Raw genomic sequence first — 67,930 nt, 5'->3', positions numbered from 1 at the left:
GGTCTTCTAGTTCAGTTACCAATTATGATGCGGCGTCATTGGTAGCAGCTGACACTTAGCGTACTTGACATATCTTGGACATAGCTGTATGACTGCAAAACTAAAGAGATCGATGGCAACAGAGTACCTTAAGCTTTGCTTGCATCCACTTGCTTGTTTATATCGTCCGTAACGTCTTTAGAGCTCATCCTTTTGCTGATTAAGAATGCCAATGTAGAAATTTGTTCACCCAAGGGAAGCAATAGTCTTCCGTGCAGTGCAGTCAACAATCTACCTTTAGCAGCTAGCAGCCTAGCATGACTGTCATATTTTGAACTTCGCTGAATGCAAAGTTGATTCAGAATTCAGAAACGTATTCTGGCTTTCTCTTTTATGTTCATCCTACTGCCGATTGTTTAACGTTTATATACGTCACTTTCGTTTCCCTTTTATATACGTCACTTTCGTTTCCCTTTTCAGATATGCACATTCCAACTGCATGTATTCAAAAAAAAAAGTGATGCTGCAGATCCAAAACAAATACTGCAAGCCTGCAAGGAGCGTGCTGAAAGGAGAAAGTGTGTTTGGTGTTGACGGACACGAGGTTCTCCCTGCCGGCTGACCTTGTTTTCTCGTTAAAGGATTACAAAAACGAAATTAACATACAGAGAATTATTATTAGCAGCAGATGGCCACGCACAAATTAGACATCTCTTCATTTTAAAAAGATCACATGGGTGAGAAAAGCACTACCAACACATGGTCAAATACAAAAATCTGATAAGACCCTTTGAATTTATCTGCTTCTGTGCTGCAGGATGACACCGTTGCTGTGTGGTTGTTGAGAGGCTCGGTCGTTCATCAGATGCCAGGAAGAGGCTTCAGTGAAACTGACAGGAAGATTCACCTCGATAGATCGATTTGACACATGACTTGTTGACCAGAGGGGGAGTTATTATCTGAAGTATATTCACCCCTCCCTATCAGCGCAGCCGTCATGGTCTCGTGTACCATCTTACGGCTTCTGTTCTGGGCTTTGAAGCACGCTTGAGAAGCTAAATAATGTGTGTACTGTACTCAGTTTTTTTAGATAAAGGTGTGTACTGTAGTCATGGCATATCTCCGTACAAATTGACCGATCTAAATGTAGTACAATTTACGGAAGGTGATGAATGATTAGTCCTAATTTTTATTGAACACATGGTTTGCTGCTCAACTAGTGCTGAATCCAAGTCTTGGCCTATGACGGCCCCATGCATTCAGATCGAGATTCAAACTGAAACCTCAACCTGACCAAAATAGTCCTATCCATACTGACATTGACCCGAGATCTCCTATATCCCTTCAAGCGTGGTTGGTGGTTAAGCTAAGAGTCACTCCCATTTTTATTTTTATTTTTTGAAGGAAAAAGAGTCACTCCCATTCAAAGGTGCAACTCCATCAGTGGAGAAGCAGAGAGACAAGGGCATCTATGGTCGAACTTGTTTTACAGTAGGGCGGCGTTCATTTTGGGGAACTTGAGGGGTGATGGCTGTCATCGAGTCGCTTGTGCTCGACGCAAGGACTGAAGACCAACGAGTTCAACAACCTCGGCTCAGATCAGCTCACGAAACTCGTAAAGTGCAGGCGCATCACCCTCAGTCCCTCACCAACCGCAAGACTGAATTTCTCCTGCCTTGCTACCGACCGTTTCATCATGCATGTAACTCTAGAACACGAGGTAGCTGAAAAGGTGAGAGGGGTATATACAAGAAGTTGACAGAAAAGTATTACCGGAGTATATATCTGTTACAGAAGAAACGCCGGAAAAGGCACGCTAACAACAGAAGTAGTAGCTGAACAACGGAGTCGGTCTGTCAGAGAAGTACGAATTGGCATCAGCAGAGAGCGGACTGACTACAAGACCGGACACGTCCAGCACAATCGACATCAAGAATCAAATTAGGTAAGCCCAATACTTGCTTTACATCTGTGGGCTGGAGTCCAGCTACATTTGATACGATTTGGAGCCTGAAAAGACAAGCAGAGTATATATCCTTTTTTTTTTACGAAAGCAGAGTAATTTGAAATTAAATTTAATCCAAAAATTGCATGTTCCATGCATCACTTCTCTACCTATTTCTAAAATGCGGACCATTTCTTTGGTACGTTGACTTTTGGTCCGTCAATAAACACTGACGGTGGGTCCCTCAGCATATCTCTGTCTAATCCCCATCGCCTCCTCCACCCGCGTTGTGAGCCCGTTTAGTTACCAAAAATTTTTACCTCCCCTTTGAACACATGCATGTAGTATTAAATATAGTTAAAAAATAAAACTAATTGCATAGTTTGAATGTACACGACGAGATGAATCTTTTGAACCTAATTAGTGCATAATTAGCTATAAGTGCTACAGTAACCCACATGTGCTAATGATGTGGTCAAAGGCCTCCAAAAATTCGTCTCACGGTTTCCAGGTGAGTTTTGAAATTAGTTTTTTAATTAGTGTCCGAAAAACCCTCCCGATATCTGGTCAAATAGTCAATTTGACATCCAAAAAATTTCATTTTGGGAACTAAACAGCCCATGTCTTCCACTTGGAGTCCGTCGCGCAGCGCTCCTCCGTTTGCATCATCTTCGATTGGAACTCATCTAACTCCTGCAGCAGCGCCGCACCGCTCCCCCAGCCGACGCCGGCTCGACGGACGGCGGGAGCTGGGAGGCGGACAGTCGGACTCGGCCGGCGTCACGGCGAGGCGGCGAGCTGGGCAGCTGGCTACAGGCGGATGCCGGCAGGCAGGCTCGGCACTCGGGGTCGGGAAAACAGGGCTGGGCAGGCGTCGGCTGGCGGCAGGCACGGGCTCGAGCTCTGAATGGGAAAGGGAATCGGTAAGGTTTGGTGGGGTACTGAGGGTCTAAGGCATTTGGGCGGTTTGGGCCATCTTGGCCATCCTAATTCCTTTGGGCCGTGGCTATTCCTCTGGCCCAAGTCACAAAATCATCATATTCAACCTCCAGATAGCCTCCAGCCCCCTGGACCTTCTTCCCATGGCGAAAAAATGGAGGGGGGCTACGTGGGGGCTCCACTGCTGCGCAGGGGGTAGGTGGGCTCGAGCCCCCGCCCCCACGTTGGATCTGCCACTGCAGGAGCGCAAGACGACGCGCACTCCCTCCCAGACCGGTGGCCGGTTCGGCAGCGACGCATACTTGACGAACGCCTGGATCAGCAAGGGACCGTGTACATGGCCAGTACTCGCACGAATGCGAGTATGGCGTTGAACAGGAGATCCTGCTAGAAGCACTTGAGCAGTGTTTGCGGAATAGGGTTGCCATCCTTGTTTGTCGAGGCCGGACATTTGGAGCTGAACAGCTCTGCCATGAGCTCCGGGCAGTGTTCTGCAGCCAAGGCCGGCACCTCGGAGGTCTGGAGGGCCGCGCGGTGGCCCCGTTGGATGAGTGAACTCATCCACACCCACATGGCGCGAGACAGCCATGACGCCATCGCGTACAGTGGCAGATCCAACGTGGGGTAGCCCCTACCCCATGCGCAGTAGTGGAGCCCCCACGGAGCCCTCCCTCCATTTTTTCGCCATGGGAAGAAGGTCAATGGGGGGCTGGAGGCTATCCGGAGATTGAAGAAGATGATTTTGCGACTTGGGCCAGAGGAATAGCTGTAAGGATCACCGGAGTGTCCGACCCTATAGGGGAAGGGGATGAATAGGGTCGCTAATCGCTTTCTATCCTAGGGCTCAATCTATTTGCATGAGATAAACCTAACACGTCCTACACATGCTAGTTATGACTAAGGTTTATCTATGCTACTCTCTACTTACCCTAAAAGACTTGCAACCTATAGACAATCCTAATCAAACTAACTAGGAAAAAGTAAAGGCACGCAAGATAGAGTAAATGCAGAAACGTAATACGGTAAGTAAAGAGGTAAGGGAAAGAATATGCAAACTCCTGTGAAGACACCAAGACACACGATTTAACGTGGTTCGGTTAGGACACCAAGTCCCTCCCTACGTCCACGGCCATTTGTTCAACACGAACAAGTGTGATGCCAAGTCTCTTCGCTTGATCACCGTCTTGCGTTCGCCACCAAGGCTTCCGGCAAGCAAAGGCTAAGTGGCGCCAAGTCACCAAGACAAGGCCACCGCCATCGTCTCTCTCAAAGCGTCACCAACGGCACCGTCTTCACTATTGGAGCTTCTCACCAAGAGGGGTCTCCTTCCCCGCACAAAGTGTCGTAGCCTCTCCACACCAAGTCGTAGGGTCACACGACGAGTACACAAGATGCTTGCCGCAGCAAGGCTTTCACTTAAGCTTACTCTCTCAAGAGCTAAGCCTAACCAAGCACTAAGCACTCTCACAAGTGTGATTAAGCCTATATGATGTACAATGAAGCTCTAAGGTGGTTGGAGAGGATCTCTAACTCTTTTATGCTTCCATAGTCTCCAGCAACCTCAAATGACCCAGCTTTGGGGGTATATATAGGCAGGACAAGCAAATATAGCCGATGGAGAAAAGCTGCCAGAAAAATACTTAACGCCAGTTAATCCGACGCACCTCCAATAGCCATCATCGGTTAACGAGAAAAAGAAAAAGAAGGTGAAGGATGCATATGAAAAAGGTTCTAAACATTGTCAAATGTTGTCTCCTCACATACAAAAGGACCTTACCAAAGCTTGTGCAGAGGAGGTCACTGCAGTGATTATAGATGAGATCCGGGGTAGGCATTTCTCAGTGCTAATTGATGAGTCTAGAGATATATCAATAAAGGAGCAAATGGCTATGATTTTGAGATCAAGTTTTACCATTTCCAACACCACACACACGTTATCATCATCCCTCCCCACACATCTCAACACCACTCACACTCTCTAGGTGGCCGTGGACGACTCCCTCTCGTCCAGGCCTCAATGGCAATGCCGGAACCAACGTCAGCCCAGGGGGGAAGAAGAGAAGGGACTCCACTCACTAAGCAAGGCAAGCGTTGATCATAGGAGTGTCCATATCCGAGGACGCGACTATATGTATAGATCAATCAACTCTGCAGAACTTGTACACATGTACCCACAAGATCGCTATCATCGACGGTGGCCACCGTCTAGGCCGATACTAGACTGCCTTCTACCAGAAAGGATGCCACCCTACCACTCAGCCCTAGGGCATCCCGGAGTCCACCGGCACGCTGAGACTGTGAGACATGGACCGGGACGCCAAGGTACTATGCTGTCTAAGGAGGGTGTGAGCTGTCATACGCCTGTACCTCCCGACACTATCCGCTAACAACCTAGTCAAGTTTATATTTGCATTTTCATGGACTACACAAGAAATAAGAGAATACTATCTAATTCTCTTGGGCGTGTAATTCTTTGCGAGGTAAACAAAAAGGACAAAGTTCAACGCGGTGATGCCGACGAGGAGTAGGAAGTAGTAATCCAGGTGCCCATTGTCCATGTCCGGCGGGAGCCACCCCTTCCCCCCGCCCGCCGCGGTCACCGACGCCACCAGCGTCACCAGCTGCGAGCTGAGGAGGTTCCCGATCGAGCAGGACAGGAAGTAGAACGCCGTCGACGAGCCCCGCATCGTCTCCGGCGCCTGGTCGTAGAAGAACTCCAGCTGCCCGATGCTGAGCGACGCGTCGGAGACGGCCATCACCACGTACTGCGGCAGCAGCCACGCGATGCCCATGGGCGCCGCGCCGGCCCTCACGCCCGCCAGCCGGCGCGCCTCGGCGCACGCGGCGAGGGCCACCGCGGCGGTCACCGCGCCGTGCCCGAGCCCCATGAGCTGCAGCGGCGTGAGCGCCTCCGCGCGGCCCAGGAAGCGGCGCGCCGCGGGCGCGACGGCCCGGTTGTAGAGCGCGATGGAGGCGACCACGAACACCGTCTGGACGCTCGTCAGCGACGCGGCCGGGACGGAGAAGGCGCCGCCGGCGATCCTGGAGTCCGTCATCGTGCCCTGCTGCACGAAGGTGGTCTGCGACTGGGAGTTGGCGACGAAGTAGACGGCCGACGTGAGCCAGATCGGGATCAGCCGGAGCAGAGTCTTGACCTCCTCCACTTGGGTCACCGTGCACAGCCTCCACGGGCTGGCGTCTTCAAGGTCCGCGCCTGTGACGACGGCGGCCTTGTCCACGAACCTGAACTGGTTGGTGTGCTCCAGCTGCTCGCGCGCTGGTTCAAGCAACGGTGCCTTGACGCGCACCTCCTCGTACAGCTCGGCAGCATCTTCAGGTACCCTCACGTTCACCTTGTGAGCTAGCGCGACGAGCACCTGGCACGCGCCCTTCAACGGGCTACCCACCGGGGGCACGATCCGGTACGCGGGCGCCGTCGCGGCGAGGCCGGCGACGGCCGCCGCCACCAACGCCGCGCAGACGGCGTACCCGATCCCCCAGCTAACCTTTTCCTCGGCCCAGACCAGCAGGGTCCCCGAGGTGACCACGGCCAGGTTGCCCACGCCGTAGTACCAGCTGAAGTAGGACGCCTTCCTCTCCCGCTCCGCTGCGCTCTCGCCGATGCCGTCGTCGTCGAACTGCTCCGCCCCGAACGAGACTATGACCGCCTTCGCGCTGCCGGTCCCGACGGCGCACAGGTATATGCCAGCGAAGAACACCAGCCGCTGGGTCAGAGTCGCCGGGGCGCAGTACGCGGCGTGCTCGCACGGCGGAGGCCTCAGCGACGGCACAGTAGCCGATGCCGTGACCACGACCATCCCCTGTTTCCAATTCTTTTCGTCAGAGAAAGCAAGCCCACAACCATCCGCCAGGTCTGTCTAGAATGCAGATACCAAGTTGTGCAGAGCAGAGCGTACATACGGCGAGAGATATGGAGAGGCCGACGAGCACCGTCTTGTACTTGCCCCAGTAAGTATCGGCGATGGCGGCGCCGATCACGGGCATCAGGTAGCTCGCACCGGCCCAGAGACTGACGGCCGCCGCGTTGGAAGCGCTGTCCCCATGGAGGACGTCCTGGAGGTACACGACTAGGTTCAGGTAGACCCCGTAGAAGGCCGCGACTTCCAAGAACACCAGGCCTAGCACAGCAAGTTGAGTTCACTGGCATATGGTTAATTCGACTCTTAGATAAAAGGGGGTCGATCCTATAAAACGCTTAGATTGTTTGTCACGTTGCAAGGATCATTGTTGTCTAATCAAATACAAGTGTAGAGAGGGAAAATGTGAGATACTACTCACACAGGACTATATTGGACGCCCTGTGCTCGAGATTGCTACTGTCCTTGCCCGTTTCCTGTTCCTGAGCTCCCAGTCCCAGCAGAGGCGTTAAGCTCTGACCCGAACTAGAAGCCTTGCACGGTAACAAAAGAAAAGGTCCAAAAGGAGTTAGTAGTGCACCCGCAAGGTATTCAGATTTATACATGAGCTATTCATTTTGGACCGTGCTACTACTATATTATACATTTATACATGAGCTACTCATTTTTTTTGGTGTACACTGACGAGTGCTGGTAGCTGCCTAGCAGCTGATTTAAAAAAAACTGACTAGCAGCTGCCACGGGGGGTCATGATGCCGAGTTGCTAGAGAAAACACGGGGCACTGATCGCCGACGGTTTAGACCAAAAACAGCAGCCCCGCGGCAGAAAAGCACCGGGCGCCGGGGGAACTCTGTGAGCCCGCGCCGCGCGGGGCCCTCATGCGGCGGCACGTCGTCCCACCGGCGCGGCGCGCGCGCAACGGAAGGCGTCCTCGAGCGGATACAACGACATGCTGTATACTGTGCTAGCTATAAACGGGAGTTCGCGGACGCGCCACGTACCTCGGCCTCCCACGGCAGCGGCGGCGGGCTCCTCCGCTCGAGGTCGGCGTCCATGGAGGAGGGTCGTCGCAGCACGGCAAAATCGGCCGGGAGAGGGAGGAGAAGAGAGGGGAGAGCGACGACGACGGACGAAATCCGGGGCACGATAGGACGCAGGACAAACGAGACAGAACAAACAGGGACCAGAAGCCATTGCTTTCACGGCCCCGTCACCACTCACCACGACTCCCGGGGGCCTTTTCGACGTGACCGCTCGTTCGATTCTTCAGGCCCCCAGCCCCCTCCTGGCCCTGATGTGCGTTTCTTACTGGCGGGTAGGGTAGATCCATCATCCAGGTATCCAACGGTTGAGATGGTCCAGGGCTTCCTCTGCACCTGACATGACAGTCCAGTTATGCCGTGCGACGCCAGGAGGATTTACCTGGTAATGGCCACGTCAGCCAAACAGCGTAACAGCGAGCTGCGCGTAAGTGGAGCACAGGAGATTAGGTGAGATCCGAGCGCCACGCAGGGGTTGCAAGTAAGCGTGAGCAGATGAGCTCGCTGCTGCGCTGGGCACGATTTGGGGAACAGTTTGAGCTGGGCAAGATTTGAGGTCCAGTTTGAACCGGGCGAGATTTCAGGTACAGTCTGAACTGGGTAAGTTTTGATGAACAGTCTGAACTGAAGCAAGATTTGAGGAACAGTTTGAACTGGGCAAGATTTGAGGAACAGTTGGAGCTTTGAACTGGGGGCATGGCCGCACTGCACGACCCCAAATAGCACGTCCCAGACGCCGATGATGCAGGTGTAAGTAAAACAACAGGAACAGGATTACAGGACCATACTAGAAAGCAAAGCAAGGTCCCTCCTACAATTTCGAACTGGCCGGGGTGGGCTTTCGGCGGGTCCCAACAAATGAAGGCTGGGCCCCTCTTATGGGCCGGCAAGCAAAAGAATCCGTCCGTTATCTGCTCGCTTTTATTGGGCCAGCACGGCAATCAAAAGGATCTCGGCAGGTAAAGGTAAAGGTAATTGTGCTCGGTTTCTTTCGTTTTCTTCTCCCCCCTCTCTCTGGACAAGATAATTGTGCTCGCTGTCTCACTGACCCTGTAAGAAAAGAGTTCAAGAGGAGGGCACCAAAAGGGATGTCCCGAGGAGTGCCTCTGCCACATGCCACCCCCTGCGGTGGGCTCCCACGGCACAGCACCTGCGTTAAACGCGCCACAGAGCTGAGCTCCTAACCAGTGAAAGACACGCTGCAACAACCCTGCATTGCACCAGCTCTGAACATCCAAATGTGCAGGTACAGGCTCGTTCCTTGGACTCGCATTCAATTCCCGGCCGGCGCCGATGAGGAGGGGACGCGTCGCCTGCCCTGGCGCGGCGCCGCCCCCAGCCCAATAGTGAGTGGCACGCACGCGCGCGCGCGCGACCCGCTGCCTCTCGCTCGATGACTCGATCCATGGCGCTCTTGTCTGCAGTGCGTGCGCCCACCCATCGGACGGGCGGACGGACAGGTCTGCCCCAGCGCTTGAATGCCTAATTATTGGGCGCATCACGACCCAATCTCTTCAGTCGTCGTGACCGCTGTGTCTGCGCTACGGATCGCACAGGAGCTCCGCCTCCGCCGCGTATACGGCCGCGCCATCGGGTTGCGTTGCGTGCGGCCCCTCCCCATCTCTCCCACGCAGCCGCAGGTCGACCGGCCGGCAGCCGCGGCCGCGCCAGCGTGCGACGCACGAACTCGCGCCACCGATCGACGACGACGACGACCTCGACCGTCGTCTGCAGGTGGCTGGCGGCCTGGTGCGCGCGGTGCGGGCAGGGAGAGCGGTTGCACGCGAGGCGGCCGGCGGCTTTGCAGCTTGCACCAGTGCGGCGCGCGGTTGCTTGTTAGGAGGACAATGCCCAACTGATCGAAAGCCGGCCGGACAGGGCGGATTATCCTCACCCGTCAATCAGCAGCCACACAACGTCCGGATCGGATCAACTGGGATTCTCTCGTCGCCACACCTGTCTTTGGCGCCAGAATTTTTTTTTTGATTCACAGAAAATTTAATTTATTGATCGTTGATCACGCAACACTTTTTTTTTGGTTGCCCTTTTTGATGGAAGAAAAAGAACAGATTGTCCGGACCGGACGGAAGGTGCGTTGTGCTTTTGGGACGGCCGCCGGGGGTTCGTTGATGGATGCACGTATGTGTATACGCGCGTAATAATGGTTTGTGCATTGCATTAGACGACTGGATTCTGAACGAAGACTGCACACGTACAGCTCATCGCTGGCAAGTTGTAACATGGCACGATCCATATCTGCAGGCCGCCGTAAGACACGTGCACGTGGCCGTCCCCTTCAGCCGCACCGCAACAGAGGCACCCCGCGCATGCATGCGTTACTCCTTGACCGCATTATTGTTGCGGTACGCAGCATACATCAGCTGCCGCGAGCAGGGAATTAACGTATGCAGAGCGACTGTCCCTACATACTCGCGCAGGTACTATAGGCCGATGGGAAATGGTGAAGTCCCGTCCGGTGGCCCCAGACCGAAAAGCTGGCCGGCTGGACGCTGCTCTCCGTCCCAGAATATAAAGAAAGTGAATAATCATATTTGCCTATATTTATTATATATATTTTTATTTTTATTAGATATACTTTGAATTCTAGAATTACTTGTTTTTGGATGGAGGGAGTATATATATGTACAACGTGTGGTACTCCTTAAAGCAAGGCTGATAATTTAGCCAGCCGATATATTGTTGTCATGTCATTATCTTAAGTCAAATCTACTAGTCAGAGCATATAATAGTTGTTGATTGTATATGTGGGCTGCACTATTAATACTTGATTCATCTTTCTCTCATTCTCTCACCAAGTTTATCAGAGTTCGTGTTGTAGCCGTTTGAGAGCGTGATGTAAACTTGCTCCCGTTTCTCTTCTCTCTCCCCTTCTCTCCCTTCAACTCAACACAAATATGATATGACTATTTAGAGTCATCCTTATAATGCTTAGCTTGCTCTTATGTCTCAAAACATAACGTACCTATGTTTCCTTGTTCAGTTTATTTAAGTTGAAAGATACACATGCATAATAATATAGATCAATACATCTTTCTATTCTATTATTTGTAATAGAATTTAAAATAATTTGACTTAGAACAAGACTAAACTATACTTTGCCAACCTTGGGACGGCTAGCGGTATATATACCTGGTACACATGCACCTCTTGTAAGACAATACACAAATATAACGGTATATATACCAGCTAGGGCAGCACATACATACGCCAAATAGATCAGTGCGCTTATCGCATGTACTGATGCACAGAGGAGCTGAGCAATACTCCTGCCCCGGAGCAGTGCTGTCGCTGGTCACTGTTATTAGAGAGGAAGAGCCGAAGAGGTAAGAGTTCGTTCATGCATCCATTTTACTTAGAGCACAGACAAAAACATGTACCATCCAGGAGGCGAGCCAGGCCCCAGCAGCCGCATGCAAAAGCTAGCAAAGAGAGGCCAGCTATCGTAAACAACATCTTCCGTTGCTACGGGCGCCCCTGCCCCCTGCTTTCTGTCACATCATCTTCAAGGATGTGGGTCTATCTTCTTCTATTCCTCCATCCATCACATTCACACGCCCTGGCCCCCACCCCCCACCTCCCCAACCTCTCCATTTTTTTATGCCCTCTCCTTCTTCGAGCACATAGAATGTCAGATAACCATAAACACCCGCAGCAGAGCAGATCAATGGAGCGTGCGCGCACGCCAGAGAGTATCCCTCATCAGCTAGCGCAACCGGCCAAGTAGATCATCTCATCTCATGCATAGGTACAACATCAAGCTGGCACAAACCTTAGAAAACAAGGTTCATATCTAAACCTTGAACAAAAATCCCAAACTCTCTCTCTCACACAATGATAATAAGGGAGCGAAGAACCCAAAGAGGAAAAGTGAAAAAAAAAGAGCTCTCATCTTTCTTTGCTGACCTTGTGTGGTAGTCTTAATTTCAGGTTATTAGCTGCTGCAGATCCAATGTATGTGTGCACATAAGCCAATGGTATAGTACAGTTAACCTCTCTTTCCTTGTTGCTCAAATGAGCTCCCCGCCGAAGAAGTAGTAGTGGACCAATCCAGCATGTCAAATGGATCCAAGTCCTTGGAAATTGCTTTCTCCTGGGCACGGTCACCACCGGTCGGCGACTTTGCTTCCATGTACTCCTTGGAGAAGATTAAGCTCATGGGATCCGACTCCAACTCCGCGAGGTCGTAGAAGAAGTCGTCGGACTGCCCGGGCTCCGGTATCATCGGCTTGTAGCTCTCACTGAACACTTGGTCCATGAGTTCCATACTGTGGTCTCCTACTGCTGCATCCATGGCTCTCCCCAGCTCTTCTGACGATCCTGCCAGCGTCTCCTCTTTCACAGCCGCTGCTGCCGGAGAAGTACTAGTCGTGGTGGTGATCGTGCTAGTGGTCGTCGTGGCCGGGTCCCTGGGCTCCTCCTTGACGTTCGGCTGCTGTTGCCTCTCGTTCTGTGAGCTCTTGGAACCTGAGCTGCCGCTGCTGTTCTTGCCGTGGTGGTTCCGCGTTGACCCGGCCAGCGCGTTGCGCTGAGTAGGCCATGGATGGTTGTGCTCGGAGGTGTAGGTGATGACCAGCATGTTGGGGTCGGTCCGACTGCGCTCCACTTGCTTCCGTGCTGAGCATCCTTTTGAGCTGCTGCATCTGTAGTACCCCCTGAACATCATGCATTTCAATGGACACGCAGAAAATTTTTAATCAGCAAGCATACTTTTTCATCACTTGGTTGTGTGATATTGCAACCAGCGTACGTAACATAAAGTTGCACACTTCAATTTACTTATGGGCCAATACAATACAGCTATGTTTTTTTTAGAGGTTCATTCGAATGATTTCACCTAAAACATTATTCCAATTACATTTTCCACATTAATCGTCTTGACAAGATAGACTAACATATCACATGTATATAAAAACTGTACAAAATAGTTTAAAAGGTAAATCTGAAAAAATATGAGCAAAATATATTGACAATTTGTATGCCTTGGAACATAGATCGGTATACATTATGCCCGGACATATTTCAAGTATAATAATCATCTCTCGCAAATAGAGTATCTGAATCTGTTACGATGTGTACCCCCAAAAATGCCATTGTATCATAGAAAGATAAACTAATAACTATATTGGATATGAGAATTAGAAGCATGCCCATACGTCTTGCCAAGTAACCATTAAATTATGTCTCAGCTAATTAATTCAAACCACCACATCGATCGTGCTGACACAAAGAATTAATCGTGGATCTGAGAATTGTATAATTAATTATGGATCATACAGCAGAAGATAGCTTTGTTTACTCTTATCAATTCATATAATTAAGCTTCAATTTCAATTTTTTGCCAGCACATTATATTGTTCATTCGGTTTAAGTTAATTATTGATCCACATTAACCAGTTTTCTCTTGATAAATAAACCCAAACCAATTAGTGGATGTGTCAAACATACACATACCTTGGATAGGGAGAACCCTTGATAGGCTTCTGGCCGTACTTCCTCCAAGCCCAGAGATCAGAAGGAACAACCTCCCCGGTGGGTCTTCCCCCTGCCGCTGTCGGCGCCGGAATGCACACCACCTTCCTTGATTGGTTCTTCCTGCGCCACATGAGTCTTTTGCAGGTTAGTACTTGATAAAACAGCAGTAATCGCATGATTAATTTACAGCACCACAAGCGCAAATACTACTGTGTAGTACAATCTTTCGAGACAAGTCGTCTTCTTGAAAATTCCGCAACTAATTGATGATGCTTACTAGGGTTTCACAAATCGGCTTTCAAAGAACTCAACAAAGCCGGCCGGCCTTTCCGGGGAGAAGACCAGCTAGGCCTAGATGCACACAACCCTATGTGTAGGCATCGTTTGCCGATTCAGAAATATTCCCACCGATCACACCATGTGTTCATGATGGCTATCGCGCCTAAAATTTCGAGCTGTAGGCAACACTTACGATCTTGCCAATCCCTGGCACAGCCCGAGGAATCCTTGGAATCCTCCCTCTAGAGGTGCAGCGCAGGAGAACACGAAAAGGAGGAGAAGCAAAAGGAACTCAAGAAAAGAGATCGCAGAACTTTCCCTAAGGATCACGAGCTAGATAGCAAACGCGCCGGCCGTACATGTACTATGTAACATGCAAGATGCAACAAAGCTGATGTTACTTGGATCCGCGCGGATCTGCCCAACCTGCGCTTGATCCCGCCCGCGGTGCGAGGCGACGACATCTGCATGCCGACGACGGCGGCGTCGATGGCGCACCCGGCGACCTGCCCGGCCGTGATTCCGAGCTTGACCATGTCGCCGGCTAACGCCGGGTACGGGCGTATCGCCCTCGGCGACAGCGGCGATGGCAGCACCCTCGGCGCCAGCACGCCAGCCGCCGGCATCTGCACCCCCCGCGGCAAGAGATGAGGCTTCCGGCTCATGTCCAGCAGTTGGCCTCCGCCTCCGCAGCCGCCGCCGCCGCCGCCGCCGACAGCCGTGTCGAAGCCGACCTTGGCCATCGCGTCGGGCATGGCGTCCAGGAAGTCGGCGCCTGACGCGTAGTCGCTGCTGAACGGGTCCCCGAGCCCGGCGAAAGGGTCGCCGAAGACGACGTCGGCGCCGGCACCCCCGTCCGACGACGGCGGCGGCGGCGGGAAGAGCATCGGGTCCCCCTGGAGCTGCCAGTCGGCGGCCGTGGACGGCGCCTCGGGCATGGCTCCGCCGCCGGCGCGGACGATGTCGGTGAGGTCCCCGCCGGCCTGGTTGCCCTCCATCCTCTGAAGGAAGTAGTCGCACATGGCTCTAGCGGCAGCTAGGGCGCCCTTTGCCTATCCCTGGCGGCCTCTATAGTGGATGCAAGCTGCTGCTACCAACCGCTGGCTCAATAATTCGATCTCTCTCCCTCTCCCTTCCAATCAACCTGCACCAGGGGCTAGCTTAGCTAGCTGCGAGCTAGCAAAGAGCCGCGTGATGCTGAGGCGGTAGCTTCAGCTTTGCATGCGTTGGGACGGAGAAGAAGGGGGGCTAGGGCAGGACAGTGATCTGCTGGAGGTGCAGGTTGGCTCGATCCGCTGCTTGGAGGTAAGGTAAGCGAACAAGCAGGCGAGCAAACTAGTTTTTGCTTTTGTAGGGGCAGAAAAGGAGGTAGGGTGGAGGGGAAGCAGGATGTGAGAGATGGGCTGTGGAAAGCGAGCTACTATCTTTTCTTTACACCAAGCAAGCAACAGGAGAGAGATGGGTAACTTGAGTTGGCTTCCAAGAGAGGACAATAAAGAAGTATGTGAGGGCAGATGAGAGAGAGAGAGAGGGTGATGGGTTTTTGTATTGTTTCCTTGTGGCGATGTGTTGTGTGCATGCATATGCATACGCCTACGCTGGCCATGGCCTCCCTGCTGCTGACGGGCGATTGACCGACGGACGGACGGGATGGACGGATGGGCCGGCTGACCTTTTCCAGGGCCGCGGCCCGCGGGGAGGCCGGTGTGCCACCTCCATACGCAAGGCGGCATGGCCGCGGCGGGCGCCTGTCGCCTGTCCCGGTAAATAAAGAGTAAACACCTCCCGCTCCCAGCCAGGCCATGCACGGTGAAAAATCAGGAGCCCGACCCCCCGGCCCTGCACCTCGCCGGACGCCTGCCTGCCTGTGCCTGCCGTCTCCCCCCTCCTCTTGAGTCTTGACCCACTGGCGGATCGGACGGAATGACCGAGGCCGGACACGCAACCTGCTGCTCGCACTTCTCAGGCCTTCATGGCGACCTGATCGATCGGTCTGCTGCACACAAGAATTATATTCACACCATATTCCTTTCAAAACAAAAAAAAGTTATTATTTCTGCTGTGTGCCCTGCATGCACTATATAATTCAGAAAACAATATAAGCAGTAGTGAGCAGCCTAGCTAAATAGAATCGACAAGCAAGCTAGGGGCCGGGCGCGGGGCGGCGTATGCGAGCTGCCACATGCGGCGCCTACAGTGCGGCGCATAGTCTTGTGTACTTCCGGTCGTTTCACCACAGGACACATACAAGCGCATGCATGTGTTCCAAGTACTATGATCTGAAATGGCATGAATTTGTCTTCTATGCAACAGGGTACCTAGGTTGTGCTGTTGCACTATATGCCGCGCTATGCCAATTGCTAGAGTGTGCATTCTTTTCTAGCTTGGCGATCATTTTGGTCGTTGATGCTACTGTGAGTACTGACTATGAATAATTTCAATGCCCCAAATCGTTCAGCAACAACAGGTGGATCTTATTAGGGTTTCTCCATCTAAACAAGCAGCCCTACGTGTGTCTGGTAAACAGCCAGCCGTTCGTTAATAATGCTTCCTTGCTAGCTTATGAGGATGTTCAGTATGTGTCTCCGTATGTGTGTCCAAGTTTCAGAAACCTGTATGAAAAAAGAACTATTCCAGCTCGGAGACGAGGCATCTTCGAAGTGAGATGATTTTTTTTCTTAAAAATATATATGTACTGAATGGCGCTCATATTTAACTTTATCATCTCTATCTTCTCTTATCGTTTGAGATCAGGTACACGCGTGTATGAACGTGCTCGTTGCGAAACATATAGCATAGCAACAACACCATGATTGCATTGCTAGCCAAGGGAGAGAAAAAAAACCCTGGCCGGCCTGCAGGCATCAGCAGCTGGACTACTGCATCTCTCTAGCATCCATATTAATCTCATGTGTATATCTTGGTGCCATATGATAAAATATTATTTGGAATTGACAAATTAAGAAATCTAATCAATGAGGTGGAAATGACTGTAATAGCTCACCAGAGACTAAACAAGAAGATGTATGCGCCACATCAACTTTATACATTAAACTACACGAAGGAAGTGTGTGCGTGTGCGTGTGTCTATATATATACTGACACACATATCTCACTGTGATCAAGCACGTAGATTTCGTGACATAAAATGGTCATCTGTACGTATATAATCGATCCCTCCAGGATTAATATGCGTTTAGCTAGGGCAAGTGGTTCTCGAAGCTGACGCCGGGATGGGATTAAACAAAGGGGAGTTGCTTTCCGGTGGAAGTTTCTTTGGATCCAACGACATCCACGAGGGCGGATCTCACGCGGCCAGAAACCCTGTGACCCTCTCCTGTGTGACAGGGATCGCCGCGCAGAAGATCCCCCCCCCCCCCCCCCCCCCCCCCCCCCCCCCGGTATTTGAAGGCGTTTTCGGCGCACAGGCACAGGACAGCTTCGGGTGTTCGGCCGCCGGGTTCGATATTATCTCTTTCTCCTGTGCAACTGATAATATTAATTCAGCACCGTTTGCTGATGCCGATCCGGCTTTAAAAACCAGCAAGCGATCGTTCGTCATCACAGTCGTGTAAGCTTGAATAATATATATATGGACACCTACTTAATGAGAAATATATATGTAATCCTTTGTGATAATTGTCCAGCTATAGTTGAAATAGTAGTTTGTTCAGCTGATCTAATCAAGCCTGCATATAACATGGTCCAGGTTTAGAGATACGGGACCCGTGTAGTCTTTCAAATATAGCCCTGTGCTCTACTAATTAATCTTGTTAATTATTTTTTGAAAATATAATCTTGTTACCCTTCAATATTCTGGTGGCATGTTTATGCCAAATTTATCTGTCATGCACGTATTTTTGAACTAATTCTGAACATAGAATTGTACATGTATGTCAGTATTTTTGATGTGCATCCTGGCTTCTTGTTTACGGGCCGGGGCGTAGTGTTTGCCATTTATATGACTAGTCTATCAACTCGTGCTCCCGCACGAGCTTATTAAATATATCTAATAATTATCTATCTCACGGTTACTTTAACTAATTAAATATTCTAATCCAGTATTATAAAAATATATATTTATCATTATGTAATTGTAATAAATGTGATAGATTTAGTTACTAATAATTTTTTCTCACTTTGCATCACACATCCATATATGTTTGATATGTATTTAATTAAACACTTTGTTTGAGCTATTTGAACAATATGAAAATTGATATTCTTATCTCTTCTCATATAGATGAATATACGATGACACACACATTATGGTTAGTATTTTTATATAAGTAATAACATAAATAATATATTAGTAATGTTAGAAATAGTAATTTAGAATTTTATTTTGATGCGCTTTAAGATTTTATTATAATAATATAATTTTGATTCAAATTTTCCATTTATTTTAAATTGTTATTATGTAATCATTGGATAACATATATAAAAATTTAGGGGTTATTTGATATTATTTTATAATGGCATAAGTGGGTAATTTACATGAAGATTAGGGGTTACTTTAGATTATTTTTTATAATGGCAGATGTGGGTAATTTAGATAAATGTTTAGGGGTTACTTTAGTCTATTTTTATAATGGCAAAGGTGGGTAATTTATTAGAAACATAACAGATCCAATGGCTATTATGATTGGAGTTGCCGAATTGATGGCTGGATGTTTCTGATTTTTGTGAGAATTTGTAGGATCTCTCTATTTTTTTAGACTGTCCACCTAGGATCTAGATGGCTTCATCTGGAGGCTTCAAAAGAAACCTCTAATTAGTAATAGTAAGATGATATAAATGACTTCATTTCCGCCAGAATAGGAGGTGAAGGACTTATGCTATAACCCCCAAGTACTCATCAACATAATGTGTAATCTTGCGGACTAGTGTAATTTGTAATCAACTCCATCATCTTTATTTGATGGAACTTAGAAGTGCTACTCATCCACATTATTACGGAAACAATAAACATGTAGCATGCTGGAGTACATATGATGACTTATTTAAAAAGAAGAATGAAAAACTTGCAGTGGTTCGATGCTTAGAAGCTACAGTAGCTCAGTGGTATACTACTGGTCAAACCATATTCAACCTGCGTCCCTCTTCTAATCTTTTACGTCGTTCCTGTGTGGAATCTATTTCATACTTAATTAGGCGTTACATGTATAGCTTCGTAGACTAATTAAGAAACTACGTGACCTTATTATCTTATCAGATTGACTAAGCACCTTGGAGTTGAGTCAAGACAAAGAGTCTTGTCACTTAACCACACTCCAAGCATCGAGTATTTTTTGATGCGCGCGCGCTATGTTTCTTTTCTACTGACAACTGTACATTGCGCCAGTTAGCGAGGGCTATCTTTTCTCTCTTTCTCCCTCCCTTCTCAACTGCAGTCAGCACTGCCCACTGGTCTCTCTCTCTCTCTCTCTCCCCCTTGTTACCGCACTTTATAATTGGATTGACTTCTTGACTTGAGGTACTGTCCAAAAAGTGATCAATGCATGATCTCTACTTCACGGAGCACCAAAAGGAATTGTTTGGAGTTGGTTACGGAGAACTGTCTCTGAATTGGAATTTGAGGGCAGCCTGTCATGGTATTAAAAATACTAACAAGCTCACAATATTTTAAAGGTACGAATATTTTAAACAAATGGGATTAGGTGTTCTAGATGCCTGCATTTGTCCTTTGTGTGTCATGCTGCGATTAAGGCGATGTGCTTTAACAAAAGCTAGAGAATCTTCGTTTCAAGGGAGTGGGCATTATTTTAGCCAAGACGTGATCGATCAGTTGGAGATTTGAAAACACCCCACAGGCTAGATAGTTTAAGCAACACGGAATAACTTAGCTTAGGAGTGCCAGCAATGCAAGATTTTGAGATCAGTGGCTGAACCTTTTATTTGAAAACAATTGGGAATTTTCGCAGTCGTACATATATATGCTTCTATTTTGAGTAGCAGTAATCTTAATTAGTACCGCAAACGAGAGAGACAGTTGACCAAATTTAGTTACTGTTTATATAGGCTGGTAGGCAGCATACAATACAACATATTTGATTGACTATATTTACATTAATTATTTATTGAAAAATATAAGATCGAGTAGAATAAAAGAACCACGGTGGGTTTTGATGACAAGGATTTGGCAGTAATATTTAGGTAATTTTAGCCTTCCATACATATTACTAAGAACCAAAGGATGACCAAAAACACGTGAAAAAGGCTATCTATATGCGGATCCAGTACCGTTAATAAAGGGTGGATTAAGAACAGAAATGCATGCTCTTCTCTTTGTTTCTTCCAGAGGGGATGCTGCAAGTGGATGCCACACGTACTGTTTTCGTTATTTAGATTCCCAATATCAAGCATTGCCGTTAATTGCTCAAAAAACAAAACATCCCCGTTAACTTTATCAGCAAAACTTTGAAAGAATCCTTCGGTTAGATCGTCCTGTCATTTGAAATAAATTAATTAATCATCATCCAATGGTCCCTAGAAACCGTCGCAAAGGTGTAGCTTGTCATGACGTGAGCTTAGATAATGCATTGGTACTTGCATTATTATTGCGTGTTTATGAGACGATATTTCCATCTCTGGGATTTTGTTTATAATGCGGGACAGTGCGGTTTTGCACAGCTATTTTAATTGGTTGGTTTATTATCAAATACTGTTATTAACTTGTGAATTGGTCGCAGAAGAGAGTCGGCGATCATTGTGATGTCACCGTAAGTATGTAGGTTTGGTAAAGGAGTAAGGTAAAGTGACCTGTATACATTCAGAAGCTCATACTCCTATTTTTTAAAAAACACGCAGCCGGCCGGGGCCTATCAAATATTGATGCAGCTAGCATTCACTCGCCAATATATCCCATATTCTAGTATTCCCGGTAACCGATGGCGCCATAATTTCAATGTTGGCTCTCAATTCGTTACTACAGAAAGTGGAGTGATCCCCACCAACCTTCACATCATCATATGATTTTGGATTTTGTCCAGCTCAGGCTATCAATTCGTTGCCCCCAACTCCCACGTTCGCGCGTGAGCCGAGATTAAAAAACTGGCCACCACAATCAAATCGATCCATCCATCGTCCCAGCATCTCTCTTGTTCTTGGGGCACAAAACGAGGGCGCCCTACCAGCCTGCTGGCTGCTGCTATGCTGCTAGCTTGCCCCACAGCAATCTCTCTCTCTCTCTCTCTCTCTCTCTCTCTCTCTCTCTCTCTCTCTCTCTCTCTCTCTGCACACAAACATCACCATCTCCCTCAATCTCTGATGCATGCACACGGCATGCATATGTGCTGCATGCCGGGATTCTCTGCTGCACGCTAGCAGCCATGCTCGCGCATGCATGCATATAGGATATGGGCCAGTGCAAGAGGGAATGGGAAGCATCCGGCCATGTGACGCCCGGGCATATTCTAAGTGCAACATGCCAACATGTATCAAAAGAGAAGCTCTCTCTCGGTATCACACTCTCACACAGTAGCTGACCATCAGATGCCATCAAGCCATGAACTAGACATGATAGAGAAGTACAAGTCGTGTGTACAAAAAACTGTGATGGCAACCAGGCTAGGGCTAACCAAGTGCTTCATCCATCAAATCTCAAATCTTTGACGTTTATGATACAAGTAAAGTTCGTCCATTTTTGAATTATAAGTAGCTCGTTGTACATGTACTAGTACTCTTACACAATGCAAGAACGATGATTTGGATGGAAAATAAATTAAAGTACTCTTTTGTGTGTTTCAAGCTCAAGTGCTTAACATATGCCACTGACCAGGATAGGGTGACAATATATATGTATACTCTAGGGGTGCTAGCTCGCTCGTGCACTCTGCTGCTAGCCTGCTAGCCATTCGCAGGGTTATTTACAGGCTATAGCTGAGAAAAGGAGCAGGCATCTCGATCTGTACTTGGATCGAAGATGATCCGATCGAGAAGAGAGTGGCACTTAGCTTGCACTTGCACATTTACTATAACACATGTTTAACTAGCTAATCGATCTGACATATGGGGACCCGCGCGTGTGCTGTGTGTCGACTAGTAGTACTAGTAGCTAGCATGATGCATGAACTAACGTATGCGTGTTTCGTTAATTGCAGAGCTTTCCGTGCCCGCGCGCGGGCCTAGATGAACGCGTCGAGAGTTACGGGCGCCGACGAGTGTGTGCTTGCGTCGCGATTAACTCGCTGATCGCTGAGTTTGAGAAAGTTGGTGGCGTTCTGTCCGCATCCTGCATATATACATCCCCCGCGGCAGCCCGGCAAACTATCCTTTAATTTCACCTTATATCGACCATCACATTCCTTTTTTTTAATTCACATCACACACATTTTTGAAGTAAAACTCATCGGCCGGCCGTTAGTATAATTAAAGGCCATCTCTGATGACTAGCATGGCCTCTGCATGACTACATCTGATCAGTGAAACTTTATCTAGGCTATAAGGTTTTGAAGCGTGTTCCATATCTACACGGATCCACATATATACAAGCTAAGTAGTTATACGTGTGACCTGTCAACGTGCTCGGATTACTGTATTTTGATTGATGATTTAAGTACACCACATCTCAGCACAGCGGGATCCGGTCTAAGCTGTTAGCGGTTGTATTTGTCACTGCCAAAAGACGTTAGCAGCAGCCACTTTGCCAATTCGATCTTCAGCCGTGATACTTTGAAACTAGCATGATTTGGACTGGATCTCAACGAGGCAGGAAAGCATCGTGTTTCTCAGTAGGCATCATCGCCTCATTGACCGGCCGTATACATCACCACCACCGCAGAGACATCGAGGTCCTACAAAAACACAAATCTCCCTCACTCGATCGCACCTCAACTCCACACATGGACCATATATACCATAAACGCCCGCGATTAAGCTAGTCAAGCGAAAAAAGAAAACCGCTAGTTGTCGCGCGTGGAACCCTAAGTCAGCCGCGATCTTTTCTCTATCCTCCAACCCTCTTTCCAAGTTGCACGATGAGCGCCTGCCATTAGCTAGCGTAAACAACACTAAGCGCACAAGTGCCTTGTTGCTAATAATATGCAGATTTAATTTGAGCTCCCGGCCGCGATCCAGCGCGTATATAGATAAGCTTGGGGAGGCGCGAGAGGCATGTGGAGCTCGCACATGGCGGAAATTAAATGAGACCGAGATGGCCCGGGGTTTGGCCGGAGGAAGAAGATAGGGACGAGCCTTTGCTTCGGCTGAGAGGCATTTCGGTTCCATGGATCCGCCCCGCCCGGCCTCTCGCCCCAATTTCTGCTCCTCGGAGTGAGCTCACTCCCGCGTCCCCTTCCCAAATCTTTTGACTCGCAGCAAGGGGCGAATTGTAAATTCTCTCCTGGGCCTATGGCAAGGCCCAAGTCTTCATGGAAGACCAAAAATTCACGGGCCCGAAAGTTGGGCTACCAAAACAGTTGGCCGGTGCTGGAGCTGGTTTTCGTTACCGGGCTTTATACATAGGTCCGTGGGCCGTGGTCCGTGGTCCGTGGGCCCTGGCCTGTGGTATGTTCCGCGACCCAGCGGTGGCGGCCTGGCGGGCGCCGCCTCGCCACGACCCACGACGCGTGTCGTGTTGGCACGGACACGGACACGGACACGGACACGGACCGAACCCTCACCACCCGCGCTCCCCAGTCGCGTCGCCATCCGCAGGTCACGTGAACAGCAGCGCCGCAACAACGAGAGCAGCGCGGAGCAGAAAAGGGCGGAGAAACTGCTTGAACTGGACGCGACCCGAGTCCAAACCACCGCACCCAGCCCCAGCGCCGCGCCGCACCGCTTCCTCCGCCGCCGCCTCTCCCGCCCGCACGCCGGCGCCCGACCGCGCGGAGGCGAGCATGCATCACGACCCCAACCCCTTCGACGAGGGCAGCGCCGACGACGGCCCCTTCTCCGTGAGCCCCCAAAACCCTTCCCCTCTCCCTGGGGAATTTTTGCTGCCCACCTCGGCGGTTTGGTAGATCTGGGGGGTTTCGGGTGTCTGACGAGCCGTCGCTGTTTCCGTGGTAGAATGGCGGAGGCGGCAAGCAGCAGTATGGGTTCCGGCCGACCGAGCCCGTCGGCTTCGGGAGCGCCGGCAGGGGCGACGCCGTCGCCGACGTCCCTCTCGATAACATGGGGGTAAGGCGCTTCGTTCGTGCGCTGTTCCCATTTTTCCCTCGGTGGTTATTCGCGTGCTAATCCGAGTGTTTTTCGGGGACGGCGTGGGCGCGCAATGCAGGACTCCAAGGGCAAGGCGAGGGAGCTCTCGTCGTGGGAATCAGATCTGAAGCGGCGAGAGGCGGTGGGGTTTTTGCCCTCCATTTCCACTTTGAACTTTTAGTTGATGTTTGACTCGGTGGTGTCTCATGGCATGTGTTTTGTGCCTGCAGGATATCAAGAGAAGGGAGGAGGCGCTAAAGAATGGTGCGTAGGAGTTTGGTTGCTGCTTTGCGCTTTCTGTGATTTCGAGTTATCAGTTGGTTTTAACTGATCATCTGCAGCGTTTTTCTGTCTTTTGCTTAATGCAGCTGGAGTGCCGATGGAGGAGAAGAACTGGCCTCCATTCTTCCCGATCATCCACCATGATATTGCCAATGAGATACCAGCCAATGTGCAGAGGCTGCAGTATCTTGCATTTGCAAGCTGGCTTGGTATGTTTGCATTTTATTGCATTCAGTGATATACTAGTAGTAAGTTGTGGTCTTAGCTAGGTAGAGCAGAATCATGCTATTATGGTAGTAGATAGATATGCTGTATTTCAAAGACACTAGTATCGGCTGCTCATGATAGATTTAGTTTTTGGTTAATGCAAATTGCAGGAATTGTGCTTTGCCTGTCGTGGAATTTCATTGCTGTTATAGTCTGCTGGATCAAGGAGGGAGGTGTGTTTTTTGGTTCTCTGGTAATGCTTGTGTTCTCTTTGTACAGGCCTTGCACTGAATAGTTGGTATTTCTCGTCCTTGCAGATTCAAAATTGTTTTTCCTTGCGACTATCTATGCTTTGCTTGGAATTCCTCTGTCATATTTGATATGGTACAGGCCCCTCTATCGTGCAATGAGGTATGCTAGAACCATTCTCACCACTCCTTACTATGGATGGATTTTTCAAAGGCATTTAACATGCATTTACTTCTGTTTTAGTACCTTCCATCTGCATTTTTCTAAGCAATTGCTTTGCATGTATACTCTATTCAGACCTGCATAGCATAGTCACTGCTTTCATTTTGTATATCTATATCCATGAGGTCGTGAGGGATGGGCAGTATATTTGTCCCAATTATAGTTAGACACCGCTCTTAGATGTGTCTCAAATTCCTGAGCTGCTTAAAACGTCACTTGGATGTAGATATGATATATATTTTTGGAACCATGGCCCTTTTGCTTTTGACTCATTGTCTTTTTAAATTGTTAAACAGGACAAACAGTGCTTTCAGTTTTGGATGGTTTTTCCTCTGTTACCTGGTAAGATCTAGCTACATACTTTATTTTGTGATCATAGACATTTGAATTGAACTACTTCAAGAGCTATCACTTGTCACACGTATCATATCAATTTTTTTCAATGATACTTGGTGCAGATACACATTGGTTTTTGCATAATTGCTGCCATTGCTCCACCCATTGTATTTCATGGGAAATCATTAACGTAAGTTCCCACTTCTGTATCTACACTGACCAGTCACTGTTATATTTAATTTTCATTGCATCGGTATACATTGGTAGAGTTCTTGTTGGTGGCTTCATAATCTTGGAATTTCCTGCGTAAAATATACAACCCTTAAAATTGTAAATTGGATGTCTTTATCTTCATCTGCGAGATATGAAATGGGATGGCTGTTTTCATTCTCTTCAAACAAGATATGTTTGATAATGTACCAGTTGAATGTTAATATCCCCAGTGAACCTATATGCCATTTTCCATTTTATTTAACCTGCAAATCTTCTCTTATTGATAGTGGATATCTTCTGCTCTTATTTACCTGTCTGGTTTGGAAATGTTCTGTTTCATCTAATGCAAAACCTTTTCCTTTCCATTTCAGCGGTATACTGGCTGCGATCGACACCTTCTCTGAGCATATCATAATTGGGGTAAGCTGAACATTAGCTTTCATTCACAGCTCTAGCCCTGTGAATGCCGGGCAAAGTTTGCCTGCTAAACCGTTCAAGCATTTATGTTTTAGGTTTTCTGAAGTAACTTTCATACGTTTTGGGGCATTGAGAATGAATGTTTTCCTCTTGCAGATCTTCTACTTTGTGGGGTTTGGGCTGTTCTGTTTGGAGACGCTGCTGAGCATTGCAGTTCTTCAGGTCTAAAATAAAATCTTATTCTCAGCGACAACATTCTCATTCATTGCTGCTTTTCCCCTTGGTGTGTATGCATGCATTCTAGGAAATGGTCCATTGTTCCCAGCCTGCTAAACCGTTCAAGCATTTATGTTTTAGGTCTGAAACTGCCCTGCCTTGATTCACTTTTTTTAATAAATAAAGTATTTTGGACAATAACTTTTTTTTACTCGGTGGACAATAACTTCATGAGTGTTGTAACAAGTCTAAGAATTATGTTTTATATATCTGTATATGCACAGTCAAGTAATTTTATTGTAAATTAGCAAAGGATGTTTGGTTTCCCCTCTATAGTTTCACAGTATCACTTCATAGAAAAGCACATGACATTGTTACCGATTTGTTAGTGTCTGAATGCTAAACAATATCTTCTGATGTGCCATCATGTTCTTGTCTTGGTGGTTAATATTATGGATGAGCAATTACCTATAAGCTTTAAGTTCTTCGCATAGAAGATATATTTTAATGATCCTAAGAATCTGTTGCATCAGAAGTAACTCCAATATGAATGTCATGATGTTTAATTGCTTTTGCTTTTCATTATTATTATTACATGTTTTGGCTTCCTCTTCTGAAGCATGTAATGTAATGCATCGTGCTAATGCTAAACATTTGCTATTGTTTGTGTTATGGATGCAGAGAGTGTACATGTACTTCAGAGGGAACAAGTGATGCCAGCCATGATTGAAAACTACATTTGTCCAAAAAAAATGTGGTGGAGAATTGCTTATGCATGCTAGTAGCACCTGTTCGTGTGACGGTTTTGTGCATACCTGTCAAGTACACCTTGAGTCTATCGTTTTGTATGTCAGTGGTGGTGCTTTTTTAAGCTGGTATGGAGTAGGATGGTAGCCCTGTCATTATAGGTTGGCTTGCGGAACGGGGGGTGTTTTATTTCTTCATTAGCTATGCCCATATTTCAACTTGTTAGTGTAGTATTTGCCATGTTGGCGACCGTTATGGGCTTATGGCACGCAGTACTATATTATTCTTGAAATGCAGAAGAGGAACTGCCCTATGGGCTGATTTCTTACATGCTATCGTGCTTGACAACTTATATTGATTCTTTTCCTAGTCCAAGCAAAGTTTTCTGTTATATGTTGCATAGCAAAGTGTTCTGGCTGTACTGTTGCGATGTTATTTGGTTTATCCGAACCGCTACAGTTCCTTGAACCTGAAGTTTCTCTTGCTGAATGTTGTTACCGTGGTTTGCTGAACGCTAACATGGTTGTCGGTCGCAAGCGAAACCCGCGTCTGTTTACCAACTTCCCATCATCCCATGGACTCGACACTCGAGGCTTCATGGTTGTTCGTTGACTTGTGCCCGTGTTCAACTGAAGAAAACATCTTCAATGCTGACGGAAACTTCGCCTCGCCGGTTGGCCGGTCTGATACCTTGGGCTCTCTCGTTGCACTGGCAGTTGTGCCGCCGCCGGTCCAAGACGCCAATTTCTGCAGTCCATTTCAAGCAGCTATTGTTGAAAATCAAATTTGTCGACTTGATTATTTATCTTGGCCATCTTTGACTACAGTATATGCATATCCTGTGACCCCAAAAGTTAATTTTTTTAAATTTTTTTTGAAAGGTGACCCCAAGAATTGTTACCTGTGAGTGGCTGTGACATTTTTGTCATGCTATGGCTATTGCTGTGGGGGTAACTAAAGTACTTACCCTTTTTAAACCGGAGTGAGCCTTGAAGCAAAATGTTAAAAACTCAAAGATTACGGGGATTACGCCCATGGTCAACAAAGCAGCTTGACATATTCGGCCCATCCGTACTGGTTCTCAGTTCTCTCATCCGCAGACCGCAGCAGGCGTTCTTCCTGGCGCTGGCACCACGTATAGCCCCGCGCCCGCGGGGCCCACCATATCTTGTTCTACAAAACCACCGCCAAGCTTTCTGGCCAGAAGCAGGCAGCAGCACCGTAAGGGACAAAAACCAGAGCAGAGGCCAGAGGGAGGATTCACTGTCCTGATGAAGAATTAAGAGAGCACAGAGAAATCACGCAGCCACTCGTCGAACTGGAGCCAAGATCTTGCTGCTGGTCGTGGTGGCGGCGAGAGATCGAAGGTCGGCCCGGTGGTCTCTTGGCATCGTCTGGTCTGATCCATGGTGGCCTTCGCGGCGCACACGAGCGCCGCCACCTCGCACTGCTCGCCGGCGGGCACGGCCATCCTGCTCCGAAGCGGGAGGCGGGACTTCCCCACCCGCGTGTCGTGCTCGGCGGCGGCGCACAATAAGACGGTGGTGATCGGGGTGGCGGCCGACTCCGGGTGCGGGAAGAGCACGTTCGTGCGGCGGCTGACGAGCGTGCTCGGCGGCGTTGCGGAGCCGCCGAGGGGCGGGAACCCGAACCCGGACTCCAACACGCTCGTCGGCGACACCGCCACGGTGCTCTGCCTGGACGACTACCACTCGCTGGACCGCGCGGCGCGGAAGGCGCGGGGCTTGACGGCGCTGGACCCGCGGGCCAACGACTTCGACCTCATGTACGAGCAGGTGAGGGCCCTCAAGGACGGCCGCGCCGTCGACAAGCCAGTCTACAACCACGTCACCGGCCTCCTCGACCCGCCCGAGCGTGTCGCGCCGCCCAGGATCCTCCTCATCCAGGGGCTGCACCCGATGTGACCGCTGCTCTTACCTCGTCAATTCTGACGGCAAAATATAATGCGTTGCTCAATGATCTATTGCTGCTTGCTTCAGGTGCGATGAGCGCGTCAGAGATCTGCTGGACTTCAGCATCTACCTGGACATCAGCGACGAAGTCAAGTTTGCATGGAAAATTCAGGTCAGCTGTGTGGCAAGATTGCTCGCTAGTAGCTCTGATCTCGATCTGCCTCGATCCCACTAACGTTTTAAGCATCTGTTCTGCAGAGAGACATAGCAGAGCGTGGGCACAGCCTAGAGAGCATCAAGGCCAGCATCGAGGCCAGGAAGCCCGACTTCGACGCCTACATTGGTAAACCCAGCCTCCTTGCATACTGAATTCCAACACCAATCGTACTTTTTTTTTCCTGAACAGAATCACACAGCAACACCGAGCACTAAATCGATCTAGTGTTCCCTGCAGACCCGCAGAAGCAGTACGCGGACGCCGTGATCGAGGTCCTGCCGACGCAGCTGATCCCGGGCGACGACGACGGCAAGGTGCCGCGTGTGAGGCTGATCATGAAGGAAGGCGTGAAGCACTTCGCCCCGGTGTACCTCTTCGACGAAGGGTCCACCGTCAGCTGGATCCCCTGCGGCCGGAAGCTCTCATGCTCCTACCCCGGCATCAAGTTCGCCTACGGCTTCGGCACCTACTTCGGCCACGAGGTGATGATCAGCTGATCACTCGCTCATCGTCATCATCTCAGCATTTCTCAATTCTCAGCACGCTAGCGGCTAGCAACTTGCCCAAACCCTTTGCGTTTATTTACATGACGATGACATGAATCTCGTGGTTGGTTTTGGCAGGTGTCGGTGCTGGAGATGGACGGGCGGTTCGACAAGCTGGACGAGCTCATCTACGTGGAGAGCCACCTCAGCAACCTGTCCACCAAGTACTACGGGGAGGTGGCGCAGCAGATGCTCACGCACGCCGACTTGCCGGGCAGCAACAACGGCACGGGGCTCTTCCAGACCATCGTTGGGCTCAAGATCAGGGAACTCTGCGAGCAGATCGTCGCCGAGAGGGCCGCCATGACGGCCGACGCAGTCAAGGTCTGATGTCTGATGAAGCCGGTGTTGATCGGAGGAGGGCGACCACACATTCTGGTTGCTGTTCTTGTAACCGTAGTGCCGGATAGATTATCATGCTGCATTGCAGTTCGATTATTATGTTTGTAATTGTATAGGGATCTTGCAGGGACAGTTCAGCGAGCAGTAAGTTGCATGTCCACGAGATGTTGGCGCCCTTCATTGTAGGAAGAATTCTGAATTTTATTGGTGTACATTGTACTCCTACTCTTAAGGTCGTCTGGACGCACGATCGCTGTTGGCATAGTTAACCGGATAATTTGCCAAGAGCAGAACTAGAAGCCTGATGCAAAATGATCCTTTCAGAAGCCTGGAGCTGGCAAATTGATTGTATCAATGGCAATCTGCAATTTCCTTATATTATGCTCAAAAGCATCATGATTCATAGACAATACTATTTAAAAACAATGACTTGGAGTCTTTGTGAATCAGGCAAGTTGCTGGCCTGATGCCTAGATCTGTGCAAGCATAAGCTCGGTTGCATTTGAAAACCTGAGCTGACACATTTCAAAACATAAACTGAGCTGACCGACTCTATGCTATTGCTATCAGTTCACATACAAATTGGCCGCATCAGACTTGACAGTACTCTCAACATGGAGCAATCATTTGCAGTCAGGGAATTTGGCCCCTTTAGAATTCTGTCTTTCAGGAATCATATAAGCTCTATCAGAATCAACAAAACCATCAAGCCGCAGATTGCAAGAACATGCCGCGATCTAGCGAGCAACCTTGCCACAAGGAAAGAACCTCTGAAAGAGATGCTGAAACCACACCATTCTGAGTTGAAGTTTAGCACGAATCTCTTTCGAAGCAGAAGAAAACTAGAGAACAGCTTGAATCTCTTTCGTTCCAACAGCTCCTTGGCGGTTGGCTGGTTGGCGGACCGAAACCGACCCGACCTGAATAGTGTCAGCGCGGCATCCTGATTCGCAGCTACCGTCGTCGGTAACGGCATTCGACTGACGAGGCGTGCGCTGCAGGCTCGGACGGGATCCCTCGTCGGCGGCGGCGGCGATGAGTGAGCGGCGGCGGAGGGAGCTCGGCCACGGGCTCGCTGCTGTGCTGTGCTGAATGATCCTACGCTATGGGCCTCCGCAAATAAAAAAACGGAGCCCGGTAATTGGGCCTTCGGTTGGCCCAGAAGCCTCTCGCACGCAAGGTCTTCATATTAAATCGCCGCCGTTCCTTCTAGGTTTGACGGTCCAGATGAACTAAGCCATCGACGGTAATTGAAATACCGTCCACCCTGGACTGGATGCCGCTGCCCGCGCCCGCTCGACACCTCGCCACCACGCTCGCCCAGTTCGACGCCGCCGTCGTGCTGCTGCTCGCCTCGCCGGCGGCAACACAGTCACGTAGAGGCGCAGCTTACCCACCGTTGTTCTTCCCTGGACCTTGAGTCACCGTCTCTGCGGCGCGGCGCCACCGCGCCACCATCTCCGCATCGGACCGGACCCTCCCCATCCCGCTCCCGTGTCGCGCGCGCACAGCAGGCGGCCGGCCGTCGCCACCCTCGTGTCGCGGGCTCCCGCCAGCTTCCCTGCCGGCCCCAATGGAGAAGAGTTGACTGAAACGTTAACCAGCTGCCCCCTGCCCTCGCATTCTCATCGCCACCGCGCGCTTCATGTTCACCGCCACGGCCTGCTGGGCGCCTGCCTGGGCCTCCGGGAACGGCCTTGACTATGGTGACGGCGTCCGCGTCTTTGTGAATCAGGCAAGGTGCTGATCTGATGCATTCATGCCTAAGTCTGGGCAAGCATAAAGTCGGTTGCATTGTAAAACCTGAGCTGAGACATACTCTATGCTATTGCTGTCAGTTCACATACAAATTTGGCCGCGTCAGACTTGACAGACAATACTCTCAACATGAAGCAATCATCTGCAGTCAAAGAATTTGCCTCTTCAGAGCTCACGGTGTGTTTAGTTGGTGAAAAAGTTTAGGTTTTGGTATTGTAGCACATTTTGTTGTTACTTGACAAATAATGTCCAATCATGGACAAATTAGACTTAAAAAATTCATCTTGTGCTAATCAGTTAAACTACATAATTAATTTTTTTAACTCCATTTAATACTCCATGCATGTATCAAAAAATTCGATATGACGAGTACTGTAGGAAATTTTTTGGGAACTAAACAGGGCCTTAGTCTTTCAGGAATCATATGAGCTCTGTCAGAATCCACAAATCTGTCAAGCTGCAAGAACATGCCGCGATCTAGGACGAGAACAGCTTCAGACGTTGCTGGAGCTTGAAGCCGTGCAGGTCTCTTCACGGCCAGCAAGGCCTTTGTCTCTGTCTGAAACTCTGAAAGTCTGAATAGAGTGAATAGAGTGCTGTTCGTGTATAACTGTATATTAATGAAGGACGGTAGAACGCTAAGAGTGGCATGCGTGCCCTGTATTTCGATATTCATTCTTGAACAAATGAAGTAAAGCTCTTTCTCCCCCCTTTTCGTTTTTGCCGAGAACATCTTCGTCTCCAACAGTTACATGTTGGTTGACTGGTTGGTGCACCGAACACCGACCCTACCTGAATGGTGTTAGCATCCAGATTCGCAGCTACAGTTGTCACCTCGTCGGTGAGAGCAGTCGGCCGACGAGGCGTGCGCTGCGGGCCCGGACGGAATCCTCGTCGGCGGCGACGGCAATGAGCGAGCAGCGGAGCTTGGCCACGGGCTCGCTGCTGTGCTGAATGATCCTGGGCCATGGGCCTCCGGAAACGGAAAAACTGGAGTCCGGTAATTGGGCCTCCGGTTGGCCCAGAAGCCCTCTCATACGCAAATTAAATCGCAGCCCTTCCTTCTGGGTTTGACGGTTCAGATGACCTGAGGCATGGACGGTAATCGAAATACCGTCCACCCCTGGACTGGATGCCGCTGCCAGCTGACACCTCGAGGCCGCGCTCGCCCAGTTCGACGCCGCCGTCGCGCTGCCTCTCGCCTCGCCGGCGGCAACACCGTCATGCAGAGGCGCAGCTTACGCGTCGTTGTTCTCCCTGCATCTTGAATCACCGTCTCGGCGGCGCGGCGCCAGCGCCACCATCTCCGCGTCGGACCGGGCCCTCGCTCCCCTTCCCGCGTCGCGCGCGCACAGAAGGCAGCCGGCCGTCGCCACCCTCGCGTCGCGGTCTCGCGGCCACCTTCTCTGCAGGCGCACCAATGGCGAGGAGTTGATTGAAACTTTACCCAACCAGCTACCCTCATCAGTCATCACCGCCGCGCGCTTCATGTTCACCGCCGCAGCCGACAGAAGGCAGAAGGCAAACATCCGGAGCAATTGCGTTGGGAAGCACGGAGCTCAGTTTCCATGGTAATGTGTTGGCCCGTCAATTCCGGATCGAGTTGCAATGGAGCACAAGCCACGGCGGCTGCCGGGAGAGCGAAGGCGACGTCGCCTCAAGAGCTCGCCGGAGAAAATGATGCGCGTGCACGGCGAGGTCGTCCATGCCCTTGAACCTCGGTTCCATTTCCTTAGCCACATTGCAGACTTTGCAAATCAAAGTTCCAATCACATGGTTGAAGGCCAGGTCGGTGTAACTGCAAAAATAGATTCCATGAAAACATTGTGCCGATATACGAAGCTGATCTGAAGAGAGCTTTGGAGCCGTTCCACCAGGGCAACAAGCAATGTGACACTGCCATGACATTGTTCTGAACTTCCTTTCAAAAAAAGACATTTTTCTGAACCAGGCACTGTGCACTCGATCGGGGAAAGGGCATATTGCCGAGCCAATCTTCAGAGTTCAGATGGGCGGGAATGGAATGCTACCCAACACAGTGAGTCAGCGACCCAGGCTGTTTCTTGCTTTTGCACATCATGTACTGTTCCATGGGCTGCAAATAAATGGAGTGCTTAAAGATGGGCGGTTAGTGCTTATTACCAAGCCTTTCCGGTTCTGATCAGAACATAAACGATCAGCAACCGTTCTTCCTATCGCTCTCGACCTCGATGCAGTCATGCAGCTGCAGCCGTCTGCGCCAGGAACGCCCGCATGGCCCAGCAGCAGCTTGGCGGCGCCTAGGTGGCCGCGGCCTGCCACGAGGTGATGATCAGTTGATCACTCGCTCATCGTCATCTCAGCATTTCGTCTCCGAGAGGGCCGCCATGACGGCCGACGCCGTCAAGGTCTGATGTCTGATGAAGCCGGTGGTGATTGTTATGTTGCATTGCAGTTGCAGACTTTTGCAGTAGTGTGTTTGTATAAGAGATGTTGCAGGGACAGTGCAGACGTGCATGAGTTGCATGTCCACGGGATGTCTACGCCCTTCGTTGTAAAGAGAATTCTGAATTTTATTGGTGCACATTATACTCCGATGTTGAAGGTCGTTGTTAGAAGCGATGGCGAATCAATAAGGAAGAACAACAAGATCAAACCACAGGAGACACGAGGATTTAACGTGGAAAACCCTTTCAATGCGAAAGGGACAAATCATGGGCGCCAGCCAGGAAATCTTCACTATATCGGGTGTATTTACAACGCCTAGCGACACCATAAAATTAGGATAGATAAATATTTATTGGGGTGTGTTTACAACGGCTAGCGACGGCTTACAAGAGGAATTATCAATTGAGGAGCAAACCCTAAAGGGTATATGAACCGTACCGGCCCAAGCCTCCCGGCGACGGGCCTCCGCTTTGCTCCGTCGGAAGTCGGCCTTTACTTTTATGCAATGAATTTGGATCACAATATATCAGTCGGCGGGGCGCACGATCGCTGTTGGCATAGTTAACTGGGTAATTGGCCATGAGCAGAACTAAGACCTCTTCTGCAACTTGAACCTAAACGCAATCCTTACTAAGGAACACTCTTTGTAAAAAGATCCTATCAGAAGCCTGGCGCTGGCAAATTTTGTTTTCCATTTGTTTACCAGCCATTCCTTGTAATCAGATATGGCTGAGGCTGTCAGAATTGAGATGCTGAGTTCTAAGTTCTTACACTTCTTTTTTTGGTAGAAACACAAGTAGAAATCCAGAGTGAGAGACGAGAATTTTTAACCGTAAAATGGATCTCGCCACCTACGATGCAAGCTCAAACTGAGAAGAAACCAAAGCATTCTGCTAAGTGCGAAACAACAGTTGCTACGAATGTCTACTAAATTTCACTGAGTGAAGAACAAGGTTACAACAATCGTTACTGCAGAAACTGCAGTCTAAGGACAGATAAATAAGGTCTTCACATCAGGAAATGCCACATCAACCCTTTGTGCGGAAAGAGAGGAACATCATGAAGATATCAAGTCTGGTGTCTCTGCTTCAACCGAAAGCAAGGTCGTGTGCACCTTCCCAACCCAGGTATCCAACCGGTCACGCAAGGATTTTACTTGGTCTATGCCTAACACCCTCGGTTGAACCCATGAAACATGAACGGTTCCATCAACTTGATCAATTATGCCTTCTATAAGACGAGCCTGAAGAAAACAGCAGTGCCATAAGACTACGATGAGATAAGGCCAAGCACGGTTTCTGGAGGGGACGACTTACAGAGAGGCTCTTCATCAGTAGATACTCCACATCTTCAACTGAGAGCCTGGTCCGTTCTGCTATGGCGTTCAGTGGGATCGTGTGGTTTTCAGATGATCGACTGCAGATAGACAAAGCTGTTAGTGACAAAGCTTCGCTCATGACGAGCCAGATGCCGAACATCAATCATTACTCCCCACAAGAAATACCTGAAAATGATTTCCATCAAGCAAATTATGTTGATCTTTTCAAGCAGTTTCCTCTCATTTTGGACCAATGCAGGCTGTGCACTCAAGGCAGTGTTGTGAGCTTTGCAGAGTTCTTGGTACAGTGCTACATTACCAGAGTTGAATGCTTGTAACATATGAAAAATCCACTCAGCCTGAGTCCCCAAAAGGCTACGGATCTACATTATGTCAACAACAGAAGTTACTCGACAAATTCAACAAAGCAACACCAGAGTTGAATGCTTGTAACATATGAAAAATCCACTCAGCCTGAGTCCCCAAAAAGGCTACAGATCTACATTATGTCAATGACAGAAGTTACTCAACAAACTCAACAAAGCAACACCAGAATTTCCACCACTAGTTTGAGCTTAGGGAGGAGAAATTAAACTATGCAACCTGCAAAGCATGGTCAAGAGTTTGCTTTAAGAATACAGCAAAGTTCATTTATCAGGCTGTGTTTTCCTGTTAAGTGAAGTGATTGATTCATACCTCCATATATAAGAAAACCCATTGATAAACATAGTAATTTGCATTTGATTATATCAATGGCAATCTACAATATCCTTATATTATGTACAAAAAAAACATATGTGCTTACGATTGGATGAGCAAGTAACTCCCCGAAGTTGTAAATGTTTTCACCCAATAAAGCAGCGAGTGAGAGGTCAAACGCCAGGCTCTGAAACTCATAGAAACCCAATCAGAAACTGTAAAAATAAACCCAATCTTGTGGTATCAAAATATAAGCAGGCACCTGTTTGAATGGCTCTGAAAGTGACTCCACTGTTGTGTATGCAAGATAAAGAAGAGCGCTCTTGTAGAATTCAGAGTAGTCTTGATGGGCCTTGTGATACTGAGAACACAACCAGTAATAGGTACCATGTACTGAAGGATCAACATCAACCATGCCATCCAAAGTTGTTTTGCCCTCTTCTAACAGTTCCTTACATCCCTTTTGATTCCCTTTCTCAAGAAGAAATGTTGCAATCTGCATCTTCACATACAGAATGGGCTCTTCGACCCGTGCTTCCCGGGTATCACGCAGCTTTGAAATTACACCTTCAAGATAGTTTATACCTGCATCTTTGTCCAAATACTGACGTGAAACTACCACTGTGAAGTGAGCGAATTTGAGAAGATTAATCTTGGTCTCAAAATCTGATATGAAATGGTTATACAGCTGAATCAGAGCATCGCCCGCCTGAATGGAAAGGAGTAAAATGGATAATCAGCACAATGGTTACGACAAAGAGCATACATAGTAAAAGGGCAACCGGACTGTTGATGAAAAAGTTTGGAAGTATCTGAGGGTTGGAATGAATCTACATGTAAAAAGGTTGCTGTATAATTTCACAGCATAGGTATGGTAGCCATGGCCCATGGACCATGGTGAATGTGATAATTGACAACTAAATACTAAACCAAATGCGCAGGTGATCCATAAAGAAAATTATTAATGTAGTGTTTTGAAGTAAAAAATTGCCTATAGTACAATCTTGATTAATCAGGCTACATGTAATTCGCACTCACTAGGGAGTCATATTCAATATTGCAATATGTTTCAATTATTCAACCCAACGAACTACAATGCTGTACCAACACAGGCCAGCTAGTTTATATGAGAAACACCAAAGTGTACGAGTTGTGGCCGTTGGTCGATTACTAGAGTTAGCAACCATAATTTTGAACACCAGTGTCTACATTTAGAGTGCCTATAATTTCTTAAACTGAAAGAGATCAAGATATATCGCAGGACAACTATGCCGGTTACACCTATGAGATGCAGTAGCTGTAGTGCTGTACACAATCACAATCTCAGCAATTTTAAATGCAGTAAACTAAAATAAATTGTCAACAACCCAGACTAGATGTATGCGGGGTAGTACAATATAAAGCTAGATTGCTCAGCAAAAACGTTTGTCTTTCAACAATTTTACATCACCGAGGGAGATTAACTCATCTCACCCATGCGAGATGGCCATCTACTCCGCGAGCTGCAGCCAGCGCACAGCATCGTATCGTACTAAAATTAAAAATTAACTGCCAAAAAAGGCCGCCTAACCCTAATCAGGTCAAACCGCACGCCGAGAGACAACCAAGAGGGGAACGAAAAGTAAGATCTTCATCGGCGGAATCAATGAAACGGACGGACCTGGACGACGGCGAGGGCGAGGAACTGGTCGAGCTTGAGGGTGAGCTGGTGCCACAGCTTCCGCTGGTACAGGTCAGCGAGCGCTGCGTACCACTCCGCGAGCTCCGGCCGCGTCGCGCCCTGCGCCTCCAGGAACTCCAGCGCCGCCGCCATCGCCAGCCAATCCCACGCCCCTCCCCTACCCTTTCTTCCCTTCTTTCTTCCCGGCCAAGAAGAGGAGAGGAGCTGGAATAACGATCGATCTGCTCGGTCGCGGTCGGGCTCAGTCTCACACGACACCTCGCCGTAGTACTAGTACTACTACGCAGTCCGCCAGGGATTTTTTTATTTTCTGATTTTGCAGAAATAAAATCTGCAAATTTATATACTAATGTTGTGTTTAATTCAGTTAGTTTAAAATTTTTAAAATATACAAACACATTTAAAATATTAAACATTAACTAATAATAAAACAAATTATAGATCCAGCCTGTAAACTGGGAGGCAAATTTATTAAACCTAATTAATCTGTCATTAGCAAATGTTTACCGTAGCATCACATTATCAAGTTATGGCGCAATTAGACTTAGAAGATTCTTCTCGTAATTTATATGCAAACTGTGCAATTAATTTTTTTATCCATATTTAATGTTCCATGTATTATCCAAATATATGATGTGATGTTTTTGGCAAAAAAAAAAAATTGAGATCTAAACAAGGCCTAAGATATATAGCCGAAAGAATTGGTGATAAGTGAAATGTTATCAATATATACTTACGCTATTTAAAATCGTTTCAAATGACTATATCTAAATTAAACAACGGTAAGGCGTGCGGAGTGCTAGAGTTAGGCTCTGTCGTTTTCGGACTGTTGTAGCCAAGTCAGATTTTAAACTGCTGTAGTCTAATGAAATGGTTATAGGGTGGTTGTACTCGTAGGAACTAAATACCGTTAGATAAAATGATGATTTATAATATAATTGTTATAAGTTGTAGTAATATAGTTTATTGTGTAAGGAAAAAGAAGTCGGTTATGACGTGTAAAATTTATTTTGTACAAAACTTTTTGGTTACTTAGCCCAAATCTCATAACCTTATTGCCACATATCAAGATATGAAGCCTATTCCTATTTGATATCTTCAACGAGACATATAATGTAGAAAATAGGAATTGCGACATAGATTTTTGGACGCTACACATTAGATTTTTATAACATGTATTGTTATGTCACTCCCATAACACTCCTCTCGATATATGGTTTCCTTCTCAAACTCATATCCTTTCAAGGCTGGCGGTCGTATGCTAGGCTCGGATAGGTCGACCCTGCGGCTGCAGGATCCAAGCGCCAGCAGGCCACAAGGCAACGATCGGCGGGCACAACGCCATCAGCGCAGCAGGCTACTCTGGCGCACGCAAGAACATCTTGTCTCCTGGAACCGAGCTCGTGAAGTAAGCGGTGAACTGCCAAGATTAGATTGAGGAATTTGTTCCTATTATGTGAAAATATGTCATTGCAATTTAAGATTATTTGTGAATTTGTGAAAAATTGACAGCGACACAGCTCTAGAATATTTTTAATATACATGTTGAACAATTTTAAGTTATAAACAATTTTATATATCTTTAATTGATTATATGCTACAAGAGTATAGATGTCCAACAGACCGGCCCCGCACGGCCCGACATGACATCGGGCCGGCACGGCCCATTACTGCACGGGTCGTCGTGCCTCACGGGCCGAGCCATTGCGTGCTTCGTGCCTGGCCGTCGGCCCAGACACAGCACTATGGAACGTTTTTCGGACTGTGTCGGCCCGTGAATCACCCTTAAAAAATTCCCAAATCTTCACCTCTCCACCGGCGGCGAGAGGACGTTGTGGGACAAGGCGGCGGTGGGAGGAGGCTCGGGACGCGTTGGCGGGAGGAAGTGCAGCGCCGACGGGAGGAGGTGCGGGGCGCGGCGGCGGGAGGAAGTGCGGCGGCAGTGGCAACGGAGGATGGCGGCGGCGGGAAAAGGCACGGGGTGCGGCGGCGATGGCGCACACCGGCGACGGCAGGAGGCGCGGCGGTGGCAGCAGCGCATGGCGGCGGCGTGCCACGAGGGTTGGGGGTGAGAGAATAAGGGATTTTAGGGTGGTGGCCAGGCTGGTTGGGCCGGGGAAAGTTTTGGGGAGGGGGGATTCGTGGGCTGCCATACTGGTTGGGCCGGAGGAGTAGTTGGGGTAACCGGGCCGCCAACAGGCCTGTTGAGATCGGGCCGTGCTCATGCCGGGCCTCGTGCCTGAGGTGAGGCCCAAGCACGGCCTGCTCCCTCGGGCCGTGCCAGCCCGGGCCCATATGTCACCGGGTCGGGTCGTGTTTGAGCCGGGCCAAAAAAAAACTCGGGTTGGGCTAACGGGCTCTGGATGCATGGCCATTTATATACAAGAGTACAAAATCAACTCCTCATCCAACACAACCCCCTCCGGCCATAAAAAACACAACCCCCTCCGAGGCTCCCGCTCTCCGCGAGCTCCGACCTCCTGCATGTACGAGCTTCTCGGGACTCTCATCCGAGTCGAGGAGCAGCGGCCGCCCTTCCCGTGCCGGCACGGACGCCTCTCCCGCCAGGTACCACCTCCTTCCCGTCGTCTCCTTCCGATATTTTTGTCTGCGAACTAGATCTAGGTGAGAGAGGGGCGAGAGAGGAGGGTCGGCAGTGGCGGCGTCCGGCCGAATCGAGGGGCCCGAGCCGCACCGCGCCCATGTTCTGCGCGCCCCGACCCCCAGCCGTGCAGGAGCAGGGGACCGGCGGTCGCGCGGCCGGCCAGCCGGCGGGGCTCGCGGCCGTTGGGGACGCAGGAAGAGGGGGAGGGAGTTCAGGGAGGGGAGGGGGAGGGAGGTCGGGGCTCGCGGTCGTTGGGGATCATTTGATTCTGACTACCTTCAAAGGGACTATTATGCATTAGCAGTTAGCAAACAGACCATTATTTTGCACGATTAGTTTGCCACACATGGATGAGTTCAAAGTGCAGTCTGGAAAATAAAACTCACCGATCTTTTTTTCACTATAACTTTGTTGTATTTCCTATTTACTAAACTTAATTGTTATTGAAGAGTTTTCTGAGATGTAACTAGTTTGCACAATTTAAAGAACATATAATACTCTTAACATATTTTCACACCTTTTGACTTGCAGGAATATCTTTCTTATCTAAAGTTAGTGCATTGTGCTAAGTAAAAATGGTTATGGGGTTGATAAATGCTAACCCTGTAATCCATGAGAAAAAAGAGAGGCGTGTACGACAGGCACCGGAGACCACAGATGAAAATGCAGTAGAGCCTATAGATCAGCTAGAAATATTTGATATCCTTCTTTATGATTTGCCTAATATGAATTTAGTGAAGCTTGTTTTTTCTGTTATACCATATATCTGAAGTTTTTCATCTTAGCCGTTTGGTTGTGCTCCTTAACGTTCTTACATCACATTAGAGATATAAAGGATCCAGAGCACCCATACTCATTGGAACAGCTGAATGTGGTATCTGAAGACTCAGTTGAACTGAATGATGAAAGAAATTATGTCAGGTAAGTTCTCATATTTTGGTTTGTTGAGTCGGATGCTACAATTCAGGATTGCTAATGAAACTCACTCTTGAGGATTTGTATATGCTTTGCATCAGGGTTACCTTCACCCCCACAGTGGAGCACTGCAGTATGGCAACTGTTATTGGCCTCTGCATACGCGTCAAACTCATTCGGAGTCTCCCTCCTCGTTACAAGGTATGCTATCAGTGAATGGCTTGAGGCAAACAAAAAAAACCCCTTATGTTATGATAATGCTGCAAAGGCAATTAAGTTTTGATATGCTGACATTATGCCCAGTTTAGCAGGTTCTAGTAATCTGTCATGTACATAGTATCTTGTCAGAAAGGATTAGTATTGTTGCTTCATGCGCTTTCAGATATTGTACATGTTCTTGAAATGTGTACCATTCTGCATACACCTATACTTTTGTTGAACATAAAACTTAGTTAATGGTCAAATGGTTATAAGATTAGTAGCTCATGCACATACCTGCTGCTCTGTAGGCAATTAGACCATTTACCAGCTCATTTGTATATCTTCTGTAGGGATCAGGAAGCTTAGCTTTTTTGTTTTTTTTTTCCCTCACCGTGGTAGGGAAATTGCTCCCTTTTTTGTGTGTGTGTATGGTTGTGTGCTATCTATCAGTTGTAATTTGATGACAAAGTTCATCTGGTCTTCTGAATCTAATTTTTACAGGTGGACATAAGGGTAGCCCCTGGATCACACTCCACAGAAGCTGCTGGTATATGTTCTGTTCAACAGCTTCTGCATTACAGTCATCACTTTGTTTTTCCTGGCTCAATATCTCAGTGTATAAATGTTTTCTTTGTTTGCAGTGAATAAGCAACTGAACGACAAGGAACGTGTTGCGGCTGCACTGGAAAACCCAAACCTACTGGACATGGTCGAAGAGTGCTTGTCGCCAACATTTGACTGAGGCCTCAACATATCTCAGCACCACGCCATTGATGTTCCGAACTCACGCAAGCTTGTTGGCCCCCTATGGAGTTCACTCCTGTCTTTTGAGAATTGGGATGCCTTGGCTGTTGCAGGAGGTGTACATGAATTTTGGTTATCCACTCCTTTAATTTATTGTGTTATTACCTTTTTTTCCCTGGACGGCTTTGGTGCTTGTGATCTTCCTGAGCGAAGGGAAACGATGTAATCAGGTCTTGTGCTGTAGCTTTCAGAGTGTTGTCGATGCCACCGCGTTTTGTGGCTGTATAGTGTATACCCACACAATCAACTCAACCTAGTAGGAGAATACGGGAATCCTCAAATATCAAGTTGTTTCTCTTTCTTTATACGGGCATGCTTATTTTCTGAGTTCCCCAGCACGGTCTTTCGTTATAGATGACCTTATTTTGCTTAAAGAAATCATGATTTCTTCTTGAGTATCGTTTCTTGGCCCAACTGATTCATGCTAATTCCGTGGCCTAAATGCCTGTTGTGCCTTCCCACTGGCGATAGACAGACAGTCGCCCATGAGCACGACACGATTGCAGTTGCAGGCCAGCAGAACGAGCACGATCCACACAGGTCACACCAGTAGCAGGCCACCCGGAAGACCGAAGACGCAGGCGTGTCTGGCTACAGACGAAAAACACATTTGCTCCAGCCCAACCTCGTGTCCTCGTTGCAGCTTTTCTGCAGTGCGCCGCTGCCCCGCACGCTCACGGCACAACGGTTTGGCAGGCTCACGACTCACGAGCCCCTTGGACGGAGCGCACCAGCAGAGGCAGGGGGACTGTGTGTGTACAAGGAGGAGCAGAGGCGGAGCACGCTCCCTACTAGAAAAGATCAGGGTCTCGCCAGTTCAGTAGACTCCGCAAACCCAAACAGCCGACGGAATCTCCTCACCTGCTCCGAAGCTCCCCAACCCAAAGCCTCCGCTGCTGCCCTGAGACCTTGCCCTCCCGTCGTCTCCCCGGTCCGACTCGCGATGCCGGCGTGGGCCGAAGCGGCGCTCGTCCTCGCCTCGCCGTCCCCCGCCGCGGCCTCCTCGTCTTCCTCGTCATGCGGCGTCAGGCCGCGCGCCGCCTTGGAGTCCGGCAGGCTCTTCTGCAAGGTGCTCCTCTCTTCCTCACCTCCCCTATACGAGGAGCTAGTAGGCAGTAGCGGCTCAGGTGGGTGGTGGAGACGGGCGTACTGACGCTTGCTGAGTTGCTGTTAGAGTGTTAGGGACTACAAGCGTTTTGGCTCGAACTGGTGTCGGTACCATTCATCGTCAGATGTGCTGCTGCTGACTTGCTGGTTGCTGCGCTTAGACTAGCGTTGGCATCAAGCTGAGTCAAGCAGCCGCCCGTATTGATGTATGTGTGATTCCTTGCAACAGCATATTTCTGTTGGTGCTGAAATTTTAGTCGGGGCTGCTGGTGGTTGCTCGAATTGGACGTTGTAGAGACCGGGTTGCAAGATAAAGCTTGGAGCATAATTTGTGGAAACTTGGTTCTATGTAAATTCAGTGCTCTTTGCTTTGCTGCCGTGTAGTGCCGATCTGATCCGTCTTGCATGAGGTTTCGTGTGCTATTGGCCTTCAAGTGCTAACATGATTTTCTCCCAGTGCCGGGCTATACAGTACAGTGTTTAGAGTGTCCAGTGTACTTTGTTCACTTGGACAAGAGATATTTGTGCTTTATTCGAACTTTACATGCAGTTAGGAGTAATCTATCTGATTTATTGCCTCTCAGCATTGAAACTTGATCAGAAAAATTTGTCACTGAAAGTAGCTCAAATGAAAATGATAGGTAAAATGGTGTGGGCTGCCATAGTGTTTAATTCGTGCTGTGAGGATTTCGCCTGTTCATTATGCTTCTCATATCATGCCAACCCTTTTTCATATCATAGAAACTTCTGTTTCTGTCTGGTACTTCCATCGTCGATATTTTGGCATGCTTATGCACTGAATTCTGATGCTTTGCTGCTACAATTGGTTGTGCTCATTGTGTAGTTGATTTTCTCAGTGATGTGAGGCTTTTCCTTGACATCTGATGGTGACCGTTGCATCTTATCCTTTCTTGTGCCTGAACTGTTCTGCTCAACCTGATGGTCATTGAGGCCCTACTTCACTGTGCCAGTTCACTGTTTATACCATGGTGCTGTATTACATAGATCAGTATATATCTCACTTCATGTTCCAAGCTAAGTTATCATGGATCAAGTGGATGATGGCTTGTTGTTCTGCAGGGTTTTCCTTGTAGCATGCGTTCCAAAGTTGGATTCCAAATTAATAGTTACCGTACAAGGACCTTCAAGATTAAAGCAAAAGCGGAATTTGGTGATGGCTACACACGGCTTGCTCCACTTAGATTTGAATCTCCGAGTGGCCAACTTTTGGTCCAAATACTACAATCACACCCTCACCTGCTACCTGCTACAGTTGATCAGCAACTTGAAAATTTGCAATCAGAGAAAGATGCCCGAAAGGAAGAAGCTTCAAAAGTTCCTCAGGACCTCCTCTACAAGTACGTCTCCTGAATTTATCTGAAGTGTCAAGCACTCAATTATCACACCCGTTATTATGCGCATCATGTTTTACGCTAAGATGTAAAGTAGATTAGGTAGCTACTCATCATACACTTTTATTCTAACAACACTAACCATGTTTTCCAATTTATTGCAAGAAGCTTCAATTCAGCTATATAATTGAAAAAAGGAAAAATAGAACATAAACATGACTGATATAAAATGAAAAGCATGCCAAAATGATTGTTGTCATAATCCCATACATCAACAACCAAAAGTGCACTAACTTGATGATAAGCTAATTGAACTGCAGGAGAATCGCAGAAGTCAAAGAGAAGGAAAGGCAGAATACTTTAGAAGAGATCATCTACTGTTGGATTATCTACAAGTTTATGGACAATGACATATCCATGACACCTGCATTATCACCAGGGGCTGGCCCTGTACGCGACATATCTTCACTGCCTAACCAAGAGGATAAACTGCAAAGCATACACTCCCCAGATGCTTTTGAGATGATACAAAACCATCTTAACCTTATCATGGGAGAAAAAATAGCAGCACCACCGGACACTGTTGTGGAGATCAGCAACTTAAATCTTGGAAAGCTTTATGCAGCATCCATCATGTACGGTTACTTCCTTAAGAGGGTAGATGAGCGATTCCAGCTTGAAAAGACTATGAAGACACTCCCACCAAACCCCAAGCAGCAGATAGTGTTTGAAAATCTGAAACCGAATCCATTCTGGGATATGAAGTCCTTAGTACAGATTACACCTGATGGGGAGGAGATATCCTTGGACGATGAAGAATCAAATCTGAACAAGTTGAGGTCTTATGTTTCACAACTGGATGCTGACACATTGCAAAGATACGCAACTATCAGATCAAAGGAAGCTGTCTCACTGATTGAGAAGCAAACTCAGTCTATGTTTGGACGACCAGACATCAAAGTATGGGACGATGGTTCTGTTAATGCAAAGGATGGTAAGATGGTAACGATCACATTTACAGAGCTGAATCACCTTGTCTTGGAGGCAGTTGCTTTCGGATCCTTCCTCTGGGAAGCTGAGAGCTATGTAGAATCAAAATACCATTTTATTAACAGTTGAATGCGCCTTCTTTTTATATACAATTTTGGGAATTGTTTATGTACATGTGATAGGGTAGGATCCATCTCTGACCTGTTCCTCAGTGTAGTCATGGTTCTTGCTCAGCCAAATCATCACCTTCCATGCCTCTTAACAGGTTTATGATTTTTCATCGGATAAAAGTGAACATGATCCAGATTCCAGAGTGTAATCGAACAAGTGAGAAGTGATACTCAAATACTTCATGTTCACCCAATTCACTGGAACATGTTCTGAATTTTGCCGGTCAACTTGTTCACTTCAACAATGTTCATCCGCTGTCTTTGCTCTCCTGTTGTTTACCTGTGGCACAGTGCACGCAATGTGTTTCATATTTCTTGAGTTTCATCGTCACTATCTCAGGCTGTGTTTAGATCCATTTTTCAAAATTCCAAAAATTTGATAAATCGCTTGCATGGTGTATTAAATGTAGTCGGGAAAAAAATCGCATTACACAAATGGACTGTAAATCGCGAGACGAATCTAATGAATCTAATTAGGTTGCGATTAGACACTAAATTGCTACAGCAAAGCTACAGTAAATATGTTTTAATGATGGATTAATTAGACTCATTAGATTGGTCTCATTGTTTACAGACGAGTTCTGTAATTAGTTTTGTGATTAGTTTATATTTAATACTTCAAATATGAAAAGATGTCCTTTTAAAATTCAAACTAAATGGATCTAAATATGGCCTCAATATGGATGCTCTGCTCGTACTATGCATATTGTTCATCTTGATTTTCAGTTCGTCATGGACATGCTCGTAAATGCTGCTCAGCGCACTGGGGAGCCTGCACGTCGTGAGCTAACAGTCCGTTTCCAAACAGAATCGTCGACTGTTAGCTCCTTCCTTTTAAATATGAATCTCCAGTTCCTCGCTAAAAAGATTCATGCTGATCATCTGACACTTCCTTATGAATTGATTGGCCCTGTAAAATCCACCGTCACCTGAAGTGCTGGAGTCATTTGGCTTTACTCCAGCAAAGATCGATCACTCATCTGCGTTCTGCGATGCCCTCCCCCGGCGTCCTTCTGCCCGGCAGAGCCGGAGCCATGGCCACGATTTGTCAGCGACTGCGACCCGATCGCCACCGGAAGCTCTGCAAGAATCGTTGGAAGATGATGGGCGAGCATGCACATGATCAAGAGCTTAAAAAAGGGGGCGGTCGTTAACTCTTTATCTGAATTACAGACCAGACCACCCCATGTTCTTCTATACTTAACTGGACTTCAAATAGACGATCCAAATGATTACAAAAAATTCCAAAAAAAATGGACAGAGATAGAGAACGTATGGACGCATGTCTCCACCAAATTTCGTGTCCAAATAAATTCTGTAGACGAAGAAATGAAAAAGAGAAATTTCCATGGGGTGGACGGTATTTCAAATACCGTCCACCCCCGTTCTATACTAAACTTCAAATTATCGATCCAATTGTTCACCAAATTTTCTAGAAAAAATTACACAGACGTATAATGCAAGTCCGCATACCTCCACAAAATTTCATGGGCAAATAAATTCTGTAGAGGAAGAACTAAAATAGAGAAATGTCCCTGGGGTGGACGGTATTTGAAACACCGTCCACCCCCTGGGACCAGCGTTCTTGCGCAGGCGGAGGAATGGAGCAGGAGGAGGAAGCTGGGCAGCTGGAGGAGGAGGAGGAAGAGAGCGTATACGGCCGGGACTCTGTGCCCACGCGATGGTGGCCGCGCCGGAGAAGCTTTAGGCTTGGCAGGAATATCGCGGCGCCGTGACAGGTCGAGAGCGCGCCCACGGCGAGGCTGGCTGGCTGTCGCCGCAGACCGCATGCAACCGCGACGGCGCGAGGCGTTCTGGCGTCGGGAGACCTCTCCAGACGAGCTGGTACGTGCAGAGGGCAGAGGCTGCTGTCATGTTTGGGAACGGGAAGCCGGAGCGCGCCGGCATAGCTGTGGCGTCAGTTCTTTCCGAATCCGTTGTGCATAGCTTCAGTTCAATGTTTCAGAGTGCTTTGACCATAGCTCCACCATTGAACCAAAAGATGAACATGCGCCGAAGGAAGAAGGATTCGAGAGATCGGATCGCACGATCTCTCTAGCTTCGCCGTGCAACCAACAGCAAACACTTCTGATGGCCACCGCCGAATCCCCACGTCTGTCGGTGAGACAGCCACCGGAATACTTTGGAAAGTTGGACGGGCCGCACGTTGGCTCGGCGTGGGTGGGCCGGGCCGCTTGCATTGATAGGTCTGAGTCCAATATGAACTCGATTACTCCTGTCCGTAGTTAGCCCAAAGCTAACCACCTGTTTAGTGGATACTAATAGTACCACATCGGCTAATCAAACCGGAGAAGAAGATGGAGAAGCTATAAAACAAGAGGGAGGGACAGCTTTGAAACATACTTACCTGGACGGGGTCTATGGCTGATCATGAAGGGTCATGGCCTAAGTTAGTGGCCTCCATTGCACTTGGGAGGAGCACTGACTTACCATCTCCTCAAGTAGGAGAGTGGACGTCATAATTTATGGGAGAGGGGGTACGCGTTCGCGCGGCCCCTACCAAATTAATCTACAAAGTTCATTGTATATAATCCACTAATAAGTTATTATTTATTATTATTATTACTATATTTGTATAATCTATTTATTCTATTTATAGTAATATATGGTTTTGGATTAAGGGTTGGAATATTTTACTAGTGCAACTTGCTCTCTTGAATTATGCAACTGGTTTCATAATCATTTAGCCGTTCACGGAATAATACAAGGCCGTGATCTTTGGTTGCAAAATCAGAACTGCATCGGTGTAGATTCTCCACACTTTACCTGACAAAAGATAACATACTCCACGATTAATAACTGCATTTCCCTACGAATTCATACAGTTTTCAGTTTCAGAATTCAGATATAGCATTGGGACTGCAGCTTGGATTCAGAAGACCAAGTGTCACATCACTTGCATTTACATCTAGGTAAATGAGCGATTCCAGCTCGAGAAGACGCTCCCACCTAACCCCAAGCAGCAGATAGTGTTTGGAAACCGGAACCCTGAAACCAAATCCATTCTGCATTCTGGGATATAGAGTCCTTGGTACAGATTACACCTGATGGAGAGGAGATATCCTTGGACTTTGAAGAATCAAATCCGAACAAGTTGAGGTCTTATGCTTCACAACTGGATGCTGACACATTGCAAAGATACGCAACTATCAGATCAAAGGAAGCTGTCTCACTGATTGAGAAGCAAACTCAGTCTATGTTTGGACGACCAGACATCAAAGTATTGGACGATGGTTCTGTTAATGCAAAGGATGGTAAGATGATAACGGTCACATTTGCAGAGCTGAATCACCTTGTCTTGGAGGCAGTTGCTTTCGGATCCTTCCTCTGGGAAGCTGAGAGCTACGTAGAATCAAAATACCATTTTATAATTTTATTAACAGTTGAATGCATCTTCTTTTTATATACAATTTTGGGAATTGTTTATGTACATGTGATAGGGTAGGATCCATCTCTGACCTGTTCCTCAGTGTAGTCATGGTTCTTGCTCAGTATCAGTTACAGGCAAATCATCACCTTCCATGCCTCTAACAGGTTTATGATTTTTTCATCGGATGGAAGTGAACATGATCCAGATTCCAGAGTGTAATCTAACAAGTGAGAAGTGATACTCAAATACTTCATGTTCACCCAATTCACTGGAACATGTTCTGAATTTTGCCGGTCAACTTGTTCACTTCAACAATGTTCATCCGCTGTCTTTGCTGTCCTGTTGTTTACTGTGGCACAGTGCACGCAATGTGTTTCATATTTCTCGAGTTTCATCGTCACTATCTCAATATGGATGCACTGCTCGTAAAGTAGAGGTGCGTCGTTCCTCGGAGTTTCATGCTCAAATAAGCTATGCACATGATGAAGAGCTTAGAAAAGGGGGTGGTCGTTATCTGAACGACAGACCACCCCATGTTCTCTTATATTGGACCTCAAATCCGCGATCCAAATGATCACCAAAAATTCTACAAAAATGTACAGAGATGGAGAACGTATGGACGCATGTCTCCACCAAATTTCTTGTCCAAATAAATTCTGTGGACGAAGAAATAAAAAAGAGAAATTTCCGTGGGGTGGACGGTATTTCAAATACCGTCCACCCCCGTTATATACTAAACTTCAAATTATCGATCCAAATGTTCACCAAATTTTCTAGAAAAAATTACAAAGACGTGCAATGCAAGGGCGCATGCCTCCACAAAATTTCATGGACAAATAAATTCTGTAGAGGAAGAACTAAAATAGAGAAATGTCCCTGGGATGGACGGTATTTGAAACACCGTCCACCCCCTGGCATCGGCATCCTTGCGCAGGCGGAGGAATGGAGCCGGAGGAGGAAACTGGGTAGCGGGAGGAGGGGGAGGGGAACACGGCCGGGAACGTTGCGCGCACGCGACGCTGGCCGGTGAAGCTGCTGGCTTGCCAGGGATATCGCGGCGCCGTGACCTGTCGAGAGCGCGACAACGGCGAGGACGGTAGGCTGTCGTGTCACCGCAGACCGCATGCAGCCGCGGCGGCGCGAGGCGTTCTAGCGTCGGCAGACCAGACCAGACGAGCTGGCGCGTGCAGAGGCTGTCATGCTTGGGAACGGGAAGCCGGAGCGAGCCGGCGTAGCTGTGGCTTCAGTTGGTTCTGATTCTGAATCCGCTGTGCATGCTTCAGTTTCACCGCGCTCCATGTTGAGAGTGTTTTGAGCATAGCTCCGCCATTGAACCAAAAGACGAACATGCGCTGAACAATGTGGCCGACGGGAGAAGGATTTGAGAGATCGCAGGATCTCTCAAGCTCGCCGTGCGACCAACAGCAAACACTTCTGATGGCCACCGAATGCTACAGGTTGGGGTGCTGGGTTCAGAGTTCTGTTCTACCAACGTCTATCGCCAGAGTACTTGGAAAGTTGGACGGGCCGCGCGTTGTCTCGGCGTGTGTGGGCTGGGCCGCCTTCATTGATAGGTCACAGTCCAATATGAACTTGATTACTCCTGACTGCAGTTAGCCCAAAGCAAATCACCTGTTTAACGGATACTAGTCCTAGCATAGTAGTAGTACTAGTACCACATCGGCTAATCAAACCGAGGAAGAAGATGGGGGAGCTATAAAAGAAGAGGGAGGGGCGGCTTTGAAACATACTTACCTGGATGGGGTCTATGTCCGATCATGAAGGGTCATGGCCTAAGTTAGTGGCCTCCATTGCACTTGGGAGGAGCACTGGCTTACCATCTCCTCAAGTAGGAGAGTGGACGTCATAATTTGTGGTAGAGGGGGTACGCGTTCGCGCGGCCCCCATCAAACCAATCAAATCAATGTTCAAAGTTTGTTGTATGTATCAATTATAAAGTTTATTATTATAATAATTATATAATTATAATTATAATTTATATTATTTATTATATTTATTATTTATTATTATTACTTATTATATTATATTTATATTTATATATTTATATATTTGTACTCTATATTGTATAATTATAATTATATGGTTTGGATTAAGGGTGGGGAACTGCTTACAGGTACAACTTACTCTCTTGAATTGTGCATCTGGTTTCATAATCTTTCAGCCATTCACGGAATAATACAAGCGTGTGATCTTTGGTTGCAAAATCAGAACTGCATCCATGTAGATTATCAACACTTCACCTGACATAAGATAACATACTCCACGATTATAGGACTAATAACTGCATCTCCCTACGAATTCGTACAGTTTTCAGTTTCAGAATTCAGATATAGAACTGGGACTGCAGCTTGGGTTCACAAGACCAAGTGTCACATCACTTGCATTTACATCTAGGCAACCCTTGGGGCTCCGGTGCTGCATTTGACAGCACTTGAGATACAATTAAAGTGAAACGCTGAATCCGAAGAGATCATTGAAGGCACCATGACTTCGCCAATATAAACTCGTGCTTCTCTGAATCCACCTCTAGCACCTCACTCACCCCTCCCATAAGCTTCAGGTTCTCCTGCAGAAATCCATGGCCGGAGCTGGGTCTGCTGGAACTGGCAAGATACGAGTCAAGTTCCTAGTGGACAATGAGAAGAGGAAGGTGGTGTTTGCAGAGTCCAGCAAGGAGTTCGTGGACGTGCTCCTCAGCTTCCTCACCCTGCCACTGGGCACCATTGTTCGGCTGCTCGGCAAGGAGTCATCTCTAGGCTGCTTCGACGAGCTGTACAGGAGCGTGGAGAGCCTTGATGCGAGCCACTTCCAAACCAAGGCGTGCAGGAACATGCTGCTTAGGCCCCTCAGCGCTGCCGGGGAGGTGTGCGAGGATCTTATTGTCAGGATTGACGACACCGACCACCGGAGGTTTTGGTGTTGCAGATATAATAGTAAAACGCACCGGGGAGGCACTGGTGCGTTTTACTATAGTTCAGTTCCAGATGTGCCATGCCAGCAGTGTGGGAAATCCTTCGACGACATGATGCGTTGGGGGAAGCGTGGCGGGGTAGTGACAGATGATGGAGCTTTCGTAAGAGGAGGGATAAGCTATGCCACTACAGATAATCTGCAAGTTGTACCTGCTGATACTGACAATCTCATGAACCTTTTACATGACTTGGGGATTGAGGACATAACCATGCTTGAAGAGAAGACATTAGAACTTGGCACAGAGGAGGTTAGTACTAGTTGCTGCATGCTTCATATTAGTACCATCTTTTTGTGAATTTGCTTCGCATTGTGTTTTAACTCTAACGTGTTTTATTGTCTTACCCATGTGATCTTGAACTGAAATTTTTCTCATATGTCAACAGATAAAAGTATTGCTGAAGCAAACGCTGAAGTCTGACCAACCCCTAACTGATCTTATGTTCGGTCCGTCAGATGAACCCGCAAGAACAAATGAGCCCCCTTCAATGGGTGTTAAGGTTAGTTCTGAGAACGGTTCAAGTTCAGATTGTGATGTTCTCAGAGTGAAACTACTTGTGACAAAAACAGATCAATCAGTAGTACACGCCGAGGTTCCTGAAGAGTTCTGCAACATTTTATTTAGTTTCCTGACCTTACCACTTGGTCATGTTGTCAAGCTTCTTGGAGGAAGTTCATCAATCTCGAGCATTGATAATCTCCACAGAAGTGTGGGTGAAAACATGACTGGTTACATAAAATCAGATGTATGTCGAGACATGGCCCTTTCACCTAAGTTGCCCCCCTTTTTCAGCTGTAACAATAATTTCCTGATGACTGATGAGCAAGCTCCTAGAGATTCCATTACCCTTTTAGTGGCAGTGAATCCCAAGGTGCCAACCATGACGACAGAAACCGGGGGTGGCTACGCAAAAGGACAAGGCAAGTTCTTGGTGACTAATGAACTCCGTGTGGTTCCATTCTCGCTAATCAACGCCTTCAGCGAACTGAAGAATAAGGAGCACTCTGTATCACAGCTTGAGACAACAGAGTTCGCTTTTACTAAAGCGGAGGTGATCAGAGTAACACATTCTGCAACTTCATATTTACACGCAAATCTACTGGCTTGACAATTGATTTTCTGCAGGTACTGAACCTGTTGAGGGCAGCATTGGTTTCTCGTGAAGCGCTGACCCTTGCCTGCTCGCCACCAACCAAATCAAAGAGAAGGCTTCGTCACTGACACCAGTACCAAAGGTCCAAAGCTGCGTCAGGGAGCGTTCGTCCATGATGCCTGATGGCGTAACAGGGTGGAACATGAGTGGATGAAAAACAAAATATCGCAATCACTGTTCAGTTTCTTCATTAGTCCTATAACTCTGCTTGTTTCGTTTTGTTTTGTGGGGAACGCTCAAAAGCTTTGCGTGTCGCTATATCGTTACTGGGTAGTAGTAAAAAAACGCTGCAAGGTCGCAGTGCTCGCCCCTGGATCCCCACCAGTCGAGTCATCTCAAACAAGTGAGCAAATGCAGATTGCAGAAAGAGGAGATGAATACTGAGGAAACAGTTCATCGACATCGTTCACCTGTACTCCGTACAACATAACAACGAGTCAACGCCGCCGCCGCATGCATCCAAGCCAGCCACCACCCTCGCCATCGCCTGCCTCGCCGCGGTCCGGGAGGAAACCGAATCGGGACGCCGAGTGTCCAGTTGTGGACCGCGCCGCCATGCCCAGGAGTGCGAGCTCAGTCGGGCGGCACGGGAAGAGATCAAACGGCGCGCGCCTAGCTTCCAGTGTCCGCTCCCAGCTACTGGAGCAGATCAGGCGGAGGGGCAGGAAGACGCCGGCGGCGGACGGTAGAGAGGGGAGTTGCTCTGAGCCAGGGAGCTATCTGCAAATGAAACCAGGGGCGATGCCGATATGCAATATCGCGATCCAAACTAGGGTTCCATTTGTAAATTATCGGGGTTATATGCAAATAATCGCAATCTAGTCAGGAGTCTAAATGTAAAATTTCAGGGATCTCGTTATAACCGGCCGCACGCCGCCGGTGAGGTCGCGCCGGCATCGGCGGCGACCAGTACCAGCAGCGCCGTCAGCCATTCCGAGCGAGTTTCCGTCGACTCGCATGATAAGCCGCAGCTCTATCCCCCGCGCACCTGGGCCAACGGCCCTAGCTACTCCCGCAGCAGTGGCGGTGGCACCTCATCACGCCACGGTTTGCCGGAGAGCTGCCGCGTTCCGACCGTCCCCACCTGCCATCTCCTGATCTCTGCATCCGTCGTGACATCCGTTGACCATCAAGCTCTAGCTCTTCAGCTCTGGTGCCCATGCGTTAACTGAACAGAATACATTCCCGCAAAAAAAATCATGTCACAAGAGGAGGAGGAGAGCACCAGCACCGTCAGAGGAGGAGAAGAAGCGCCGCCACTGTTCATCTTCCTAGCGGAGACGAGCGCGCCGGCAAGGGGTGGGAGGGGGGGGGGGGAGGTCGGCCGGGGGTTGGAGGTGGGGGAGAGGCCACCCGCGAGGTCGCCGGCGGCTGGGGCGGTATAGGGAGGTGAGGAGAAGGTCGGGATGTTGCGGCGGCGGCGGGGCGAGGAGACGGTCGGGGCGTTGTGGCAGTGGTTGGGGCGAGGAGGAGGTCGGAGCGGGTGGCGGCGGTAGCTTGTGGGCGGGCGGCGCGACGGCGAGAGCCGCCGGGGCGGAGGATGAGGGGGGAACCAGCTGCGACAGCTCCGCGTGAAGTCGCGCGCGCTAGCAATTATAGGTTTCCAAATGGGCGGCCCGGCCCTAGCCTGATGTGGCCCGGCCCGAAGCGGCCCGTCACTATCAAACCATCGGGCCTGATAGTGCCGGGCCTGTCGGGCCATCGTGCCGAACTAGCGGCCCAGGCCCGACACTAAGGCCACTTTATAGTGCCGGGCCGGCACGGCGGCCCGTCACTATCAAACCATCGGGCCTGATAGTGCCGGGCCTGTCGGGCCATCGTGCCGAACTAGCGGCCCAGGCCCGACACTAAGGCCACTTTATAGTGCCGGGCCGGCACGGCGGCCCGACTGGCCCATCGAGCTCTAGCGGCCCATCGGGCTGTGACGGCCCATCTGGCCATCCCAGGCCTCAAATCTTGGGTGAGCAGAGGAGACCAGGGAGTCGTCGACGGCCGGCGCGTCGCCGGACCGGGAGGGCGCACCGGCCGGAGGCAGCGGCGGCCGGGGCGGGCGCTATGCCCGAGGTGGACTGGAGGCGGCGGTGGCTGGGGAGGGGCGGGGGCCGTCGCCGCTGGCGCGGCTTAGGGGCGGCGGCGGCCAGCGCGGGTGCTGGATCAGGGTGCGCCAGCAGGAGGTAGGCGGCGTGCGTGGGGAGGATGGGAGGAGAGGGAGAGACGGCTGGGGTGGGGAGAAAGAGGGTAGAAATTAGGGTTTGATGATTTTATATGAGGGAGGGAAAGAGATAAGAGGAGGTGGGCTGCTGGGCTATTTAATGCCACGGGCCGCTATCGGGACAGCCCATTATCGTGCCGTGCTTCGGGCCGGCACTATGGGCCGGAGTGGCGGCCCAAACACTAACACTCATCGTGCCGGGCCAGCCCGCGGCCCAATCGATCGTACCTAGGTCCGAACTAGTGTCGTGCTTCAGGCCATCCATCGGGCCTGGCCCATTTGGAATTCTATACTAGCAATAGACGTCCCCTGGTTGATTGGTTGGTTCCATCTCCGAAGTTCGCTGGACAGACCATCAGAGGCCAATGCAATTAACAATTCATCGATCAATGAACTAGACATAGTAAGATCAGTACAGCACTAAACTGAACCTGCCATGGCAAGGAATGCTCCATTCCTGATGACTGAAATATAATCTTAACAGTACTAAATTATTGAACAAACAACGTGCTACTGGTGTCAAGAATTCCAGATGGAAAGATAGACGAGAGTTCAGAATTTAGACCAAGATGATCGTAGAAGAAGATGACAGTAATCATGATTCAGGAGATGGTCTCATGTTACCCTTGTCCTGCCATTGCAAAAATCAGTGGATTGATGTTTCCTAAAGTTTGGTTTCTTCGAGAAGTATGAGGCCTTGTTTAGATCTTTAGGGGTAAAATTTTTGAAACAGGGTCTTACTATTTTGAAGTACTAAATAAAATCTATTTGCAAAACTTTTTGCACAGATGAATTATAAATCACGAGATGAATCTAATGAGCCTAATTAATCCATAATTAATCATGGATTAAGTAGACTCATTAGATTCGTCTCGCGATTTACAACCCATCCGTGCAAAAAGTTTTGTAAGTAGATTTATTTAACACTACATGCATGTGTTCAAACATTTGATATGATGTTTTTGGGTGTAAATTTTATGGATGTTTATGGTCTGAGTGATATTTATGCATTTATGCCGTCTCTCTGAAGATTCTCTCTCTCTTCCAAAAACCGTCTCTCCGAAGATACATCTCATCAGTCTCTGCCATTTCTCTTCCGCTGATCAGGATGACAGATTATCTCGCATTGCACTTGTACCTAGCAGATTGGGCGCTTCATGCCTTCATCGTTCTTGAGAATTTGCAGGCGTTTGATACATTGCAAGCAACACTAATTTCGGCCGGTTCATCTTCAACATGACATTGCGCAACAAATCATGAGATATATAGACTGAAGTAACCACACTAGCCTAGACTCTTCAACAGTACTAGTACATTTTAAGGAGTTGTATAGTACTAGTACTATACAAATTGAAGGCAATGCATAGTGCACGATGGTGAATGCCTGATGGCGCGTCCTACTGTACCTACCGAGCAACCGCCCGTTCATTTGTGAATTCATTACTGCGTTGTTGCAACCGCCCGTTCCTTGAGAATTCTGAATTCATTAATGCGTTGTTACTTGCTAGTACCACAATGAACGAGCTAGTTATTGAAGTCAGTCGGTAGCTGAAGAAGACACAATCTATCTATTATATACATATTTGAGTATTAGAAGAAGCTACCACATTCGCCGAAAAAACCAAAAAAATCCCACATTAATCCAAAAAATAGAGTCCATACCGAATACGATTGATCTAGACTTACTTTAAAAGTCCATATCAAATACGACTAGACAATTAGAAAATTTTTAAAAAGTAAATTTGTATCTCATATCGTTTAGTATGAGAAGCTTATTATGGTATGAGATGCGAAATTAGCAATTTAGAAATTGCAAAGATACGGACTTCAGGTGGGTTCTAATTTACCTAACTTCATTCTTCTACTAGCAACGTGTAATCTACCTTTTTTTTTAGTGTAAACCATATGTAATACACGTCAATAGCATTTATGTAAATAGATGGATATGGAATTCGGCTGCCTATGATTCTCTTTTACAAGCTATAATTTATTTTGATTTTATTCTCCAGCTATAAACAAATAATTTTATAAACACAAAGTAAAAGCATATATGCACACATATACTCACGCTTAATTAATTTTATGAATATGCACTTGACACTACTCCATGTGCACCCTCAGAGAGACTAAGCCGATTGATCTTGAGATTAAGAAAAGTTACTTTAGGAGACTTGCTGTGCACGCTTAAGATATCATTGCTGATGCCTACCATAAATCTAAAGAAAATACAAGCATCCATGCTGAATCTAAAACTCGAATCGAGTGGACAAGTTCACCCAACCAACCTAACAAACTAGCAAAGTTCATAAAAAAACTTAACATCATGTATCTTTTTTTATTCTTATATCACTGGCCACCTTCAACGCTTTCTCGTTTGCAAGCACAAAGGGAATGACATGATATTATTGGAAGTAGCTAGCAGATTTATAGATTAAAGATGACAAAATTCCGATGTAACTATGATCAACGCAAAGTCAAGACTAATGACCAGGCAAAAGGCGACAACGGATTCAGTGTTAGAAGTCACCATGTCCACCGAGAGGGTCTAAAATTTCTCAAATTAATCTAAAAAGGAGAAAAATGTATGCTATTGGATTTTACGAAGATCTAATGATCTAAACTAATTTATAGAGTCCATATCAAATATGATTAATAATTAAAAGTCTTTGCTAACTAGCTAAATTTGGTATTTAAAAAATAACAATTAGGACTTTATCAAAGAGTACATGATGAATATAATTAGAATACCTAAATTCAAAATAAAATAAAAGAAAAATTAGCCCATGATAAAATATTACATATTGAATATGATTAGCTAACGGTATAGACTAACTTAAGAGTCCATATCAAATACAATTAATAAATAGCTACTTTTGGAATTAAAATTAAGAAAAAATAGGATATGTGACCAAAGAGCCCATACCGAGTATGATTAATAAATAGATAATAAATTTGGAATTAGAAAAATAAGGAAACTCAAGGGTGAATATCAAATACAATTAATAAATAGATAATTTTAGAACTAAAATGATTAAGAAAAATAGGATATGACCAAGTAGTCTACGCCAAGTATGATTAGTAAATAGAGAAATTTGCAATGAACTATTATTGATCTGCATTTAATAAAATATTAAACATTAGACAACACTTCATTGTTGCAAAGTATAATTAGATGATAGGGGAAGCATAACCTGTAGACACCAGAAGTGTCCAGTCACAACCTCATCTGGCAGTGAAAAGAAATTGATGAAGATGAGGATTGACTGTATTATGCTACTTTTTTAAGAAAATAAACTTATAACATATATTATAGAAGTCGCGGTCTTATATAAAGGTGTTGATGATATGCCCAAGAGCCCATCATCACAATACGGTTTAAAGGCCCAAGAGGATATTGATCCAAGAGGGATTAGGGTTACTAATGGGCCTATGAGATAGAAGCCCATTAGTACGCCCTATATATATGAGGGAGGGGCTAGGGGGCGACACAACCCTGTGAGCCGCACCACCTCCCTAGCCGACGCCCCCCTTCTCTCGGCCGCCGCCCTTGCTGTGCGTGCGGTGCTAGCACACCGACGCCCGGCGTTTCATCCCCGTACGTGTGAACTCCGTGGAGGCGCTGCTGCGACAGCTGCGCTGATCGGCTGCTGGGATCAAGGACGAGGAGCTCGGTTCGTGGGATGTGATCGACTACTTCCTCTACATCGACGCACGACTTCTTCCGCTGCACTGCGCGTCTAGTGGTAACGATCTATGATCTTCTACTCGCAAGCATCTTGGGTATATGCGTGTAGCGCATCTAGGCCGATAGATGCTAATGGTAAGTTTCGGTGATTAATGACAACCGTATGCAACTAACGTGTGTTTTAAAGGAAATCTCTTTTACTGGATTAGTCTCATATGAAATAAGAAAGGTGACCCCTCAATTCGAAACAATCATGCGTACCAAGTACTCAATTTCAAAGATTAATGACCTTTCTAGTCTCAAGTGTCACAAGGAGATGAAGGACACTTGATTTAGCTAGGTTTTATAGTTTCTAGTTCTTGATCGTACTATTAAGAGGGATTCATGAGTTAGTAGCTTGATCAAAATTGAGTTGGCCTTAGAAATCTTGCACACTCACTCAAAAACAGCAAAAGATGGTCAATAGAAGTCAACACAACTCTTGGAAGAAGAAACAATCAAAGTCACATTCAAATCCAAGTCAAAACAGCTGAAAACCAAGAAAATCAGCAGCACCGGTTGAACCGGTGCCCTAGCATCGGAGCATCCGATGCATGGCGGAAGGACCGATGCCCTGTCGGTCTAACTTCTCTGGATGAAGGCAGAAATCAAGTATAGCACCGGTTGAACCGATGGTCAAAAGATAAGCACCGGTGCAATGGAAGTTCTTTGTTCCAAAGAGCATGTTTTGGTGGACTTCAACTTCTCTTCAGCACCGGTTGAACCGACGCTTCAGAATCAAAGCACCGGTGTATTGGATGTACTTTATTCCAGAACGCTTGTTTGAGTTGATCAGTGAACCTCTTCAGCACCGGTTGAACCGATGCCCCTACGGAGCATGCACCGGTGCAATGACGCAAGCGTGGATACTGTGTCAGAACTCCAACGGCTACTTCTTTGACACAGAGAGACCGGTTGAACCGATGACTATACTTTCTATACCGTCGGTTCTTCCGGTGGTCACGGTTTTTCTGCAGAAGACTTCCAACGGCTATATGACCTCCTCCACTCTATATAAGGGTACCCCCTGGCTCATTTCAGTTGCCTTTTGACACCTTGAAAACCTGAGGCCACTCTTGAGAAGAAGAGAAAGAGCTTTGAGCAAAAGAGAGAAGATCTAGTGCTTTGTTTGTGCTTCAACCTTGAAGATTTCATCCTTTGAAAGTGTAGCAAGTGTGCTTGAGCTAGGGCCAACTGAGTGTAGGTCAAGTGAAGGCTTAGGAGCTTGTTACTCTTGGTGTTTGGCAGCACCTAGACGATCTTGGTGATAGAAGTGTTTCTCGCGGAGCTTGCCAAGGATTGTGGGAGCCCGGAGAAGAAGATTGTACGTGGCTTGAGCTCCACCACACCGGGATGGTGAACAGAGACTCTTAGTGAGCGCCCAAGTCTCGGTGACATGGGAGGTGACAAGACTCTTAGTGAGTGTCACAACGTGGATTAGGGGTGTGTGCCAACACATCGACACCACGGGAAAAAAATCCGGTTGTCTCTTGCACTCTCTTTCATTTCAAGCACTTACTTTCATGCATTCTTTCATGTGCTTGACCTTAGAGATCATAGCTTAGCTCTACCTTGCTTAGTTTCATATCTTTGTTAGCTTGTGTAGTTTGCTTTGTTTAGCCGGTTGGTGAATTGAGCCTTACTAGCATTGCATAGGTTAAGGTTGTTTTATCTATCTTAGAAATTTGAAAAAGGCCCAATTCACCCCCTCTTGGTCCATCGATCCTTACAATGCGGTAGTGATGCTAGCGTAGCCTACCCATTTCCCTACAGTGGTACCAGAGCCATCTTGCGTAGTTTTTGGTCTGGATCATTAGCATATAGGTGATATGTTGTTGTAGTAGATTGGATCTATTACTTTTGCACGGTTTGATTAGATCAATTGGTCATAAGGGGTTAAAACTGGAGCGAGTTGATTGCGTGGCATGTGACAAAAGATTAGTTCGTGTTCTTTCTCTGTTATGAATACGACATGTCCCTACCGGCTGGAATCACCATCAGGGACTAACTGTGTGCATAGTCAGCAGATTGAACCAACAGATCGAGGTCATGTGTAGATGCAGTCTTCTCAAGTGCAAAGTTTGCACGGTCAATGTGATTGACCTAGTGAAAATTGAGGCATTATGAATGGCTCGGATTTGAGGTGATGCGATCACTCTGATGAGATTTTCATAGGGATTCCATAGATGCGATCTGTGTAATTCCATGAGGTTTTCAGGGCGCTGCCCTGAGACCCGCGGGGGGCGGCTCCCCCCTTGACCCCCTGCCGTTGCTTTCTCGCTATAGCGGCTTCCTATGCGCTACTTTGGTAGAACACGTCGTACGCCTAACTTGTTTTTGCAGGGTGTGATGTGAATGATATGGCCTCAATGTCATGTGATGATGTATGTGATGATTTGTGCGGCCTGCGTGTCGCAAGTTAACACAAGCGGGTTGAGGGTTGCACCATTATTGTATAACGACCTGCGTGTCGACTTGTGATGTTTGAATCCTCATGTAATTATTTCACTAGCTATTAGATGTAGTAGCTTAGTATCTTTTCATGGAGGCTTCAATCATGATGGCGATGATGATCACCATAAGACAGGATGGATGGCAATGGAGGTCACCTTGGAGCCATGGCGATGGAGCCCATTGTGATGCAAGAGGCCATACTATTCACAATATAATATGATTATATACATGTGATGTTTATTTTCCTGTCATACTATTCTTTCATGCATTTACATATGGTGGATGCTTTAATCATGATAGAATAGCTTCCCTCAGAAAATGTTGAATTTTTTATGCCTTTTACCAATAGCTGCACCTATAAATTTTGATCGTTGTGTGGTAGGTTTACCAAAGTAGAGTACCCCCAGCTATCACTTTTGTATAGGGTGGATGTCGGACATTCACAAGCATAGTATTGGTTTACTCAGCAAAGCTATCAAAATAGTTTTGGGCTTGAAGGCATGGGATTGGGGCCGGGGCTTTGGATGCCACCCAACAAACAAGAGTCGCATAGAGATGTGATTAGCAATTTGTTGCTTACCTGTATCACTACTTTTCTAGCCGTGATGCTGAAGCTCACTAGGATTTTAGTGATTATGGATCTTGAACCACTATATGTCATTAGAGGGAAAATGACTTTGATATAGTAGGTTGTCTTTTGTTAAATCAGTTAATGAAAGTCTTTACATAAACTTAGTGCTGAAATCTTGCTTTACTTTAATGTTGTAGATCATGTCTGCCGGTAACAATTCCACTTTCAATTTGCGTTCTGTTCTTGAGAAAGAAAAGTTGAATGGAACAAACTTTATTGATTGGTACCGCAACCTGAGAATTGTTCTCAGACAAGAGAAAAAGGAGTATGTTCTTAAGTAGCCATATCCTGATGATCTCCCTGATAATGCAACTGCTGCTGATCGTAGAGCTTATGAGAAGCACTGCAATGACTCACTTGATGTCAGCTGTCTGATGCTCGCCACCATGTCCCCTGATCTGCAGAAGCAGTATGAGCATGCTGATGCTCACACCATGATCGAGGGGCTGCGTGGGATGTTTCAGAACCAAGCCAGGACTGAGATATTCAATATCTCAAAGTCCTTGTTTGCGTGCAAGCTGCCAGAAGGTAGCCCAGTCAATCCTCATGTGATCAAAATGATTGGTTACATTGAGACTTTGGACAGACTTGGTTCTGAACTTCACCAAGACTTGGCTACTGATGTTATTCTCCAGTCGCTCCCGACGAGCTATGAGCCTTTTATCATAAACTTTCAGATGAATGGCTTGGATACAACATTGAGTGAGTTGCATGGGATGCTAAAGACAGCAGAGGAGAGCATTAAAAAGAATCCTAATCATGTGATGATGATTCAGAAGGGGAACAAAAAGAGGAAGCGTTGGACGCCTCCTAATCCCAAAGGTAAAGGCAAGGAAAAGAGTTACAGTGGTGAGTCCTCGGGCTCTATGCTAAAGCCAGCACCTAATGCCAAATCTGGCCCTACTTCTGAGGATGAATGCTTCCACTGTCATGAAAAGGGACATTGGTCTAGGAACTGCAAGAAGTACTTGGAAGAAAAGAAGAAGAAGAAGGGAAGTGAGACTTCCACTTCAGGTATAAATGTTATAGAAATTAATATTGCATTATCTTCCAGTGAATCATGGGTATTTGATACTGGATCGATGATTCACACTTGCAAATTGTTGCAGGGTCTAAGTGAGACTAGAAGATTTGCAAGAGGCGAGTTGGACGTTCGTGTCGGCAATGGCGCAAAGGTTGCGGTGTTGGCGGTCGGCACCTACCACTTGTCTCTACCCTCCGGATTAGTTTTGGAATTAAATAATTGTTATTGCATTCCTGCTTTGAGCAAGAACATTATTTCTTCTTCATGTTTGGAAGAAGTTGATGATTTTAAGATTGTAATAGAGACCAAACGTTGTTCTATTTTTTGCAATGGTATTTTTATGCTCATTGTCCATTGGTGAATGGATTATATGTTCTTGATCTTGAGGATAAATCTGTCTGTAACATTAATACTAAGAGGCTTAGACCAAATGATTTGAATCCCACTTTTATTTGGCATTGTCGCTTAGGTCATATAAATGAGAAGCGCATTGAACAACTCCATAAAGATGGATTGTTAAGCTCATTTGATTTTGAATCATTTGACACATGTGAGTCTTGTTTGCTTGGAAAGATGACCAAAGCGTCTTTCACTGGTCATAGTGAGAGGGCGAGTGACTTGTTGGGACTTGTACATACCGATGTATGTGGACCAATGAGCTCAATAGACAGAGGTGGTTTTCAGTACTTCATTACTTTCACTGATGATTTTAGTAGATATGGCTATATCTACTTAATGAGGCACAAGTCTGAATCGTTTGAAAAGTTCAAAGAATTTCAGAATGAAGTACAAAATCAATTAGGCAAGAAAATTAAATTTCTACGATCTGATCGTGGAGGAGAATATTTGAGCCTTGAATTTGGTGATCATTTGAAGCAATGTGGAATTATTCCGCAGCTAACTCCGCCCGGAACGCCTCAATGGAATGGGGTATCCGAACAGAGGAACCGAACCTTGTTGGACATGGTTAGGTCCATGATGAGCCAAGCTGATCTTCCATTGTCATTTTGTGGTTATGATCTTGAAACTGCTACGTTCACACTGGATAGGGTTCCAAGTAAGTCTGTTGAGAAGACACCATATGAGATATGGACTGGGAAACGTCCCAGATTATCTTTTCTCAAAGTTTAGGGATGTGAGGCTTATGTCAAACGTTTGATGTCAGATAAGCTCACTCCAAAGTCAGACAAATGCTTCTTTGTGGGGTATCCTAGGGAAACCAAATGATATTATTTTTACAATAAGGCGGAAGGCAAAGTGTTTGTCGCTCGCAATGGTGTTTTCTGAGAAAAGGAGTTTCTCTCAAAAGGATTTAGTGGGAGCAAGGTGCAACTTGAAGAAATTCAGGAAACACCCGAAACTGTTTCAGCACCCACTGAAGATCCACGGGATGTGCAAGATGTTGCACAACCCGTAGTTGAGGCACTAGCCCCACGAAGGTCTATAAGGGCACGTCGCGCTACTGACAAGCTCAACCTCCTTATTACGGAGGAGCACCACGTATTATTGATGGAAAATGATGAGCCCTTGACCTACAAAGAAGCAATGATGGGACCCAACTCCGACAAATGGCTTGAAGCCATGGAATCCCAGTTAAAATCCATGCATGATAATCAAGTTTGGAATTTGGTCGATAAAATTGACAGTGTAAGACCTGTCGACTGTAAGTGGATTTTTAAGAAAAAATTAGACATGGATGGAAATGTTCACATCTATAAGGCACGATTGGTGGCGAAAGGTTTCCGACAAATTCAAGGTGTTGACTATGAGGAAACCTTTTCGCCCGTCACAATGCTAAAGTCTGTTCGGATTCTTCTAGCAATTGTCGCATATTATGACTATGAGATATGGCAAATGGATGTCAAAACCGCTTTCCTTAATGGACATCTAAGTGAGGATGTGTATATGACACAGCCTGAAGGTTTTGTCGGTCCTAAAAATGCTGGGAAAATATGTAAGCTTCAGAGGTCCATCTATGGATTGAAGCAAGCATCTCGGAGTTGGAATATTTGTTTTGATGAAGTAGTCAAAGGGTTTGGCTTCATCAAGAATGAAGATGAGCCTTGTGTTTACAAAAATGCTAGTGGGAGCGCACTTGTCTTTCTGGTCCTATATGTGGATGACATATTACTGATCGGAAATGATATTCCAATGCTTGAAGCCGTTAAAACCTCATTGAAAAAGAGTTTTTCGATGAAGGATTTAGAAGAGGCGGCTTACATTCTGGGTATTAGGATCTATAGAGATAGATCAAAAAGGCTAATTGGATTAAGCCAAGACACGTACATTGACAAGATATTGAATCGGTTCAATATGCAAGATTCCAAGAAAGGTTTCTTGCCAATGTCACATGGCATTACTCTAAGCAAGAGTCAGTGTGCTACGACACCTGATGAGCAAAAGAGGATGAGTACGATTCCTTATGCTTCAGCCATAGGGTCGATCATGTATGCTATGCTTTGCACGCGCCCAGATGTTTCCTTTGCTCTAAGTGTTACGAGCAGGTATCAGTCAGATTTTGGTGAAGCTCACTGGACAATTGTAAAGAGTATCCTTAAGTACTTTAGAAGAACTAAGGATATGTTCCTAATATTTGGAGGCGAAGATGAGCTCCTTGTAAAGGGTTACACTGATGCTAGTTTTCAAACAGACAAAGATGACTCCAAATCGCAATCCGGTTTTGTTTTCTGCCTCAATGGTGGGGCAGGGAGCTGGAAGAGTTCCAAGCAAGATACGGTGGCTGATTCGACGACAGAGGCCAAGTATATTGCAGCTTCCGAAGCTGCAAAAGAAGCTGTTTGGATCAGAAAGTTTGTTTCTGACTTGGGTGTTGTTCCTAGTGCGTCCAGTCCAGTGGACCTCTATTGTGATAATAGTGGTGCCGTTGCACTAGCAAAGGAGCCTAGAACAACTAAGAAGTCTAGACATATATTGCGGAAGTATCACCTCATCTGTAACTTTGTTGAGAGAGGTGATGTGAAGGTTTGCAAGGTGCACACGGATTCAAACGTTGCTGATCCGTTGACGAAGCCTCTCCCCCAACCAAAGCATGAGGTGCACATGAGATCTATGGGTATTAGATACTTACATCAGTAATTCTAGTGTGCGTGGGAGATTTTTTGTGTCATGAGTATGTTTATGTAATGATGAATAATTGTTATTTGTTCCATAGATGATTATTTTACATTGATTATCAAGTATGTGACTTGTTCGTGAAACTCTTTGTTGACAATGATATGGTTCTAAATTGTCCCTAGTTTATGTCGTTATGTGGGACAACAACGACGTTGAGACTAGCACATGCATTAATTGATGATCATGTTTCACGGATCATGGATATGGAGATATCGGATTAATGATGTGGACACTTGTTGGTGAACATGGTGTTGGATTGACCCACTCCAAGACAATGTTGGGATTGTTATTCTGTATGTGCCATCAGTTGTTCTTGAGTGTTATACCTACTGGATCCTTAGACCTGAGATCGCCATTGTTTCTCACTGTGTGTAGTGGTGCATCTTGGGGCTGCTAAACGCTACTCCGTGACTGGGTAGTTACAAAAGTAGCTTATAGGTGTGTCATGAAACATGGAATGGGATGTGAGCGGATCAAAATGGAATTTGCCCCTCCTAGATAACGGGAGAGATATCTCTGGGCCCCTCGAGATAGTTGGATTTGAAAGTGCATGGCCATGCCAAAGTGATTAAAGAGTTAATCATTATGACTAAAGGTTAGTTATTAATAGAATCCACTATTAGATCGAGAGAATGGTCGAGCTATCACAAAGGTGGCACGCATCTCGCCTTGAGCTTGACTGGTATCGTGTGGCAAATGGATCGGTGTATGAGTATATCTAAGGTTCGGCCGATATGATCTTTATGTGTATTTTTGAGTCACTGTGCCCTGCTAGGTGCTGCTATTGATTTGTGATTCGGAAATGATTTCCGATCACGACCACCTACACATGAACCTAACGGGTCACACACTTAAGGGGTTTGGAATGTTGGAAATCTTGCCTGTATGATTGTCTCTAGTGCAAGTGGGAGATTGTTGGTGATATGCCCAAGAGCCCATCATCACAATACGGTTTAAAGGCCCAAGAGGATATTGATCCAAGAGGGATTAGGGTTACTAATGGGACTATGAGATAGAAGTCCATTAGTACGCCCTATATATATGAGGGAGGGGCTAGGGGGCGACACAACCCTGTGAGCCGCACCACCTCCCTAGCCGCCGCCCCCTTCTCTCGGCCGCCGCCCTTGCCGTGTGTGCGGTACTAGCACACCGACGCCCGGCGTTTTATCCCCGTACGTGTGGACTCCGTGGAGGCGCTGCTGCGACAGCTGCGCTGATCGGCTGCTGGGATCAAGGACGAGGAGCTTGGTTCGTGGGACGTGATCGACTACTTCCTCTACATCGACGCGCGACTTCTTCCGCTGCACTGCGCGTCTAGTGGTAACGATCTATGATCTTCTACTCGCAAGCATCTTGGGTATATGCGGTAGTGATGCTAGCGTAGCCTACCCGTTTCCCTACAAAAGGCACCTCAAAGAGGAGCCAATTACATACCCGGTCAAATGGACAGACACACATAAACATGTCAACACATCACAGAAGCGCAAACCTGGATGAATCCACATATAAGCTGCAAAACACTATCATCACTACCGTGAAGCTCGCCTTGAAGGCTACCAGAGGAACCGACATCCAAAGGGG

At 47.3% G+C, this 67,930-nt stretch overlaps 8 protein-coding genes and 2 non-coding genes across 16 annotated transcripts; 7 read left to right on the top strand and 3 right to left on the bottom strand.

Annotated features, from left to right (window-relative positions):
* Positions 1-4,961: 4,961 nt before the first annotated feature.
* On the bottom strand, positions 4,962-7,972 carry LOC120641642 (protein NRT1/ PTR FAMILY 8.5-like). 6 transcript variants are annotated; one of them, XM_039917833.1, is made up of 4 exons: positions 7,744-7,929; positions 7,163-7,274; positions 6,785-7,002; positions 4,962-6,684 (listed from the first exon to the last, which is right to left on the bottom strand). In XM_039917833.1, exons 1-4 carry the CDS (start codon positions 7,795-7,797, stop codon positions 5,308-5,310), a joined length of 1,761 nt encoding a protein of 586 aa, XP_039773767.1. In that variant the 5' UTR covers positions 7,798-7,929; the 3' UTR covers positions 4,962-5,307. The 6 variants fall into 6 exon arrangements, with proteins under 6 accessions (XP_039773767.1, XP_039773769.1, XP_039773765.1 ...); XM_039917835.1 differs by having other exon boundaries at positions 6,785-7,024; positions 7,744-7,762; XM_039917831.1 differs by lacking the exon at positions 7,163-7,274 and having other exon boundaries at positions 7,744-7,972.
* Positions 7,973-11,507: 3,535 nt separating this feature from the next.
* LOC120641640 (probable WRKY transcription factor 14) lies at positions 11,508-14,576 on the bottom strand. Its single transcript, XM_039917830.1, has 3 exons — positions 13,981-14,576; positions 13,255-13,395; positions 11,508-12,455 (listed from the first exon to the last, which is right to left on the bottom strand). Exons 1-3 carry the CDS (start codon positions 14,574-14,576, stop codon positions 11,789-11,791), a joined length of 1,404 nt encoding a protein of 467 aa, XP_039773764.1. The 3' UTR covers positions 11,508-11,788.
* An 8,666-nt stretch (positions 14,577-23,242) lies between these two features.
* LOC120641639 (secretory carrier-associated membrane protein 6-like) lies at positions 23,243-26,941 on the top strand. Its single transcript, XM_039917829.1, has 12 exons — positions 23,243-23,453; positions 23,569-23,679; positions 23,780-23,842; positions 23,931-23,964; positions 24,069-24,191; positions 24,360-24,422; positions 24,507-24,600; positions 24,957-25,002; positions 25,119-25,186; positions 25,581-25,629; positions 25,783-25,848; positions 26,524-26,941. The coding sequence occupies exons 1-12, from the start codon at positions 23,397-23,399 to the stop codon at positions 26,554-26,556; spliced, it is 807 nt and encodes a 268-aa protein (XP_039773763.1). The 5' UTR covers positions 23,243-23,396; the 3' UTR covers positions 26,557-26,941.
* Positions 26,942-27,764: 823 nt separating this feature from the next.
* Positions 27,765-29,982, top strand: LOC120641638 (phosphoribulokinase, chloroplastic-like). Its single transcript, XM_039917828.1, has 5 exons — positions 27,765-28,510; positions 28,590-28,674; positions 28,761-28,845; positions 28,957-29,201; positions 29,343-29,982. Exons 1-5 carry the CDS (start codon positions 27,996-27,998, stop codon positions 29,592-29,594), a joined length of 1,182 nt encoding a protein of 393 aa, XP_039773762.1. The 5' UTR covers positions 27,765-27,995; the 3' UTR covers positions 29,595-29,982.
* A 4,703-nt stretch (positions 29,983-34,685) lies between these two features.
* Positions 34,686-37,750, bottom strand: LOC120641636 (26S proteasome non-ATPase regulatory subunit 13 homolog B-like). The gene is made up of 6 exons (XM_039917826.1): positions 37,469-37,750; positions 36,071-36,517; positions 35,915-35,995; positions 35,296-35,492; positions 35,108-35,207; positions 34,686-35,034 (listed from the first exon to the last, which is right to left on the bottom strand). Exons 1-6 carry the CDS (start codon positions 37,619-37,621, stop codon positions 34,849-34,851), a joined length of 1,164 nt encoding a protein of 387 aa, XP_039773760.1. The 5' UTR covers positions 37,622-37,750; the 3' UTR covers positions 34,686-34,848.
* Positions 37,751-39,893: 2,143 nt separating this feature from the next.
* On the top strand, positions 39,894-42,321 carry LOC120641635 (protein AE7-like). Its single transcript, XM_039917825.1, has 6 exons — positions 39,894-40,057; positions 40,626-40,793; positions 40,910-41,015; positions 41,111-41,210; positions 41,712-41,757; positions 41,852-42,321. The coding sequence occupies exons 2-6, from the start codon at positions 40,670-40,672 to the stop codon at positions 41,950-41,952; spliced, it is 477 nt and encodes a 158-aa protein (XP_039773759.1). The 5' UTR covers positions 39,894-40,057; positions 40,626-40,669; the 3' UTR covers positions 41,953-42,321.
* A 507-nt stretch (positions 42,322-42,828) lies between these two features.
* Positions 42,829-45,872, top strand: LOC120641634 (UV-B-induced protein At3g17800, chloroplastic). Of its 2 annotated transcripts, none has more exons than XM_039917823.1 (3): positions 42,829-43,083; positions 44,202-44,479; positions 44,794-45,872. In XM_039917823.1, the coding sequence occupies exons 1-3, from the start codon at positions 42,958-42,960 to the stop codon at positions 45,590-45,592; spliced, it is 1,203 nt and encodes a 400-aa protein (XP_039773757.1). In that variant the 5' UTR covers positions 42,829-42,957; the 3' UTR covers positions 45,593-45,872. The 2 variants fall into 2 exon arrangements, with proteins under 2 accessions (XP_039773757.1, XP_039773758.1); XM_039917824.1 differs by lacking the exon at positions 42,829-43,083 and adding an exon at positions 43,148-44,110.
* A 2,121-nt stretch (positions 45,873-47,993) lies between these two features.
* Positions 47,994-48,154, top strand: LOC120643260. The gene has a single exon (XR_005662943.1). It is a non-coding gene; the product is annotated as a U1 spliceosomal RNA (small nuclear RNA).
* A 2,617-nt stretch (positions 48,155-50,771) lies between these two features.
* Positions 50,772-50,932, top strand: LOC120643264. The gene has a single exon (XR_005662947.1). It is a non-coding gene; the product is annotated as a U1 spliceosomal RNA (small nuclear RNA).
* Positions 50,933-51,623: 691 nt separating this feature from the next.
* On the top strand, positions 51,624-53,237 carry LOC120640311. Its single transcript, XM_039916155.1, has 3 exons — positions 51,624-52,265; positions 52,402-53,076; positions 53,142-53,237. The coding sequence occupies exons 1-3, from the start codon at positions 51,624-51,626 to the stop codon at positions 53,235-53,237; spliced, it is 1,413 nt and encodes a 470-aa protein (XP_039772089.1).
* Positions 53,238-67,930: the final 14,693 nt, after the last annotated feature.

The sequence above is a fragment of the Panicum virgatum genome, chromosome 7K (genome assembly GCF_016808335.1).
Source record: "Panicum virgatum strain AP13 chromosome 7K, P.virgatum_v5, whole genome shotgun sequence".
NCBI lineage: Eukaryota > Viridiplantae > Streptophyta > Magnoliopsida > Poales > Poaceae > Panicum > Panicum virgatum.
The sequence above is the reverse complement of the archived record's forward strand: the minus strand, read 5'-3'. Positions and strand labels throughout refer to the sequence as shown.

Excerpts from the sequence above, each read along its gene's own strand:
- LOC120641642 (XM_039917831.1), bottom strand. The coding sequence starts at position 7,936 with ATGGCTTCTGGTCCCTGTTTGTTCTGTCTCGTTTGTCCTGCGTCCTAT. Across the intron at positions 7,003-7,743 it reads CGCTGCCGTGGGAGGCCGAG|GCCTGGTGTTCTTGGAAGTC; the intron begins GTACGTGGCGCG and ends TTGCTGTGCTAG. Across the intron at positions 6,685-6,784 it reads GCCTCTCCATATCTCTCGCC|GGGATGGTCGTGGTCACGGC; the intron begins GTATGTACGCTC and ends AATTGGAAACAG.
- LOC120641640 (XM_039917830.1), bottom strand. The coding sequence starts at position 14,576 with ATGTGCGACTACTTCCTTCAGAGGATGGAGGGCAACCAGGCCGGCGGG. Across the intron at positions 13,396-13,980 it reads GCGGGCGGGATCAAGCGCAG|GAAGAACCAATCAAGGAAGG; the intron begins GTTGGGCAGATC and ends CATGTGGCGCAG. Across the intron at positions 12,456-13,254 it reads AAGGGTTCTCCCTATCCAAG|GGGGTACTACAGATGCAGCA; the intron begins GTATGTGTATGT and ends CATGATGTTCAG.
- LOC120641639 (XM_039917829.1), top strand. The coding sequence starts at position 23,397 with ATGCATCACGACCCCAACCCCTTCGACGAGGGCAGCGCCGACGACGGC. Across the intron at positions 23,454-23,568 it reads CCGACGACGGCCCCTTCTCC|AATGGCGGAGGCGGCAAGCA; the intron begins GTGAGCCCCCAA and ends TTTCCGTGGTAG. Across the intron at positions 23,843-23,930 it reads ATCTGAAGCGGCGAGAGGCG|GATATCAAGAGAAGGGAGGA; the intron begins GTGGGGTTTTTG and ends TTGTGCCTGCAG.
- LOC120641638 (XM_039917828.1), top strand. The coding sequence starts at position 27,996 with ATGGTGGCCTTCGCGGCGCACACGAGCGCCGCCACCTCGCACTGCTCG. Across the intron at positions 28,511-28,589 it reads ATCCAGGGGCTGCACCCGAT|GTGCGATGAGCGCGTCAGAG; the intron begins GTGACCGCTGCT and ends TGCTTGCTTCAG. Across the intron at positions 28,675-28,760 it reads AGTTTGCATGGAAAATTCAG|AGAGACATAGCAGAGCGTGG; the intron begins GTCAGCTGTGTG and ends TCTGTTCTGCAG.
- LOC120641636 (XM_039917826.1), bottom strand. The coding sequence starts at position 37,621 with ATGGCGGCGGCGCTGGAGTTCCTGGAGGCGCAGGGCGCGACGCGGCCG. Across the intron at positions 35,996-36,070 it reads TTTCAGAGCCATTCAAACAG|AGCCTGGCGTTTGACCTCTC; the intron begins GTGCCTGCTTAT and ends TATGAGTTTCAG. Across the intron at positions 35,493-35,914 it reads AGTTACTTGCTCATCCAATC|ATCCGTAGCCTTTTGGGGAC; the intron begins GTAAGCACATAT and ends GACATAATGTAG.
- LOC120641635 (XM_039917825.1), top strand. The coding sequence starts at position 40,670 with ATGGTTATGGGGTTGATAAATGCTAACCCTGTAATCCATGAGAAAAAA. Across the intron at positions 40,794-40,909 it reads AGATCAGCTAGAAATATTTG|ATCACATTAGAGATATAAAG; the intron begins ATATCCTTCTTT and ends TAACGTTCTTAC. Across the intron at positions 41,758-41,851 it reads ACACTCCACAGAAGCTGCTG|TGAATAAGCAACTGAACGAC; the intron begins GTATATGTTCTG and ends CTTTGTTTGCAG.
- LOC120641634 (XM_039917823.1), top strand. The coding sequence starts at position 42,958 with ATGCCGGCGTGGGCCGAAGCGGCGCTCGTCCTCGCCTCGCCGTCCCCC. Across the intron at positions 43,084-44,201 it reads CCGGCAGGCTCTTCTGCAAG|GGTTTTCCTTGTAGCATGCG; the intron begins GTGCTCCTCTCT and ends GTTGTTCTGCAG. Across the intron at positions 44,480-44,793 it reads CCTCAGGACCTCCTCTACAA|GAGAATCGCAGAAGTCAAAG; the intron begins GTACGTCTCCTG and ends ATTGAACTGCAG.
- LOC120640311 (XM_039916155.1), top strand. The coding sequence starts at position 51,624 with ATGGCCGGAGCTGGGTCTGCTGGAACTGGCAAGATACGAGTCAAGTTC. Across the intron at positions 52,266-52,401 it reads TAGAACTTGGCACAGAGGAG|ATAAAAGTATTGCTGAAGCA; the intron begins GTTAGTACTAGT and ends ATATGTCAACAG. Across the intron at positions 53,077-53,141 it reads CTAAAGCGGAGGTGATCAGA|GTACTGAACCTGTTGAGGGC; the intron begins GTAACACATTCT and ends GATTTTCTGCAG.